Raw genomic sequence first — 60,948 nt, 5'->3', positions numbered from 1 at the left:
TCTGCAGGTGATAGAACCAGTACGATGTTGGACCGTCTGGGTTTGGGAGAATGTTCTGTCCTATCAATCAGGCGTCAGCATTATGCTGAGCTGCTGTTGTCTGATGCTGGACTGTGTTGATTGTTTCGTTTTGTATAAACTATTCTCATTGTCTGATACATGCTTATCTTTATTCTTATTACTATTAACTTTAATTCCCAATAATGTTGGAGATCCTATAGTTTTTCCTTACAAATGCATAGGCCAATAGGCCTATTTCACAAAATGGCGACCGAGACCGGAAATAGGGTAGCGATACTTCCGGTCGCGCCGCCGCCCGCTACGATTGCCATTCATTCTCAAAATGGACTGTGAACAGCTTGTTTTTCAAATTATTCTTGACGTTTGCTTACATAAAAAAAAAAAAAGTTCCATTCATTTAAATGGCATGGCACATGATGACAAAGCTCACACTTACTATAGCTCAACAAAATAAATAAATTAATTGAAATCATGTATACTTTGCCATTCTGTGATCTGCTCTTTCTTTCTTTCCTTTCATTATTCTGTTTATATATATATATTCTTTGCTAAATGTAGTTGTATGTTTTATAGTTTCATATATTAAAAACCCATTATACGCTTAACTGTCTCTGTCTGCTGCTCACCGAACAACGCCTCTTAAATCTGTGATCTTAAGCTACAAGCTTTATATTGTTGATTAGCCTACAGGTTAGTAATCTTATAGAACAAGAAAGTTATTCTTCATGACCAGAAGAATAGCCTTTCTTGAGAGTTTATAAGAAGAATAATACTCCTTGAGAGTTGATAAGAAGATCGTATGGTCGGTTCGGTGGATAAACGGATTATTCGATGTGAAATGAATTTTGTAGGTTATTCTGAAATTTGATCTATAGCCTATCTGTATATTTATAATTGATTATAATTTGTTGTGGTTAATTATCTATAGAGATACAAACATACGGGCTATGTAGGCTATTCCCTTTTTGGGGCGATTTAAAATGTGTAGGTAATAATTGATCATAACCAGTAAGATTATATATTCCCCTCATTTGAGCTGATTCCCTACACCTGCAACCAAAAAGACTAACACGCAGCTTTTCCAAGGCTGAATTTGACCAGACTCTAACTATAAACAGGAGATTTTTCTCAAAACATCAAGATAATACGTTCTTTCTCTCAAGGATAGGACACTTTAGTATACCGTAATTGGAAAGTAAGGCTTTAACTGAGAAATGGTCCCTTAAACTATAGACTTCATTGACCCCTGTGACTTATAGTTGTCAGAGTACCCTAGAAAAACAGATGTATGTATTGACACATGTTGAAGACCTTTCTTAACAAAACAGGTTTCCATATTTCATTTCTGGAAGCCGGGCTAAATAAGAACTGTTACTGCATTCATATCAAATACAGACATTAGAGAATAAATGAAAAGAACATTTCAATGATCACACTGGTAGCTTCAATAACAAAGTACCACACAAGCCTAGAGAAGTCATTCAACTCATGTGATATTTAGAAAGAAAAATATTGATGAATACCTTGATAAGTCACTTATTACATTTACATTGAAGCAGTGGATTCCAATATCCACACCCAAAATAAACATCATTTTTGCTGTCATGCTTTCTGAGTACTTGTCAATAATCTGATGGATTCAGTCCCATGGACAGTGATATTTCTGCAAGACTGTAAACAATCAATGCACATGAATTGTGTTATTGTGAGAGTTTAATGTTAAATGAAGATGCCATACAATAGAAAAACAAAAGAGTTTAGCCATTATTTTTATTCAACACCTGGAGAACACTGTAACGTCTTATCACACTTAAAAGCAGAAAAACAGTGGTGAATAAAACAGCAAGACAAGGGCTGTAGTGTGTTCTGTAGGGTCCAGACAAGATGATCCAAATTGCTTTAGCAGTCGGCCCATGCTTTCAAAACCTTTTGAAATAAATTATGTCACTACTAAAACCAACACAGTTCTTGTTCATTTTGATTTCAAATAAATACATATAAATGTCACGAGTGCAGCAGTCATCTACATCACTCATTAAAAAACAAAAAAAAACAAAAAAAAACAATAACTGATCAAATAAGGCTTTGGCAGGACAAACATGTTTTTGCAGCCACCAAAAAATAAATAAGTAAATAAAAATATTCAATGCAGGAAAAACCCAATATGAATCAATACTTACAGCAGTGCCTTCAGTTTACACTGTGGATTATCTTTTAAAGCAGAGAGACTTTTCACACTTGCACGTCGTAGATCATTCCCAGACAGATCCAGTTCTCTGAGGTGTGAGTTTGATCTCAGAGCTGAAGCCAGAACAGCACAACCTACATCTATGATCTTACAATATCTCAACCTGTAGAACAACGACACACACTTTAATCTCTCAGTTCAGCAGGAACTACACAACCACAGAGAGACTGAGATATACTAAATCTGTGTTGGTGCAAGTCCACTGAAGGCAAGTTTGAAGAACCCAAGTGCAGTATATATTTAAATCGAAAACCAGATCAAACATAGGCAAGGCACGGCACAGAACGAAACGAAACTCAAAACAGAAACATGAACATGGCTGTGAAGCTTACCAATAGGAATTACAAGAAACAATACTTGACAAAGTAACAATGCAAACATGAGGGCTTAAATACACACAAGACTAATGACTAGACAAGGGACACCTGTAAACAGACAATAAACCAATCAGAACATGACACATAAGACAAGGGAACACATGTCAAGATCATATGACTAGAACAGGGGATCACATGCCAGACATGAAACAAAACCAAAACAAGACGTGACAGTGGGCTTCACTTTTGTTTGTTTTTTTGTGTTAAAGTCCAACTGAAATCAAAATTGACCCTATTTACTTTGTTAGCGCATATTACTAGTCTTGTGGTGAAAAATTAATCTGTGCAAGTTAATACACAGAAAAAAATTGTTTGCCGTCGTAATCTTTAATCAAAGTCTGAAAAGTTACTTCCGGTCTGGAATGGCGTTCCTTCTCTGATGTAGGTTTGATGGCTTGGGTTGGGAAACGCTGAACCACTCCCCTCAAACCGTTAGTCTGCTATGAGTGAGAGATGGAGAGGAGGAGCGCTAGAGTAAAACCCTGCCCTCTGTTCAATATTCCTTTTCACTGGGAAATAAGTCACAACGCTGGAGAAAAGTCGTTTGCAACTTCCGGTTCACGCGGACTTTAAAGGCACACTATGCAGAAATTGTGTTTTTGTCAAACAGCGACCCCTAGAGTCGCTATGGAATACTTGCACTGTCGTAAATACCCACCCCCCCACCCTGTACACCGGTACCTGTTCGGTAGGATAGAAGCGTCAGGCATGGAACAGGCACAGATAGACTGCGAAGATACTGACCAGGTAATGTTTCACGATTTCATACAAATATTAGGCTACTGCATAGTCTACTGAACTACTGATGATGGTAATAGGATAATAATAAGTTTATGTCAAGTGTTAGACTACTTTATAATAATAAAGTAGCCTACCGCATTTGCTGGCTTATAACGTTTTTACATGATTTCAGCTAAATCGCAAGTAAATAGCCTATAGTCTAGGCCTACTGTATAATTTCATTTGTGTTTTTTGATTGTAATGGAAACATTACAAAATGCCAGATGACATCAATAAAGTTAAATGTACGTCGTATTATTTCATAACATTGGCCGTTATGATGTCATTAGACATGATTATTGCAATTTATCATAATAGTTAGTAAATTGTGCTTGTTTACACTATTTACAACCTCTAGGCTTATGTTGCCGTAAAGCAAGTTGTGTTCTCTCGAGATGTGTCGGGGGCGCCCCTCTCAAACTTGCATTGCTGGTTTCCCCCCCCCCCAAGCTTTACTACCAGGATGATTCGCCCTACTATGAGTTTGTTTACCACCGAAATGACTTTGAAGCTGTTATATTAACCCTCTGTTGCTAGATATATGGTGAATATTATAATATTTAGACCCGTGTTTACTGTTACTGTGTTTGTGGATATCTGCTCAAATGTAGATATGTATATGGTAACCATAATGTTTTATATTTGAGCACGATCGCGTTTGAATGTATCATATTTGGATCGCGATCGCGTTTGAAAAGCACCAAACGGCTTCATGTTTTTACTATTATCTCATTTCATATCATCATAACGAATGGAAACATTTGAAGTAACATGATAATCAATATATTTTTCTCTAGCTTAGTTGTTACTGAAATATTTTGGAAGATTTATAGGCTGATATGGTTATTGTTATTATTATTTTATGCAGCACTGTGCATAGCCTATGCCTACAAGGCACAACAGACCTGGTGTTCATTAGCCTATATTATTGTTGGAAACATTTATGTGTGTGTGTATGTGTGTATTCTGTGAATTTTAAAAACCAATTTTAACCAGAAAAATCTAAAATGTATTCCCAAAATCGTGCAGGCCTATAGTTTCTCTTGATATCAGTATGTTCACTTTTTTCTTTTTTTTTTTTTTTCAGGGCCCAGATGCCACTCCTGCTGACTTCAACATTCACATGAGTCTATGAACATGGTAAAGTGAAAATCAAACACCTTGGAAATTAAAGGTATGTACAATGTTTTTAGGAATGGCACAAAGGTCTCTGTCTTTGGATAATTGTTTTCAATGAGTGCTTTTTTGTCATTTGTTTTGTATCTTTGGATTATGTTGTGTTGTAAATAAATCCAAAAAATCTAAAAAATCAAAAAGCCATTCTTTTTTAAATCTCCTCATTCTTTGTGCAAGGTTGCTCAGAATGATAGGGCCTGATAGCTCCTAATAGGGCCGTTAGGGGAGTGTCTTTGTCTTTCTCAGGTGTGAAAAGCTATTAATGAGCTCCCGCATAAAGCTTTTTCACACAAAACACGTCGTAAAATTTTTAAATCAATATATTGTCTTATCTGAATGAGCAGTCAGGATGATTTTCACATCGTTTTAGAGCAAATATTCTAGGCTACGTCATACAATTTTCAAAAGTCTTGTGAAGAAATAATCAGTATGGGTTTCATGACCTTATTTCAGTGAGAATTTTTTTTTGTATTTTCACAAACCACGCATAAATGTCATTATCTCAAAACTACAAACTTTTACACACATGCTGCTGATGTATTATTGTAGCAGAGTCTGTGCTGAATACAGTGTAATTAGACTTTAGCCATGAAAATGTCTCAAGTAACAGAAATAAGCACAAATGTCAGAGCATGTCAGAACACCTCCAAGGCCCAGAAAACACCTCAGACCCCAGAGGGTTAAGGTACAATTCTTGCATAGTGTGCCTTTAATGTAAATCATGATTTGAACAATCCCTTAAAATAATTTGATACTTGTCTCAGTTAAGATTAATATATGATCTTACGTCAGTTTCTCCAGTTTACAGTGAGAATCCTTCAGTCCATCAGAGAGCAATATCAGACCTCCACATCTTATTTTATTCCATGACAAATCCAGTTCTCTGAGGTGTGAGTTTGATCTCAGAGCTGAAGCCAGAGCAGCACAACCTTCAGCTGTGATATTACAATCATACAACCTGAACAACGACACAATGATTACTCTGTCAGTTCAACGTACACAATGTGCAAAGTATAAAATGCATATAAATATCATTTGTCACTCTATATCTGCCAATAAATAGACTGCCAGTCTTAGTAAGATGATATTTAAATTAGGGCTGTCAAATGATTAATCGCGATTAATCGCATCCAAAATAAAAGTTTGTTTTTACATAATATATGTGTGTGTACGGTGTATAATTATTTTCTATATATAAATACACACACATGCATGTATATATTTAAGAAATATTTGCATGTATATACTGTGTATATATATTTATATTATATATAATTTCTATTATATATAAATATTTTATATATAAATAACACATTTTCTTAAATATATATATGCATGTGTGTGTATTTATATACAGAAAATAATTATACACCATACACACACATATATTATGTAAACACAAACTTTTATTTTGGATGCGATTAATCGCGATTAATCGTTTGACAGCCCTAATTTAAATGCTAAGTTTTATGATCAAAGCTCTGTAATTTTAAAATATATAATGTAATGCAATACAATGATGATTGAGAGATGAACAAATAAACGTTCCTCAGTTTTTTTTGATGGATCATATTTGATACATTTGAACCTGATTAACTTGAAATATTACAAACAATATAAAGGTTATTCTTATGTTTACTTACAGCAAAAAGTCACATGTGAACCAATAGCTGAAGGGACATGTTTTAAAACTATACTAAAATAACTTTTACTTGCTAAAAAACTATAAAACTATAAACTATCAACCAGACAACAGAAGGCAAGTAGATTGTGTAAATCAGGTTTTTGATCATGTGATAATTTAGATCAAATAAGATAAAGTAGTAATTAAAGGGTTAAGAAGGACTTGCTATTTATGTTCGGGGTAACGGGGATCAGCCAGTCATAATAAGTTAAGACACTGATAAGTTTTTTTGAGGTTTTTTTTTTGAGTTCTTTGTTCTAAGCGTGCTCATTTGCAATGGCAGCTGGATTGGTTTCTGATGACGAAACTAAGAAAGATATACTAATATGTCTATTAGATATACTAATATGTCTATTAGTATTTGCCGCGCAAATACTAATATGTTGCGCGGCTATCGGCATATCATGTACACAATCATTTCGATCATCAAAGTACCAATTTATAGAGACCAAACATGGTATGGGTGAGGCTACATTGACCGTTGATTCTATAATAAAATACATAGCATCAAAGAAATAATAGTATCAAAAGATAATAGTATTAAAAGACACAACACAAGACAGTAAATCATTCACAAAAAATTCCAGGATTAATATCATGTTAATCAGTTCATCGATAAATGAATGCAGGAGAGTCTGTTCTAATATCTGTAGGTCTTGTGGCAGAGGCCCTTTTCACATTGCTAAGAGTCATAAAACCAACTTATCTGATCGTAGTCATGGTGACTAAGACCTTCTTGCCCTGTTTGGGGGGATGGGGCCACAGATCCCAGAGTGAGTTCTAAATATCATTTGTTAAACTATAACAAATACTTGTGTCTGACTTGTCTCAGTCGTTACAGTACACTCACGAAGTCAGATAATCATCTGCTGGCTGTCAATAAATCCATTGAAGAGCATTAGTGATTTCGATTGCATTCTTACCGATGCACCACAGTGGTCACTTATTCTCAACTAGCTACAGTTACAGTCCTAGCTATCAAGTCACCATTACAAAATTGGTCCTTCGAGTCGGATATTGTGTGTGACTGCTGTGCGTGAGGATGTTCCCATATGGGAGAGGGGAGGCAACGCCACTTCTTGATACCTGCCCGAGACGTCAGATACAGCCGCCAACCTGGCTTGTTGATTATGAAGTCTCCCTGCCTGTTGTGGAGAGACCCCCCCAGGCTGCAGCACTCTCCCCACAGCCCCACCATCAGATGTAGGAGCCCTACTACAGTAGTGAAAGGATCGTCCAGATGTTAACGAGCACCTTCCAGCTCTTTGATCAGTGGAACCAGACTGGTGCTCGCTCTAAGTATTCCAGAGAGTCAGTGTTCTCGGGACCCCATTATCAGAGCACCCCAGACCCACTGTCTCACAGAGTAAACCCAGGGGCTTCACCTGAAATATTAGATGAGTTGCAAAAGATTAGGGAGGATAACCAGAGGCTTCAACTCATCATAATGGAGATGCAAACACAGCTTAATTCTAGAAGAGGCCCAGATCCATCACACAACACTGCCCTCTAAGCTGGTTGCATCTGGTCGGATGGGGAGGTCACACCAGCCGACGGAGCTGCAAGTCCGTCCACATATATCACCCCATTTAATTCCTTCTGAGCCAGGCGCAGCTGATGAACAGAGACACGAGGACTTTCATTCCCGCCGAGCAACAGAGTACATATATCGGGGTCCTCAACCCACCATCCCAGACTTTAGTAGAGGGGACCTCTCTGGAAAATCTCCTCCCCAAGGATGTTACGTAGAGGTTTAAATATCAGATTCTAGTTGACCATCTCAAATTTGAAGAAGCACTCCTCATTGCAGACTCACCAACTCTACTCAACCCTACACCAACACCATGGCCTCCTTAACAGAGCACTATGGGCAACCTTACCAGCTAGCATTAACCCTCTGGGGTCGACAAACGCGCCCGCGCGTTTTGCTGGATTTTCTTCACATTGTAGCACAATAAACTTAATTTACTCCGTCATTTATGGTCATACAGAAAAAAGAAATATGAAAAAAGAATCTGTGATATTTCTACTTTTGTATGTGTCCACTTACAATCAAATCAAAACATTGTGCTTTTGTAAAATAAAGAAAATAAACAGGGTGTGTTTTCTGCCTCTCCGCCTCGCTGAACTTTTTTTTCTTGAGCAGGTCTATAAACTGAAACAAAACTCAGCGAATACTTGTCACACATTTATAAGCCATATATCTTTATAATCATTTAAGTGTGTACTTTTAAATGATCGGATTCAAACTGAAAACAAATATTCTCTGTTTAAGTAATTTGTATAAAACCAACAAGATGTCCAGCTTCTCAAACGCTTGCTCATTACAGTTAATTTGGCCACGCCCACTCGCGCAAAAGACATTCACATGCAAATCTCCACATGGAACGCGAACGCGCTCGTTATCTCAGAAACAAAACACCAAAACACTTCACAAGTCTCTGCTTTTCGTCGAGTTTGAAAGACGCGCCGTGAGCTTACATTGGAATTACCTCAGAAGAAGAAGAACGCGATTTGATGACAAGATGTAAGGTAAGAAATTCTTACATATTAGTTTGTTATTGTTGCATAAATTTCACATTGCAGTTGAACCGTTACTGTGTTTGTGGATATCTGCTCAAACGTAGATATGTATAATATGGTAACCATAATGCATCATATTTTGGAGCGAGCTCTGCTTTTGAATGTATCATATTTTGGAGCGAGCTCTGCTTTTGAATGTATCATATTTTGGAGCGCGCCGTGCGTTTGAATGTATCATATTTTGGAGCGCGCCGTGTGTTTGAATGTATCATATTTTGGAGCAAGCTCTGCGTTTGAATGTATCATATTTTGGAGCGAGCTCTGCTTTTGAATGTAGCATATTTTGGAGCGCGCCGTGCGTTTGAATGTATCATATATTGGAGCGAGCTCTGCTTTTAAATGTATCATATTTTGGAGCGCGCCGTGCGTTTGAATGTATCATATTTTGGAGCGAGCTCTGCTTTTGAATGTATCATATTTTGGAGCGCGCCGTGCGTTTGAAAAGCAAAACGCACCAAACAACAGGCTTCATTGTAATCAATATATTTTTCTCTAGCGTAGTTGTTACTGAAATCTTTTGGAAGACTAATTTATTGTTATTATTATTTTATGCAGCACTGCACGTAGCCTATGCCTAAAAGGCACAACAAACCTGGTGTTCATTATTGTTGGAAACATTTGTGTGTGTGTGTGTGTGTGTGTGTGTGTATTCTGTGAATTTTAAAAATAAATTTTAACCAGAAACATCTAAAATCTATTCCCAAAATTGTGCAGCCCAATATTTTCTCTTGATATCAGTATGTTCACAGTTTTATATATATATATATATATATATATATATATATATATATATATATACAGGGCCCAGATGCAACTGAGTCCTGCTGACTTCAACATTCACATGAGTCTCTGTACATGAACATGGTAAAGTGAAAATCAAACACCTTGGAAATTAAAGGTATGTACAATGTTTTTAGAAATGGCACAAAGGTCTCTGTCTTTAGCTCATTGTTTTCAATAGTGTGCTTTTTGTCATTTGTTGTGTATCTTTGGATTATGTTGTGCTGTAAATAAATCCAAACAATCAAAAAGCCATTATTTTTTTAATCTCCTCATTCTTTGTGCAAGGTTGCTCAGAATGATAGGGCCTGATAGCTCCTAATAGCGCCATTATGGGAGGGCCTTTGTCTTTCTCAGGTGTGAAAAACATACATATTAATGATGTGTTTACGCCTCCCGCATAAAGCTTTCTTACACAAAACACGTCTTACAGTTTTTAAATCAATATATTGTCTTCTCTGAATGAGCAGTCAGGGTGATTTTCACATAGTTTTGGAGCAAATATTCTAGGCTACGTGATACAATTTTCAAAAGTCTTTTGAAGAAATAATCAGTATGGGTTTCATGAGCTTATTTAAGTGACAATTGTGTTTTGTATTTTCACAAACCACGCATAAACGTCATTATCTCAAAACTACAAACTTTTACACACATGCTGCTGATATATTATTGTAGCAGAGTTTGTGCTGAATACAGTGTAATTGGACTTTAGCCATGAAAATGTCACAAGTAACAGAAATGAGCACAAATGTCAGAGCATGTCAGAACACCTCCAGGCCCAGAAAACACCTCAGACCCCAGAGGGTTAAGGCGCATTGCAGACCTGATGGAGGCGCCTAACATCCGTAGCCAGGACATCACTGCCTTTAAAGGATTTTCCCTCAGAGTGAGAGCCCATGCTCGACCAGCTTGGAGAGAAAGGCCATATTGAGCTTCAGTGTGGGTCTCATGTCACTAGGCTTATGTCCAAGCTCCCACAAGACATGCGGTCTGGGTTTATGAGACACCTACATATCCTCTGCATCCGTGTCCCTACGCTGTTAGACTTTGCCAGCTGGCTGGAGTTTGAGCTGCAGATTCAGGAGTATGGATATGAGTCTCGACCCAGAGAGAACACAGACGGTAAAAGGGAGAAACAGAAGGACTCAAAGTCTGGCAGGCTAGCCACAGTCCTCCATGGAGCTGAACAGTCTTCAAGTGGCCCGACTGTCCCAGTATTCTCATCCACCAGTGCCAATCCACCAGGCAAAGTCGCCCTGCCCTGCCCATACTGTACCAATGCCCTGCATTACCTGAACCAGTGCACTAAATTCAGCCAGCTAACAACTGAGCAGCGGAGAGATTGGGTCAAGAGAAACAGGCGGTGCTGGTGCTGTTGTCGCTGTCACCAGGCCGCACAGTGCAAACTAAAGGCCCAGTGCAAGAATTGTGATGGCAGACATCTGGAAGCTCTCCACGACCTTAACATTAGACCAGCCATAGTGACACCAGCCACTGAGAATACATCCTGCTTAGTGAGTACTGCAATGAAGTTCTCTACCTGGATAGGCTGTCCGGCTGCAGTCAGGTGCTCCTGAAGGTGACAAAGGTTGTGCTACATAATGGAGAGCAGGCCATGGAGACCTACGCAATACTGGATGACGGGTCAGAGCGGACTATGCTACTTCCAGCCGCTGCTAAGGAGCTTAAACTTAAAGGGGAGCTAGAGAACCTTGCTTTAACCCCCTGAGGTCGGCTATCGCGCCGGCTCGTTTTTTTCCGTATGAGTGCAATAGAGTGAATTTACACCTTTGCCATTAACATGTTTATAAGCAACTGAAAAAAGCACAAATGTCAGGGCATGTAAGAACATCTCAAGGACCCCAAAAACCCCTCAGACCCCAGAGGGTTAAGGACTGTGCACCAGGATCTTCGAGTTTTACATGGTATGTCTGTCTCCTTCTCCATTTCTCCTGCCAGGCACCCCCAAAAGACTTACAAGATCCGGAGAGCCTTTACTGCCGATCAGCTGGGGCTGGCAGAGCATTCACAACCGGTGAAGAAACTCCAGCGCAAATATAAGCACCTGAGAGGACTCCCCTTGCAAACACTGGAATGTGTTCATCCCATGGTTCTCATTGGGTCAGACTACACACACCTGATCACCCCAGTAGAGCCGGTTCGTATGGGTCCGCCTGGGGGACCAGCTGCTGTAAAGACCAAGTTGGGCTGGACTATTCAGGGCCCAACCAAAATCATCCGACAGCATCTCCAGCCGCAGCAGTGTCTGCAATAGCCACACAGTCACCCTCTGCAGCAGAGCTCCTTTATCATGTGGAGAAGCTATGGCAAATGGACATATTGCCTTACAGGAGTGAGAAGACAATGATCTGCTCAAAGCTAGTTCAAGAGGCAGTTCGCATTCTGGAAACCAGGACAGTGAGGGTGGAAGTCGACGGAGTCCATCGCTACGCCACCCCCTTGCTTCGTGTAAAGAATATGCCCTGTCTTCACACCTCCAAAGATGCTGTACTGGCGAGTCTGCCGAGCACCGAAAGACGTCTCATGAAAGACCCAACACGAGCATCAGCCTATGCAGCAGAGATCCTGAAATTGGAAAAGGCGGGGTACGTGAAAAAGGTAGCAAAGGAAGAGCTGGGTACGTCAACAGAGTCCTGGTTTATACCTCACCACATGGTGAGTCATAATGGAAAAAACAGACTCGTATTCAACTGCTCCTTCGTATACAAGGGCTACAACCTAAATGAGCTTCTACTACCAGGCCCCACATTGACCTCCAGCCTGCTAGGTGTCCTGCTGAGATTCAGGGAGCATTTTGTTGCTATAAGCAGCAACATCAAAGGTATGTTCCATCAGATCAGGTTGCTACCAGAAGACAGATCTCTGCTTTGTTTCGTGTGGAGGGACCTGAACAGAGAGGCGCCACCCGGTGTCTAAGAGTGGCAGGTCCTCCCCTTCGGAACAACATGCAGCCCCTACTGTGCAACGTTTGCACTACAGAAGCATGTGACAGACCACAGCCAGCTAGAGGAGGACCTCCGGGTGGCCGTCGAGCGTTACTTTTATGTGGATAACCACTTACAGAGCCTCTCCTCCCCTACAGCTGCTAGACAGCTGGTTGACAAATTGAAGATTTTGTTAGCCTCAGGGGGGTTCGAGCTGCGTCAGTGGACTAGTAACGTCCCCAAAGTTATCAGTCACCTTCCTAAAGGGGCAAGATCCCAGAGCAGCGAGTTATGGCTCACAGAGTCAATGGAGGATCCACAGGAGCTCGCACTTGGACTCCGATGGCTTTGCGCCTCGGACACTCTGGCCTACAAGTGCAGCCTCACTGACTGTCCCACACCGACTATGAGGAACATCTATAGTACACTGGCACGGCTTTTTGATCTGCTAGGCTTTCTTTGCTACTCAAGCCCCCCTCTCGACACCCCAGTTCTGTCAGAAGCCTCCATATATTCTGTGACGCGTCTGAGAAAGCTTACGGTTCAATTGCGTACCTTCGTACGGAGGGTTCAGGTGATAAGGTGGAGGTGGCCTTTCTGACTGCACGGTCGAGAGTGGCCCCCAAGCGCCAGCAGTCGATACCGCGATTAGAGCTATGTGCAGCGGTGACTGGAGCTCAGTTAGCAGTGCTGTTGCAGCGTGAACTCACCCTGGTACTTCATGAAGTGGTGATCTGGACAGACTCCACCACAGTTCTCACGTGGCTTCAGTCAGACTCTTGCAGGTTTAAGGTGTTTGTGGGCACCAGAGTCGCTGAGATCCAGGAGCTGACTGAGGCCCAAGTATGGAGGTACGTGGATTCTGAAAAATAATCCTGCAGATGACATTACGCACTGGAAGACCCTAAGGGAGCTGGCAGGGGAGAGCCGGTGGAACCACGGCCCAGCATTTTTGTGCCTGTCACCTAAGCACTGGCCTACTAAGCCAGAGGCTGAGCAGTTGGATGCCACAGAGCTTCGCAAGGCCACATTTTGCGGCTCCATCACCACCGTTCCTCTTCCGCCCTTACTTGATGCCAGCCAATTCAATGGTTTCAGGGACATGATAGAGGCAGTTGTGAGGTCCCGCCAGGGGGGGCGGATAGCCAGTCAATGTCAGCTGCACAAGACTATCGGGATGCTGAGATAGACCTATTGAGATGAGTCCAGGTAGACTGCTTCGAGGAGGACTTTCAACACCTCTCAGAAAGAAAACCTGTCCCTTCCACAAGCCGTTTGATCACATTAGCCCCTGAATATGATGACCAACTGAAGCTGATCCGGGTTTGAGGCAGATTGCGTCGCAGTGACTTGCTGGACACAGAAGCCATTCATCCCATATTTCTGGACCCAGTGACTAAACTCATCATTCAAGATGCTGACCGAGACCTCCGTCATCCAGGCTCAGAGCGACTATTTGCGGAACTTTGCCGACGGTATTGGATCCTTTGTGGAAGAGAAGCTGTGAAGTGGCACCAGTACTCCTGCCCTGATTGTCGGAGATGGGGAGCGAAGCCCACAGTGCCACAAATGGCAGACTTACCTGTCGCCTGCCTGCGGTTGATGAAACCACCTTTTTTCTCTACAGGAACAGATTGTTTCGGGCCGTTCATGGTCAAAATCGGACGGCGTAATGAGAAGCGTTGAGGTATACTATTTAAGTGCCTCACTACCCGAGCTGTCCACATAGACGTCCTGACTAGTCTAGACCAGGATTCCTTCCTGATGGCCCTCCGCAGATTCATCTCATGCAGGGGAAAACCAGCGGAGCTTCTGTCGGATCAGGGCACAAATTTCAGAGGAGGTGAGAGGGAAATCCACGAGTCTTTCAAGGCACTGTACCCCACTTTACAGGCAGAACTGGCCAAACATCAGATCAAGTTCAGATTCAATCCTCCAAGTGCGCCGCACTTTGGTGGTGCATGGGAGAGGGAAATTAAATCTATCAAAGCTGCCCTGTATGTTACAATCCAGATGCAGACTGTGACAGAAGAAGTCCTGCGCACGGTCCTGATCGGGTATCCTAAACTCTAAGCCGTTGGGGTATGTATCCAGTGACGTCACGGACCCTGACCCAGTAACCCCCAATCTGCTTGTGATGGGGCGGCCCGACCCATCGCTGCCCCAGGTGTTGTATCCGGAGTCCGAGCTATTGAGTCGCCACCGCTGGAGGCATACGCAGGTTCTTGCCGACCAATTCTGGATGACATTTATCAGGCACTATCTTCCTGCCCTGCAGACGCACACCAAGTGGCAGCAAGAAGTGGCCCCACTACAACCTGGTACTGTCGCCATGATCATTGATCCACAGCTCCAGAGGGCGCTCTGGCCTATTGGTTGCATCACAAAGGTTATCCCAGGTGCAGATGGGAGGATAAGGGCAGCGGAGATCCAGGTGAACGACAGGAACTATACCCAGCCAGTTGCCCGTCTTGTCCCACTTCCTGCCATACCTGAGACAGCACCTGAGACCACCAGTCCTTCTATGGGAAAGCAAATTTGACTGCAAATTTGGGGGCGGCTGTAAAGAAGCACTTGCTATTTATGTTCGGGGTAACGGGGATCAGCCAATCAGCACTTTTGTTTTGGGGTCACAGAGAGGACACCTGTTTGCGCTGACTGATAAGTTTCGTTTTTGAGTTAGTAGTGAGAGTGGCCGGGAAGCACATCATAGATATTTCTGAAGTGCATAGTTGTCATCTATGTCGCTATCTGTGCATGTGTGCGTTCAGAGACATAACCACACACACTGTACACTCACGAAGACAGATAATCATCTGCTGGCTGTCAATAAATCCATTGAAGAACATTAGAGCATTCGATTGCATTCTTACCGATGCACCACAGTGGTCACTTATTCTCAACTAGCTACAGTTACAGTCCTAGCTATCAAGTCACCATTACAAAAGGGTTAAAATAACATTATTCCTGTCTCAGTTAAGATTAATGTATGATCTTACCCCAGTTTCTTCAGTTTACAGTGAGGATCCTTCAGTCCATCATAGAGTAGCGTCAGACCTTTATCTCCTATTATATTCTCAGTCAGATCCAGTTCTCTGAGGTGTGAGTTTGATCTCAGAGCTGAAGTCAGAGCAACACAACCTTCACCTGTGATCGTACAACATCTCAACCTGTAGAACAACGACACACACTTAATCTCTCAGTTCAGCAGGAACTACAGAACCATAGAGAGACTGAGATATTAAATAGTAAACCTGTGCGGGTTTAATGTTTTTATTACATTTGACATTATTTTGTGTTAATGTAATTCACTATGATTCGAACAACATAAGGAGAATAATCCCTTAAAATAATATGATACTTGTCCCAGTTAAGATTAATGTATGATCTTACTCCAGTTTCTCCAGTTTACAGTGAGAATCCTTCAGTCCATCAGAGAGCAGCGTCAGACCTTTATCTCCTATTATATTCTCAGTCAAATCCAGTTCTCTGAGGTGTGAGTTTGATCTCAGAGCTGAAGCCAGAGCAGCACAACCTTCAGCTGTGATCTTACAACATCTCAACCTGTAGAACAACGACACACACTTTAATCTCTCAGTTCAGCAGGAACTACACAACCACAGAGAGACTGAGATATTAAATATTTAATGTGGGTTTCGTGTTTTTATTATTTTTTATTTACTTTTGCATTATTGTGTGTTAATTTAAGTCACTATGATTTGAACAACATAAGGAGAATAATCCCTTAAAATAACATTATTCTTGTCTCAGTTAAGATTAATGTATGATCTTACTCCAGTTTCTCCAGTTTACAGTGATGATCCTTCAGTCCATCAGAGAGCAGCTTCAGACCTTTATCTCCTATTATATTCTCAGTCAAATTCAGTTCTCTGAGGTGTGAGTTTGATCTCAGAGCTGAAGTCAGAGCAGCACAACCTTCATCTGTGATTTTACAACATCTCAACCTGTAAAACAACGACACACATTTTAATCTCTCACTTCAGCAGGAACTACACAACCACAGTTAGACTGTGATATTAAATAGTAAACCTGTGTGGGTTTAATGTTTTTATTACTTTTTCTTTATTGTGTATTAAAGTAAATTACGATCTAAAAATATATAAGGATTATAATCCATTTTGTAGATCTTTTCTATGCTGATTAAGTGTGTATTTTGTTTCAAAAATTAGTACAAATGAATACTACCATAGACATAGTGAACAGAGAAGCACATCACTACAACACACACACACACACACACACACACACACTCAGGTGTGTGTGTGTGTGTGTGTGTGTGTGTGTGTTGTAGTGATGTGCTTCACAAAAAGTGTGTATTTTGTTTAAAAAATTTGTACAAATGAATACTACCATAGACATAGTGAACAGAGAAGCACATCACTACAACACTCTCTCACACACACACACACACACACACACACACACACACACACACACCTGATGATTGTCCTCAGACTTACTTTGCTGATCTGGAGGCTTCAACTACAGGCAAGAGCTTCTGAAGAACTTCATCCGGTAACATGTGGTCTTGGTCTTGATTGGTGCTTATGTATTTCTTTAACTCAAACTCATCCAAACACTCTGAGGTTAATAGAGCAAAGACAACAGCTGACCACTGTGACGAGGACAATCTGGTGCTTGAAAGACCTCCACATCTGAGACACTCCTGTATTTCATTTACGAGAGAATGATCACCCAGTTCATTTAAAGAGTGGAACAGATTGATGTATTTCTCTGGTGAGGGATTCATTCTTATTCTCATTTTAATGTATCCAACCGTTTTCTCTTCACTGTACGAGATGTTTCTAACATGCGTCAGAAGGCCTTTCAGGAGCTTCTGATTTGACTCCCGTGAGAGACCCAAAAGAAACCGCAGGAAAAGATCCAGATGTCCATTTCTACTCTGCAGAGCCTTGTCCACGGCTCTCTGGTGCAGGTCAGATATCGTGTGACACGTGAACTCGTGTGCATGTTTTGAGCTGAGGGTTTCATTGAGCACATCCCTCTTGTACAACAGGAATGAAAGCAGAGCATAAAGAGCTGCTAGATGCTCCTGAATGCTCAGATGAACAAAGCAGAAGACTTTCCCCTGATACAAGCCCAACTCCTCTCTGAAGATCTGAGTGCACAATCCTGAGTAAACTGATGCTTCTGTCTCATCAATGCCACACTCTCTCAGGTCTTCCTCATAGAAGATCAGGTTGCCTTTCACAAGCTGCTGGAAGGCCAGTTTCCCCAGTTTGAGGATCATGTCTTCATCTTTCACTTTCTTCTTATAGTCCTTCTCATGTTTGATGTTGGTCTGAATGATCAGGAAGTGTGTGTACATTTGAGTGAGAGTCTTGGGAATCTCTTCATTCTCTGCTTCGCTCAACATCTTCTCTAAAACAGTGGCTGAGATCCAGCAAAACACTGGGATTTGGCACATGATGAAGAGGCTCCTTGATGACTTCAGGTGTCTGATGATTTTATTGGCCAGACTCTGATCACTGATTCTCTTCCAGAAGTATTCCTCCTTCTGTGGATCATTGAATCCTCGTACCTCAGTCACTCGATGGACACACTCAGAGGGGACGAGATCAGCTGCTGCTGGTCTGGAGGTGATCCAGATGAGAGCAGAGGGAAGCAGATTCCCCACAATGAGGTTCGTCAGCAGCACGTCCACTGAGGCTGATTCAGATATATTACACAGTTTCACATTAAAATCCAGAGACAGACGACACTCGTCCAGACCATCAAAAACAAAGACAACTTTATATTCATCACTGAATGGTTTAATTTCTTTTGTTTCAGGGAAAAAGACATGAAGAAGCTTTGAAAGACTGAGTGTTTTGTCCTTCATTAGGTTGAGCTCTCTGAAAGGAAGTGGAAACATGAGCTGGATCTCCTGATTCTCTGTCCCTTCAGCCCAGTCCAGGATGAACTTCTGCACAGAGACTGTTTTTCCAATGCCAGCGACTCCCTTTGTCAGCACAGCTCTGATGGGTTTGTCTTGTCCAGGTAAAGGTCTAAAGATGTCTGTGCATTTGATTGGTGTGTCCTCTGTTGCTGCTCTCCTGGATTGAGTCTCAATCTGTCTCACCTCATGCTCATTATTGATCTCTCCACAATAACTCTCTGTGATGTAGAGATCAGTGTAGATCTCATTCAGCAGTGTTGGGTTTCCCTGCTTTGCTGTTCCCTCATAAAGACACTGAAACTTTTTCCTCAGATTTGATCTAAAGGTCTTGAGGGCTTCAGTATCTTGAGGGCCACTAATGTAAGATAAAATAAAATTGTAAAATAAATAATATAAATACATTGTAACAGGATATTGTATTGCGTCAAGATCCTGCTATGCAAGTCTCTTTGGATAAAGGTCAAATGTCTGTCAAATTAATAAATGTAAATATAAACATGTGAAATCAATAAAAGTTTAGTACAGTGTTTACCTAAACCCAGGATCAGTGTGCCCACTAAAGTTGAGTGGAGGATTTATTGACCGGTCACTCTTCATGGACACACAGCTGCGGTCTGGAGGGTCCAGTCTGTGGTTTTAGTTGAACACAAGTGAATGTAAATCACACTATTAAATTCATGACTTTTTGTAATGAACTGATTCAGATGAATGAATTCCATTAACATTTATTATGTTGTTGGAGACTGTACAGAAAGTGCACATCTACATTTCTGAGCAGTTGATTAAGATCTTTTAATTAATAACATCTGAAATACAGTACATACAGTCACGTTAGTCCCTTTTTACAGCATTAATGAAGAACTATTTTCTTAGATTCAACATAGAATATGTAATAAGATAAATGGTTTAGTGAAGTGTTTACCTAAACCCAGGATCAGTGTGTCCACTAAAGCTACGTAGAGGATCCATTGACTGGTCACTCTTCACGGACACACAGCTGGGGTCTGGAGGATCTGGCCTGTGCAGTGAAGATGAACACAAGTGAATGTAATTCACACACTTTTATATTAATCACTTTTGTAATGGTTGATTGTTCTTGGTGACTGAATAATTTAGTTAGTATGTATTATGCTGTTGGAGACATAACAGCAAGTGCAACAGTTATAGTGGTCATCTTCACATATCAGAGTTGTTAATTAAGCTCTTCTTTCTGAAATGCACTCCATAGAGCAGTGGTTTCCAAACTGGGGGGCGTCCAGAATATTAAAAGAGTTCAAGGCAAGACCAGAATAGAAACTTTTCGGTATGGGTCTTTCGGTTTGGTATGTATGTGTAACAAATACAGTGTTGGTTTAAACCATTGCACTGCAGAACGTCATATGGAACTCATAGTTTAATATATCTTCATTTTAACGAATCGGTAACAATTCTTAAATCCCAAGATCAATCTTTTAGTCTCTGCCATTTCAGTTTATGCGTCAAAACTTCACTAGACATTATATAGCGTACCTCCTATCCAATAATCGTATTAAGCTTTGTGTTTTTTTACTTTCGATAAGAAACAAAGTCTCATCTTAAAAATTATGTACATTTTTCTGGAAATTCAAACAATTAATGCCATTTTAATGCTATTCGATGTTTTCTATGTACGACGTTCTCAATATAATTCATAATCCCATGTTTATGCGCGTTATGGTTAACAACGCGTTTAACAACGCGTTATGGTTATTGTGTTATTAAAACTGTGTACTCAGTACGCACAGAACAGAGGGGCGGGGTGAGCAAAGCTCATTATCATTTAAAGACACATGCACTCAAACGGCGTGCTGAAAACAGAGCTGTTTTTGACCAGGTAAAATGAGTGTTTTCTTACAATACTAATGAGAATTTTTAATTAAAGTATATTACAAACATTTAATTTAGACCCTAAAGAATCATATTAGCTTGTACAAAAATGGCATTATATGACCCCTTTAATAATTCTTAAGTGGTTAGTAATAAGTGAAGTATGTAATAATCAAGCATCAGCGGTGTAAAGTCCAGGGGTCAGAAAGTAAAAGTCCTGCCTTATGTTTATTCCACCAATGAACTCAGCCAGTTGATTTCACTAATTAGTTATATCTCCTGTCTGAATTCGCAAATCCAGGTGATTGGAGCAAAATACTGAGGAGGACTTTTACTTTCTGAACCTGGACTTTACACCTCTGGCCACACGTCAGCCAAGAGTAAAGAAATAAACCAGAACTGGACCTTATCTGAGCCACAAAATCTGTGTATATTAAATATGGAGTCATCTCAGCCTTTACAAGCCTGTTAACAAGCAGAATCACTGAAGGAAAGAAGAGAACAGAAAAAGAGATGAGTAGAAACACAAGAACTACAATTGACTTCAGACACAGCCTTAGATGAAATCTCTGAAGATCTCAGCAGAGGAGGATTAAAATATTAGTTGAACTCTTAACTCTTATTATTATATATTGTCTGCTGTGACAGTGTGTTTGTTAAACACATTTACAGTATCAAAAGAAGCTAAAACAAAATGACATCAGGTGATGATTGTTACCTGTTGACAGTTTTATAATCATCATGAAGTAACAGTTTTGTTGTGTCAATTAATATATTTACATTCTGTGTTACTACAGCATGATATCCAGCAGTATTATAATCAGTTAGAAGATTTTAACAAACATGAGCGCAAAAAAATTACCAACAATGACATGCAGACACAAATATATCAACAATCAGCGTATGAATCTCTACATTGGTGACAATCAAAAGTACCTTGCTGCAATGCGTGCTGGCTACCAGCATACATAGTACAAAACTCCCAGCATGCATTGCAGCATGGATAAATTATGCAGCTGAATTTACCAATTGTTTTGTTTAATTCTAAATATTTGCTTTTATTTTTTGCTGTTGTTTTTGTTGACAATTAATAGCTTCTTTGTGATGTTCAGATTTGATCTAATTATCTGAATATTTTGTTGATTGTCACCATTGTTGAGATTCATGTGCTGATTGTTGATATCTTTGTGTGTGAGCGTAGATTAACTTTTAGTGCTCATGTTTCTTAAATTCTTCTAACTGATTGCTGCATGAAATATGATATGATGTAATATAATGTTAAACATTAAAATCTTTAGTAATAAGTTGGAAATTTGGTTATACTATAAAGCTCTTCAACTTAATAATAATCCAGAAATTAAATATGTTTCCCAAAATCAATCTCCTCTTTCTGGATTATTATTAAGTTGAAGAGATTTATCCATGGCCTCCTTCCAAACATCCAGGGAGCTGTGCGACTGACCTGCATTGCGTGGGAAGCGCAGGATCTAGAAGTGGTGATGCAACATGCGAAGCATGCCGAACAGAATGATGAAAAGAAGAACACAGAAAAGGAAAAAAAATTGCAGACTGCCCAGTATATGTTTTACCAAACTCAGTCAAACTACGAAATGCCAAGAAACAACAATCAACTGCCAGGAAATGGAAGGTGGAATCAATGGCAAGAGAAAGGGCGTGGCCGAGGTAAGACAAGGTCTGCGGACATGTGCAGAAACTGTGGCCAAAGAGGTCATTGGACTAAAGAATGTCCAAACAACTTTCCCCAACAACAACGTCACCCACAACAACAGTACTCAAGTTACTACCCACAGCAACAGTAACAACAGAGCTATCCGCCAAGAAAGCAGAACTACAGAGAGCAAAGTGCTTCCTCATTCCACCCGCCCCCACCAGCGCCATACAGGACTGCATAGGATAAGGGGAGAGACACTCAAACAGCAACTCAACTGATACAACTGACTAAAGACCCGAATTCAAACCCAATGATGACAATATCTGTACAAGGACTTTCAGTTTCATTTTTAATAGATACCAGGGCCATTTTTTCAACTCTCACGATCAAGACCGCATCCAAGTTTAACAAATTGCCACTTTCTGATCAGACTCGTACAACGTACGGTATATCAGGTTTAGCACAAATTGATAAATTGTCAGTGCCATTAACAGTGATAGATGGGAATAAAACATGTACACACCCATTTTTGATTTTTGAAACATGCCCTTTAAATTTATTAGGTAGAGATTTAATGTCTAAATTAGGAATGACAACTACTCATTGGAAGAGATAACGGTGACACCAAAGAATGGAAATTTTGCTCAAATGTCACAAAATTGGTATTATAACTGGGCTATAACTCCTTCATTTGACCCATATTCAGAGTATGAGGTTTTACCAGCAGACCATGAAAAGCCATCTCATTTCCACTGTACCTCGTGGTTTGTGGGCCCCGAGAGAAATAGTGAGAATGAGGAGAAATGGTTTAATGAGCAGCTGGGTGAGAAATAACTCTTGAATATCTGCTAATATCACAGCATTTCTCTGCATTTACTATAAAGCTAACGCACTCTCAATCTGCTTTCTTTCAACAGTTGCAAGTCCAGCCTCATGTCTCAGTAGGAAAGGAGGGAGGAAGCTCTTGGGCGGAAGTAGGAGTGTGGCTCACAGAGCAAGTGGAGAAAGGGGGCTGGACTTGGCAAGATGATGGGTATTATCAAAATAATGCCGAGGTAAGAGCGTATCCCACAATGCAGACAGTGACAGTTCACAGATTGTGCAGTGAGGAGAGAAAATTTATTCCTGATACAATTGTTTGTAAAAATAGTTTGTGCAGGATTTGCGATTGGTGAATGCGGCTGTTCAACCGCGTTCCCCAATCGTACCAAATCCATCAACAATTTTATCTGAAATACCAAACAATGCTACCCATTTTACTGTGATCGATTTGGCAAACGCATTTGTCACCACTAGGGCCGAGCACAACCACCACTCCGGAGGAGCTACACCAAAGTACACCAACGAGGCCAGACAACGACGTGATATAAAAGCTTGATTCTTTTTATTGAATACAAAAAAACTTTAAGAAAATGTCACTGACACAGGACTCCTCGTAGGGGCCGCTCGTTGAAACAGGTCAAAGGAGTCTTCAATGGAGGAAGACTCCGGCCAGCCGGCGGTTAGTCCTCTCCTTTTACAGAACAGCAGTGTGGGGGGGACAAAGGACGTTAGCTTTCGGGTAAATAGCAGCGGAGGACTGGGTATCTCCGCTTGTAGGACCACAGTGGGGGGGGGATTGGACAGAGGACCAGGACCTTCCAATGAAGAGCAGCAGACAACAGTATGTGGTGGGCAGAGCACAATGACCGTCAGATAAGGCGCAACAGACAACAGTAGGTGGTGGGCAGGACACAAGGGACTTCAGGTAGATAGCGGCTGACAGTGGACTCTTTTCACAAGCCAGCATCCGATCACTGAGTGTCACCTTCCTTTCACAGGGCAGCGGCAGATAACAGGATCTCTCTCTTCACAGAACAGCAATGGTGAGTACAGAATCCAACAGTTAATAACTGAGTCTTCTCTTACCACAGGACAGAAATGGCAGAATGAAGATCTTCACAACGACACACCAGGCTAAACAATCCCCGACAAAGATTTCAGAGTGCTGATAACATCTAATTTCCTTTACTCATGCATGCATCAAATCACTGTAAATCCTCACACGTGCTCACTTCAATCTTCAGACACTGCAATGACACACCACTTCACAGTGAAAAGTATACCTTCACTCCCTCTCGTCAGGGCCGGCCAGTCCACCGTCGTGATCTGTATATCCAACAATGCTTGTGCTCGTTCCGTTCTCCCAGTCCTACTGGCCAATCTCTTGTCCGTTCTCGATCTCAATCGTGCCCCGCACCTCAGCCGCACTTTATCCTTCCCGTCTCCGCTTCCGTGGCTGCCCCACCAGTTTTGCCTCTCTTGCTCTCGTGACTCACACTTTGATCGCGACCGCTCTGCCTCCCGTGCATCTTCGAGCCACCATTTTTAAACCCCCATTGGAGACACGCGCTCCAATGGCTGCTTGATTAGCTGCTGCAGCTGCCGCTTGTCAACGCGGTCGGCCATGACAGGCCGCCGGAACCGGCCTAGTGTCGCACCGGATGTCTCCCCCCAGGGCAACTCGTTCCACTCCCAAAGTTCCTTCTATGTCACCCGGTGACACATTCTTTTCAATCCCAGTACATCCAGATAGTCAATATTGGCTGGCATTCACATTCAAAAATAAGCGCTGGACCTGGACTGTGATGCCGCAGGGCTACACAGAGTCTCCGACTGTATTCACAGAAGAACTTTCTAGAAATTTGGAAAGTTTCGTCCCACCAAAGGGGAGTACATTAATTCAGTATGTTGATGATCTATTGATCTGTTCTCCAGACAAAGCCTCCTGTGAATGTGACACATATGCATTGTTGAATTTCTTGTCACAAAATGGACATAAAGTGTCTAAAAATAAGTTGCAGTTAGTAAAAGAGGAAGTGAGATATCTTGGCCACCTTATCTCAGCAAATGGCTGAGCTTTAGGCCTAGATCGAATTGAGGTGATCCGAAAAATTCTGAAACCAATTACAAAATCACAAATGATGTCATTCCTAGGGGTAACGGGATACTGTAGGCCATGGATCCAAGATTATGCTGAGATATCGAACCCTCTCCTCATGGGAGCACATTAGGTTAAAAAAATTACTGATCCAGTTACCTGGACAGATGAACGTCAAGTTGCATTTGAGAGACTAAAGTTATTACTTACCACCGTGCCTAGCCTAGGGTTGGCTGATTATACAAAAGTGTTTGAATTATTTGTGTCTGAGAAAAAAGGGTTCATGTCTGCCATCCTAACACAACCTCACGGTGACCGTCGATGTCCAGTTGCATATTATTCGAAAAGATTAGACACTGTTGCACAGGGAATGTCACAGTCGAAGCAGTATTGGCATGTTCAGATTTGGTGGCTTTCCATCAGTTAACAGTGTATATTCCCCAGCCAGTACATGCTTTGTTAATGCAGTTAAGGACAGCTCACCTCACTGCTGCACGTTCACTGCATTGGCAAAATGTCCTGCTCACAATGTCAAATGTCACATTGAAAAGGTGCACCATATTAAATCCGTCTACGCTGCTGCCAACTGAGGAAGATGGGGAACCCCATGACTGCACGCAGGTAGTAGAAATAATGACAAAACCAGGGCTTGATTTATTAGACACACCATTACCAAATCCTGAATTGGTTTATTATGTGGACGAATTGTGTCTCAGAAATCCACATACAGGATTGCTTTCAACTGCATATGCTATTTGCACAAAATTTGAGATAGTTGAGACCGAATGTTTGCCACAGAATCATTCGGCTCAAGCAGCAGAACTTGCAGCACTCGCACGCGCATGTGAATTGGCCAGGGGTCACTCAGTCAATATATATACAGACTCACGTTATGCATTCGGTGTATGTCATGACCATGGGGCAGTTTGGAAAAATCGAGGTTTCCTCACTGCTAACGGGAAACCGGTGGCACATTCAAAATTGATTGATAAATTGCTTGAGAATTTGTTAATGCCAAAAGAAATTGCTATTTACAAATGTACAGCACATATGAGAACCGGTGTATCAGAAGGAAATAATTTTGCTGAATCTGTAGCAAAAAACACAGCGCTGACTGGATGTAGACTGACTGACTTTATAGGTTTTGCATCCCTTTCTACCAATAGCACCCAATTACCACCAACATTAAGCGAAATTCAGAGATTGGGTACTAACCGGGAATTAAAAATCTGGTTAGAGAGGGGTGTAAAAGACGACAAAGGTGTCTGGAAAGATACCAAAACAAACAAACCATTTCTACCTAAACAACTGTATCCTAATTGTGCAAATTGGGCTCACGGGCTAGACCATGCCTCAAAATTGGCTATGAATGATCTGATGAGTACATCCTGGGTGGCTCCAGGATTTACATCAGTGGCAGAAAGATTCCGCCGAAATTGCCATATTTGCGCTGCGAATAATGTGGGAAGACAGAGTAAAAAAACTATTTACTCTGCCCACCCCACACCGATCTTCCTTTCCAGCATCTACAGATGGATCTCATTGAGTTGACACCATGCCAAGGGTATAAATATTGTCTTGTGATTGTTGATACCGTATGTTTTCAAAGTGGGTTGATTGTTTCCCAAGTAGAAAAGCTAATGCTGCGGCTGTAGCAAAAGCTCTAGTAAGAGAGGTAATTCCCAGATGGGGAGTACCTGAGAAATTGTCTAGTGACAATGAAACTCATTTTGTAAATAAAGATAAACTGAATTGTCAAGGGGACTACGAATAAATTTGAGAAGACATTGCTCCTATAGACCACAATGTGCCGGAACTGTAGAGAAAGCTAACCAGACGATAAAGAACAAATTGTGTAAAGTAATGACCGAAACTGGAATGACGTGGGTTCAAGCCTTGCCCATAGTTTTAATGGCCATGAGAGCCCGAAAAGGGGCAAGAACAACCCTCAGCCCACATGAAATTCTTACAGGTCGGCCCATGAGAGTAGGAATTGAACCTCCTCCCCAGGAGGGTTTGGCGGGGGTAGACGAACAAATGAGAAAGTATATACTGTCCCTAACAAGAACTATTAAAACAATTAATTCACAAGTCAAAGCTGCCTTACCGGTTCCAGGAACAGAGCAGCAGCACTCTTACAAGCCAGGACAGTGGGTCTGGATCAAGGATCACAGACGTAAGGCGTGGAACAACCTGAGGTGGCTGGGTCTGTATGAAATCATTCTAACAACAAATACAGCAATCGAGGTTGCCCGAGCGTGACACCTGGGTTCACGTATCACACTGTAAGCCCCACCAACACCCATCTAGTGGAAAGTAGGGGAAAAAGGGCGTACTAGTGACGTACCTCCTCTACCTACGAAGGAAAGACCTTGCTACGGCTCGCAAAGAGTCATCAAGGTGAAAATGGAACGTTTCAGACATCTGTGGGGCCAACGGGACGACCAGTGCACCTGGGAGCGAATGTGGTCTGACAGAATGTTTAAGTATAGAATATGTGTTGGTGTATTCATAAGTGTGTTGTTTTTAATCATGTTGCTGTTTCTGTTTGAATTTCCTCCAGGAAGTGTTCAGGATAGAAAGAAAAGAAAAGTGCCTGTTCATCATGACTACTCATCTGACACCGACAAAAATCACTATGGGTTAAATTTGTTCTGGAAGTATGCTAATTACACAGCTAAAAAACTTGCACATAACAAAGATTGTTATGTTTGTGCTCATGCCTCCTTTTCTGCCGCGTATCCGTATCCTCTGTTGCCAGAGCCAGTAGAGGGTCACCAATTGAAGTGTATTCTGTCTCACGTTGCTGGGAAAACGGAAGAAAAGAACATTTTTCGTAAGGGTTTTCCCCCTGAATGTGATAATGTAACTATCCCGCCACCGATTCTCTCTCTCTCTACCAAGGGGAAAAAGAAGGTCTGGCATATGCCAGAGCAGAAATGTAAAGAGTGTTACAGGTCACGAAGGAGAAATAAATTTATGGGGATGCTTGTGGGATGTGAAACAATCCACAATGTTAGCTGTTATGATCCCACAGGTAAGAGTGACCACCTTGCAGGGGGGGCTTATGTCCTATTGGACTACTACTGGTTGTGCGGTCATACTGCATATCCCAGTCTGCCTGTTTCATGGCATGGTATCTGTGCTTTAGTTCAGCTCAGAGCAAGAATTAGAGTTGGCTATGTGGGAACGAAAAAAAGAGGAACAAGGGCCTTGAAGAAAAAGGATGATGACACTTGGTGGAGACATGACATTTCTGACATCCCTGAAGAAAGCCGTGTAATTGCCAGAACATCTCAGTTCTGGAAGGCTTTCCTGATCCATAATGCTGTAACTGACTCAATGAACTGGATTAACCTGTTAAGCTTCACCAGTGCGTCGGCGCACTGAAGCGTTATTTATTTATTTAATTCAAAATTACTATCAGATTTAATGTTATACCTTGACAAACTATACATCATTAAAAAGATATAAGACTCAAGTTTCAGTATTTGACCACTATTGTATTCTGAGAAACTCATAGTGACAGTTATGTCTTAATTTGTGTCAGGAGTTATGAAATGAAAAAATGAGTCGATACCTTTAATATGAATTATGCGCGTCAGCCGCTTTCATTCATAAAAAACTCCCGTGCTGTCGTCATGACAGCGATACACAAAACAACGTCCCTCAGGGCTTTAGCTCAAAAATGTGCAAACTTGGAGAAATATTGATAGATTCTTTTAGATTTACATCATATTTCTATAGACAGGAATAATATTTATTGAATTTATACCCAAATGCGTCAATGTAATCTTTATGAGCGTTTGGTATTCTAATTCACAGTGTTTTCAATTCATACCAATAGCCTGAGGGCGCTATATGCACAGTAATATAGTCCATATATGGCACATGAAGAAGAGCCATGATCATGTGACATTCCAGGAAGCCTCGAACACACACACAGCTAACAGAGATCGGCTGTAATCATGCAGATAAAAGATGTTTTGAAGACAATAAACATGATTGCAATGATATCTGATTTGCCTGTGTTCTTCAAGCCATGCCAGGTATTTTTATAATAATAGATTATATTTATAATGTAATGCTAATCTATATAGACTTCATCATTGTGCATAATACTATCAAATAATATATTTTCTGTCTGATTTTTTTATCTGAAGCTAAATTAGATCACAGAAGATTATTTAAAACATTCGGCTTAAGTTATAAAGTACGTTTTGAGCATAAATATGGTTTTAATCTCATATATTGTCGTGTATTGATGGTGTGCTAAGCTAACATGCTAGCTAGCCCTAACTGTTAGTCACATGACATGGTCTTGAAAAACATTTAACTAAATACAGAGTTTTGGGCTTATTATCTTCAGATTTTAAACATAAAATGTTTAGACATGTGGCTTTAGCTGTAGTGCATTTCTAGATTGCTCCAGTGCCAACTTCAATTTTATTTTCATGAGGATGTTTCATAAAAAATAATTTCTAATAACTTTACAAAACTTTGAAGCTATTTATAACAATTTTTGTCATTACGACAATAATTAATTCTACATTTACAATAAACTGCCAGGTGTCAGCTTTCAAACGAGATCATACTTGTGCTTTTAGTACAAAGGGTTCATGAACTGTATCTGTTTTAGTTTGGGTATGTCATTTCTGGGGATTTTTCAAAAGTGGCGTTGCAGCTTAACAGGTTAAAAGAATCCATTATGAATTATACCGATTTGCAAACGACACCCAATTGGCTTTAGAACTATTGAAAAATGAAGTGGGGGCCCTCAGACAAATGACTCTGGAAAACAGAATGGTATTGGATACAGTTCTTGCGGACGATGGGGGAGTTTATGTTAAAATTGGAAAAGAATGTTGTACTTTCATTTCCAGCTTATGATGCGGATGGGGGTACCATCTCAAAGGTGCTAGACCAGTGGTTCTCAAAGTGTGGTACAGGCTCCGTCTAGTGGTACGCAGAGGAATCACTGAATTTCGCACGTATGATCAAACCGGTGTGATCTTTTATTGTCTATTGTGTGATCAGTCTTGGCTGGTCCCTGGAGCGTACAATACGATTACACCGGTGTGAGTAGAACGGCCAGTGCATCACGTGATCAACTAAATTCAAAATCAAATGTGCTTTCGCAGTTCGCTGGCGCTGAGCCATAGACGGACGCGCGCCACTCAGGCGCTGTCAAATATCACAATTATTCAGTGTTTTTAACCACATAATGTTTATTTTAGGTTTCAGACATTTAAATTCACATAAGAACTACAAAAACAATACATTTAGAATTTGTAAAATACACACTGATGTCTATGGAAGCGGAAATAATAATCATTTCCATTATAATTAGATGACACGTTTTATATCAGATTGTGTAAGTACACATTGTTTAAGAAACTTTAAAGTTTACTCTATTCTTCTCCCAGTTCACCGGCCCCTTACTTAAATGTATTTCGGGAGAAGTGGATGAATTTACGTGCTGTAAATCCAACATATCGGATTCTCTGAACAAACTAACATGACGCATAGCTCAACTAACGCGATCGTTATAAAGGTGTTTAAACAACATTTAACACTTCCACTTGCATATATTTGACAATCGGAATATCAAATATTTCATGCCATAGCTAACAAATTTGTGAATATTTTGAATAAAAAAAAAGAAATAAAAGCAGATCATTAGTCATTCAGCGCGGTGTCATTCAGCGCGGCGCAAGCAATGACGCGTCACCATGGAAACAATAAAGTGATCAGTTCTAAATAATGATCGCCTTGAAAAACTCACAGGGGTCAGCCAGAATATTTTAAATGTACGTTTAAAAAGGTTAAATATGAATACACAGCCTGTGGTTTTTTTTTTTTTAATTAAGTACAGTACTTTTTTTTACTTAATATTTTAAGTACAGTAGGCTACAGTTTTTATTTCACTTTTAGGTGCAATACAGTGAATTGAATCATTATTTAAGTTTTTTAATTTACCTGTATGTAAGCAGCACAGTGCAGTGTTAATGTTCAAACTGTGTTTTTACAATGTTTAAAGTGGCTGACAATAATAAATATTCTTATTAGAAATTAAGCTGCCTCATTTTTGAGCTGTGCATAACTGTAGCTGAATAGTTAGGCCTACTACGCTACTGTATTTTCATATTGGTCATTATGGTGGTACTTGGAAATCCAAATATTTTCTGAGGTGGTACTTGGTGTAAAAAGTTTGAGAACCACTGTGCTAGACGATATGACAAAGGTGCGGAATGATTTGTGGCAGGATGAACAGGCAAAGAATAGAGCAATGGAATGGGGATTAGATTGGATTGCTGATGCCTTCCGCAATGCTTTTGGTAATATCTTCGGACCCATACTTAAGCTCTTGTTACCAGTAATTGCTGCATTGCTCATTGCAGTAATTATGATTGGACGTTTGATGAAATGTATCCGAGCTTGTCTGGGGAGATTTATCAGGAGCATTGTCTGGGGAGGCATTGGGAGAGAAGATATTATGGAAGAAGAAGAACCCCATTATGAGCGGTTGCACCCGGACAGATTGCAGTTGCCCTCGACCTACAGAATGCAGTTGCGCCCGATCGAGCGATCAGAGAGCTAATACCGTAATATTCTTGGTGCACCCGATCAGCCAAATACAGTTGTGGCCGAGCGGCCGATCAGAGAACCAATACCATAATATTCTTCCACATTAAACAATCCAGATATTGGTCGTGGAAATTACGACCAGAGAGGGGAATCTGTGGTGGATTTTTAATAAATAAGATAGTAAACTAATTAGTTAAACTTCTAACTTGAATTCAACCTGTTAAACTTTTCTAACATTATGACAAACTTTTACCTGACTTCCTCTTCTAGGTCTAACAATATAACAAACTAAATTTTACTTCTTCTTTTAGGTCAGGTCTTACTAACCTTTTGATAAAGGTTAAACACAGTGTCACCAAAACGTTCTGTTTTTTGCCTGCATTATGTCATGATATATATTGAGTAATCAACTGACTGTTAACCCTTTACAATGTTTTTTTTTGATGATTTTGCTTATGCCAGTAACAGAGAGTAAAGAAAGGAGGGGCTTGCTTTACCAATTGAACCAATCATATTGATAGAAAGTGACATGTTAGTCACGCTGATTTTTATTTTGATGTGTCTGTTTTTGTCCTATAAAACCTGATGTATTCTTCTGCTTGGGTGAGATTCTCTGAGAATTCCTCGAGTACTCTCCCGGCCGTAAATAAAGAACTCATGGACATTTGCTGAAGTCTGTCTGTCAATTTCTGCTGCGCAGCAGGTGAGTTAGATTAAAGAGGTAGATTACGTTAGGGAATTTCGATTGGAGACAACCCTGGGAATGTCGATTGGAGACAACCCAGATAGACGTATAGAATAGAACGGGAATGTCGATTGGAGACAACCCAGATAGAAAGGTTTAGGAAAAAATCTATGACACATTATAAAAGGTTTCTAGTGTCAATGTATTGCTTGTTTTTTCTGTTTACATGTCATGGTGTGACACTCATACTAAGGCAGAGTGACATTCATACTGAATTTCGAGCTGGTGTTAACGTTATTGGATTTAAATTTTGGATATTATATAATCTGTTACACCACTGAGCTGATGTTAGACTTTACAATCAAAACATTTAATACCCATTCTTTATGTAATAATATCATTCTGATACAGTGTTTTTCACTTCATGTCTCTATTTATGGTATTTAACACTCAATTATATTTTGAAATATTGTCTTGGTCGCACTGTCAATATTGATTCTGATTGCTTTCGTGTGACTGATCAAGCTATTTTAATGTAGCTAGTATGAATAACAAAATGCTTTCTCTGTGTCCAAATTTGACTGTAATGAAAAACTTATACTAAATCAACATAAATTCAACTTTGACAAAAAGTAACTATTTATGTCTGAATAAAAACCAAGCAACCAGGCAATACACAGCATCTTGATATGGTCATATATAGGGCTATACAGCCATCTAGTGATTACTTGATGGCATTGCAGGTGATAAATGGTGCATAATTTAAAGATGCCCTTAAAGGGATAGTTCACCCAAAAATGAAAATGCTGTCATCATTTACTCACCCTCAAGTTGTTTCAAACCTGTATGAATTTCTTTTTTCTGCTGAACACAAAAGAAGATATTTTGAAAAATGTCTGTAACCAAACAGTTGATGGACCCCACTGACTTCCATAGTTTTTTTTTTTCCTACTATGGAAGTCAGTGGAGTCCATCAACTGTTTGGTTACAGACATTTTTCAAAATATCTTCTTTTGTGTTCAGCAGAAAAAAGAAATTCATACAGGTTTGAAACAACTTGAGGGTGAGTAAATGATGACAGAATTTTCATTTTTGGGTGAACTATCCCTTTAAAATACATGTTAAAGGGAAAAAATAGTATTATAACTCATTTTAGTAAAATAATGTTTCTGGAACCACCCATGATTAATTGCCAGGTGAAATTATGCATGCAGTAGTGCAGATACTAGCATCAACATTACAAACTGATATGGCTTGATGAGGAGGATGATGATGACGAGCAGGATACATGCACTGAATACACAGACATTTTCTTTCTTTACACACCAGCTTGAAATTCAGTATGAACCGATATAGGCAGCCTAATGGTGCACACCTTATTAACCAATCATGATTTATTCATTTATTTATTTAACATGTATGTGTGCATTAAAAGTACCAGTTCGGCAACAATAACGTTTCTGAGCTAAATGAAAATAAAGATGTGTTCTGGCGACTGACGTGTTTATTGAACCAATCAGATAAGAGTAAATCGAGAGTCAGAGGAATACAGATCCTATTTATTTTGCGTCAGCATGAAGCTGCAGCTTCACAATACATGAATTACACTTACAAATAACAGTAAAATGATGCAAATAGTTTTTTCTTACACTTGAAAGGCACCTTTTTTACACCTTTACAAATCTTCTCTTGCGCATGCAAATTTAATTTATGCTTGCAAACTTATGCACACTTTCACAAATCTTACCATGAGCATGCGATTCTTTATGACATCATATTACCTTCATACATAGGGTTTATAATGTAGATGTATTAATGGCACAACAAAGTTGTTAGATTCAAATGATGTCAGTGAATCAGACTATATCATGATGATTATAAAATCATCAACAGGTAACCATCATCATCTGATCTCATTTCACTTTAGCTTTCTTTGCTGCTACAAATGTGTTTGACAAACACACTGTCACACCAGCCAAAAAAGACAAAGATATAATAAGAGTTAAGAGCACAACTAAAATAGTTAAACCCCTATATTTCTTTGCTGTTGGGTGACATCTGGCATTGCTATGGCCTGGTTGTGGCCTAAATCTGACAAACAGGAGCGGGCCCCCAAGGGCCGTCATTCCGCGCTGCATGGGCCAGATCATCATTTTACATGTGCCAGATGTGGGCCAGATCTCAGCCTACACAATAGGCTTGTTTGAGATGAGCCTTGTCTCGCCTGAAATGTAGGGGGCCTTGCACTGAGGGGAGGAGTAAAAAAAAAAGCGCAGGCAAGATGGACAGTTCTCTCTTCTCGCAGAGGATCTGACACCTGTGAGATCAAAGGCGGATATCGCGGGATTCACGCTTGTGCACGGTGTTGCTAATAAACTGAATATAATTTAAGTTCTGTGCTTTTATATGAAAATAAATATAATGAACGAGACACCCAAAGTACTGTTATTTATTTCCATTCGAAAGACATCTTTTATCAATCATTTTTACTTTAATTACAGACATGTTTATATAAATATATATATATATATATATCACAGTTTTAAAATCAAACATTTTAAAAGAGAACAATACATCACGCTTGTTTAAACCAATGAGCATTAAGCTGTGTCGTCAGCAAGTCGTTTCGTGCTTTTATCAGCGCAGTCGGTGGAGAGAAACTGCAGAACCCGACACGGCCACCTTGCGGACCACACTCGGACACATTTCTAACCGGTGATCACTGGTGATCGGTTCTGCACAGATTTTGCTCATCTCAAACAAGCCTAGTGTTGCTATGTGGGATGGACCTCAGTGTGACTTATTATAGATGACAGTTTTTTTTGTGCTCAACACAAAACTAGTTTGGGAGTCAAAGAAGACATGCATAATGCATTAGGGATGATAAAGTACTGTATATATATGATTCCCTTCACCCCAATGATTGCATTTGCTACCGGGTTTATTTTCCTGGCATTTCACAACGTCCAAAATAAAATAATAATTTTTAATTTCATCACAGACCTCATGAAGAATCAATAGATGTTTAGTGAAGTGTTTACCTAAACACAGGATCAGTGTGTCCACTAAAATTAACTATAGGATCCATTGACCAGTCACTCTTCATGGACACACAGCTGGGGTCTGGAGGGTCCGGTCTGTGCATTCAGATGAACACAACATGTGAATGTAATTCACACACTCTTATTCATTACTTTTGTAATGAACTGATTCAGGTGACTGAATTATTCCACTAATATGTATTTTGCTGTTGGAGACTTTACAGCAAGTGCACATTCACATGTGGGATGTTAATTAAAACTTTTTAACTAATAACGTCTGAAATACATTAAATGCAGTCACTTTAGTCCCTTTTTACAGCATTAATGATGAAAAATCTTCTTAGTTTCAACAGATGTAACAAGATAAATGGCTTGAAGTGTTTACCTAAACCCAGGATCAGTGTGTCCACTAAAGTTAAGTGGAGGATCCATTGACGAGCTGGCTTCAGATGACTGTGATCTTTGCATCTTAAATTAACTGAAACAAAACATGAATGGAATTTAGAATATTTATGCTAAATGAATTAACATTATTTTCAGGAAATCAAGATATTGACCCATGTGCATGAAAATCTAATTTTACCAACTTTTAATTCTTAACCTAAAAGACCAAATCCTAGATATGAGGTAAGGTTGTGGTGGTATCACAGCTTCAATGTGTCTCAGTAAAACCACATAGTTAATAACCCAATACTTTTATTACCTGCCAGATCTTTACATGGCAAAGTTTTGAGCATAAATGTAAGAGCAAACTGGCAAAAAAATGGCCTAAACTAGCAAATATCATCGCACTGCACTACATTATTTACAGTCAGTATTCCTGTACTTGTGCCAACTCTTTGAAAACCAACTCTTTGAAACTCCCGCTTATGATGTAAGATAAATATTCGAATACAAAATTTGAACTATTAAAAACAATATAAAATACTATATAATATGCAATACTATATAAAAACAATTGTTTTTAAAAGGAAGATTTTTTCAACATCGTTACTGTTCTAGCACGAATGGCGATCTGAACGCAAATTCATTAAACCATAAAATGTATTTTGAATTACATAAAAATTAATGGACAATCATGTTATTACAAAAGCAAAATGGCCCAGGAAGTGAGACATCGGCATGTAGAAAAACACAAAATTAAAATGTAAGCGATTACTTAAACTGTATCTGTAAGACTCACCTGTGTGGAAATGTATCTGTGGACAGGTCATGCTGATTACATTGATGTTCCATTAAGAAAATGTAAATGATTTTTGATGTTTTCATAAAATGGATGGATTTAACTTTTCACGTATGGGTACCACTATGGGTACGTACCGCCCCGGATGATCAGGAAACAGTAAGCTTGTTTACGCCTTGCCTGAAATGTATGCGCTGCGGTGAGACTGAGAGGAGGAGTGAAAAAGTGTAGGCAATCTCACCGCCACGCGGTCACGTGAGTGTTGGGAAAGTTCACTTACATGAACTATTTCAAAGTTCAGTTCACAAATTTTAAAATGAACTAGTTCAGTTCATAGTTCATACTTCAAAATTTTGAACTAAGTTCACAGTTCCAAAAATGAACTAGTTCATATAGTTCTTTTTTCCATAAGTTGCTACGAGCTATTTTTCCCCTCAAAATATTTCCACTGCCCATAGAACCACAGACAGCAATTATTAAAAACGTGCTGCTTGAATGGTCTTTTTAAATTAGGAATTATCAAAAGAAAAACAGTTCAGTAGTCCTAAGGTGCAAATGTTTTTCAATTTTAATAATTTTCCATTTCAGTATACTAAAAAGGAATACTGGAATCCTGGAAAATACCAGGCAGGCTCAACAAGTGCGGATTTTCTTTTCCTTTCAAAGTTTGCTCAGAAATGTAAGATTTTTCCCAATTCTCACCGACCTTTATAAAACTCTTTTAAATGATCATACGACGCCTCCTCGCTGCATAGACAGTATATAAACGCAGCTTTGCATAGACAGTATATAAACGCTGCTTTGTCGCCCACATGCGGCTTTTTGTTTTGATGACGCATACGGCGGTGAGACACTGGCTGGTGTTGCCAGATTGGGTGTTTTTTTCCGCTACATATTAACGCCTGTTTACGGTTTGTTTTAGGCGGGTTTTCGCCTGGAAGGCTCTATAGAAATCTGGCACCCTATTGAACGAAGTTAAACTGAGAGAGCGTGCAGTTCACAGACACCAGGGGCACGTTCAAGTTCAAAACGGTGTGCAACGTTTTGTCGGGGCTGAACGCAGCCCAGAATGAACGAGTCCACAGTAACGTTCATCAGGCAGTATTACGGTACAGAGTTCATCAAATACATATTGTAGCCTATATATATATATATATATATAAGTCAAAAAAGTATTTTTTTTTTTTTTTTTTTTTGCTTAATTGCATCTTAAAAATAGAAAAACAAAAACAAATTATTAGTGATAATTGACACTTAAAGCTAAGAATGTAAAGAAACCTTAGACATTTTTTTTAATTAGTTATTTTCCAGCACATTAGGGCCCCAAAAAGCATTATTTGTTTCATTCATTCTTTCAATTTTACATCTTACATAGCTTATGGATGTAAAATTAAAATAGCTGAGGCAATTGCTTTGCGGTCAGATGCCCTTTTTTTAAATAAAAAAAAAATGCTAAAAAGATTTTCACAGCATTAAAATACGGGCCGGTGAAATCACAGTCCCCTCTCCAGCACAGTTGTATAAGGTCATAGACTCACCACACTACTGCCACTGACACATCTTGGTTTGGAGACCACACACACACACACACACACACACACACACACACACACACACACACACACACACACACACACACTCACTCTCCATATATCTCTCTCTCTCACACACACTCCCCTCTCCAGCACAGGTGTATAAGGTCATAGACTCACCACACTACTGCCGCTGTAACATCACACACACACACACACACACACACACACACACACACACACACACACACACACACACACACACACACACTCCCCTCTCCAGCACAGGTGTATAAGGTCACTCACCACACTACTGCTGCTGTCACATCTTGGTTTGGAGATTGTGGGGTGACAAAAGCATTTAACTTCATTAAGATGGGTCTAAATTATGACAATTTTCATTTTTGGGTTACCTATCCATTTAAGAATTTAGAACAAAGTAGTTGAACAAAAACAAATTAATCTCTATTTACATTCTATGCACTGAATAACAATAACAAAATTACACTAAACACTTAACTAAAATGAACTATTTACAGTCTATTTACAGTTTCGATTTCTTTCCTAGGTGAAGATGAAGCTCTTGACTTTCACCGTTTTGTTTGCGCAGTTGCAGTGAAACCACCATGAGCACACATCACAGCGTATCTATACATATTAATATACATATTTAGTAATTACTCTTACAGTAAATTAATAATTGCAATGCAAATATCTTGAAATCAATTATGTTTTACACACAAAAAAGGTCCATCTGGTCTTCTAACAATGATTCCAGAATAGAAAATACAGTAGAGTGTGATATTAAACACCACATTTAATTTGAAAACATTGTTAGGATCCTGAGATATTTTGTGTGTTTGTATCAATTGTCCTTGTGTGTGGGTGTGTCCTGCTTGCCTTCTCTCTGTGTGTACACAAGTGTGTGTTTCAGATGGGCGTTGCCTTTGTTAATCTGTGGAAGACTGTGATTGGACCAGCTATGCACCTGACCTGGATATAAGGACCGCCCCTGACACACCATGGTTGCCTTTGAGCCTCGCTGACTTTGTGCTTTATGCCTTTGTACTTTGCGGTCGTACCTTTTTAATTGTGCTTCTCTTCAGCTTTGTTCGTTTCACCATTATTTAATTAAGAGTGTCATGCCAGAGAGATAGTGTTTAGTGAAAATGTGATTGAAGTGTTGTGCCTAAAGAGATAGTGTTTAGAGATAGTGTTTAGTGAAACTTTGAGTGTTTGTTGAATGTAACTACTTCTGGTTATCTCCTATATCTGACTATTGCCTGTTTAACTACTCCTTGGATTACGATTCTAACTTGTCAACCTGATACTTCTTAAATAAGCGTGTAATTATTCTTGTATATGATGTGACCATATTAAGGGATGTAGGGGGTTAGACGCCATTTTATTTGTATTGCTTTTTCACGTTGGTTATGGGTAAGGGAGTTAGGTAAGTTAAACTGTATTTTCATTTTTTTTTTCTTTTGTTTAAGGTCATTTAGATTATAAAAAGAAGATCGTTTTGTTTGTTATTTTGGCCTTGTCTGCCCCTGACGCTAACCCTTCATGGTCAATAAAATCCATATTACACGTCATCTCTCTGGTAGTGTGACTCTCATCCTTTTTCCTGTTGCGGCTGACCCCTAGAGGTCGTAAGTTAATAGAGTTAATATAGACTCATTGCAAAATGCAAATCCAAAATTCTTTCCTGTGTTTTTTAGGAGGCAAGTGGCAATTTCCCACCTGATTGATTTCAAGGCTTCTGCAGAGGAAAAGTCTATAGTCTCCTCTTTGTCATTCTGCAAACTAAAAATAACAGACAAAAAAATTATGCTTTTTGGGGCCCTAATGTGCTGGAAAATAACTATTAATTAAAAAAAATGTCTAAGGTTTCTTTACATTCTTAGCTTTAAGTGTCAATTATCACTAATAATTTGTTTTATTTCTATTTTTAAGATGCAATTAAGCAAAAAAACAAACAAACAAAAAGACAGGTATTTGCCTCATATATATACAATATGTATTTGATGAACTCTTAAAGCCTATCTTCGTGAAAAAAAGGTTAAATATTATTATTTTTAATGACATTTATGTGCAATGGGGAGAGTAATACAATATTTTCCTATGAACCACAGCGTGTTTAACACACAAACGATAAGTTCAGTTAAATTAAGCGAAATTAACAGTTCCCTTACGAGAACATTCTCTCGTACTGCGTTGCAAACGCTGTGGGAAAACTCCTTTTCTCGAGAATATTGAAGTCTTTATTTTAAAACGCATTGCAGCTGCACAGCGAGAATATCATAGCTCGCGCGAGCGAGCTGATTGGCTGTACTGCAGCAACTGCACAAACCTATGGCGAGTGAGCAGGAGCGCGCGATCCAATGGGAGCGCTTGGCGCCTTGCCAGACTCGAGCGCGCCAAATGGGCGTGGTAGGAGAGTATAAATTCAGAGAAAACTCGCCATATGACAGGTCTATTCTCCTTCAGCTCTGAGACACACCTCGTCGCTGATTTCTCCGGATTGGAAGCCGCTCGCCGTAGAACAGCCTCTCAGCGGAACAGCTTCGCACCGTGGCAGACTTCGCCCAGCAAGCGTTTCCCTGTGGCATCACGGCGAGTATCCTTTCAGACGCTTTCTAAAAGAGCAAAACGCTGTTTTAACAGCGGAGTGCGTTGTTTCAAATGCCGCTCCCCATCTGAGAATCCTGCGGGGTTCCCCTGCATGTGTCAGACCGACACACCCAGTGCGCTGTCTATCTCGGCCCTGAGCACGCAGCGCTCACTAAAGGCGGCTGTCATCACTGTGACAGCATGCCTGTGGCTGTCCTCCGATCCAGACTTGCTCTCGCTACTTCAGAGAGTGAACCCGCCCACCTTCTGTCTTCGGCGCCCCGCAAGCCCCGTAGGAAGAAGCGGCGTGATCAGAGGATCCCTGAACGCGGTGATTTCAGCGTGTGAACGCCGGGTCCTTCCCCGCGTGCCTCGCCTACACCTTCATCTCCAGTTCTGTTCGCTAGAAGCGACCAACGCCCCTCTCTTGAAGCGGCGGGACTCATTTCCTTTGGCGGATCTACTGAGGAACTGGATGACGCAGTTTCAGTGACGGCATCTGAGAGTGAGGATTGGTCGGGCTCTGCGGACCCCGCCCCTCCCTCTCAGAGTGATCGTCTCGACACCAGAGCGAGCATTGACGCCGAGCTTCTCCGTGTCATGTCTCGCGCTGTCGACGAGCTGGGTCTCGACTGGCTTTCCCCAGCTGAACCCGCCAGAAGCCTCCTCGACGAGTGGTACCTGCCGGGGCGCCAACAGGCCCCTCGCCAGCGCACCGCTCCATTTCTCCCCAAGGTCCACGAAGAGCTCACAAAAAGCTGGCATGCGCCCTTTTCAGCACGAACGCGCTCTTCTTCCTCTACTGCGTTCTCCTCTGTTGACGGCGCTGAGGGAAAAGGCTATGTGACTTGTGACTATGTGACAGCGTCTGAAGCCAGATAAACGGTACCCGTTCCCCAAGCGTCAGGGCCCCCGGCCGAAGCTCACGCTCGACCATGAGCCCAAAAAGCCGTCCTAGCCGGCAGAAAGAGGGGTGCGGACCAGCCCCGAAGATAGCTCGAGTGCTTCTCACAGCCCCCTTTTCAGCTCAGGCGGCTGGAGCAGTATTAAATGCAGAACATGGGCCCGTCATCTGTCACGCATCCCTGCACCCAAACGCTGTTTTAACAGCGACCCACAAAAAGCACAAATCGAGCAAAATCTCTCACATAAACCCATGTCGGTTCGGGCCCCCGAGTCTGGGCGTTCCACCGTCAGATATGATCTTACCTCTGGCTCATCAGGCTCTGGCTTGGCTGGCCATCCCCGGAGTTTCAGAATGGGTGATGAACATTATAAAGCGCGGCTACTCGCTTCAGTTCGCCCGCAGACCACCACGCTTTCGCACTGTTATCCAAACCTTGGTAAGGAGCGCCATAGCTCATGTCCTCCGCACCGAAGTATCATGTCTGCTGGCGAAAGGGGCTATCGAGATAGTCCTTGCATCACAAAGCGAGTCTGGGTTTTACAGCCGTTATTTTCTCATTCCGAAGAAAGACGGTGGCTTGAGACCCATTTTAGATCTCAGACATCTGAACAAGGCCCTCATGACACGGCCATTCAGAATGCTTACAACCAGACACATCCTAGCGCAAATTCGCCCAGGAGACTGGTTCTTTTCAGTGTATCTAAAAGATGCTTATTTTCACATCCAAGTGAACCCCCACCACAGGCCATTCTTGAGATTCGCCTTCGAGGGGCAGACATATCAATACACAGTCCTACCATTTGGACTGGAACTAGCGCCTCGTACATTCACAAAGTGCATGGATGTAGCTCTCTCCCCCCTGAGACAGCGGGGAATGCGCATTCTGAGCTACCTCGACGACTGGCTCATACTGATGTCACGGGGTGACAAACAGCTCCAGATCTGTATGAGTGTTTGTCGTCATGACAACTAATCGGCAGATTGGCGACAGGTGTAGGGACTTCACTCTGAGCGTCTGATTGAGGCCACTCCCGCTTTTTGAGAGGATAAAACACACGAGGAGGAGAAGGCTGGGTGTCGTGTGCTGTGCCATGCTGTGGTGCTGTGTTGTTCTTCTGCCCTGTTGATCTGGATCGTCCTCCCCCCGATCGTTGGTGGTTTCTCTCTCGTGGGGAATTGGTTATGGGCACTGCAGTTGAGGAGTTGTCTTGAAGGAAGAAGAGCGTTGTTTGAGAGGACGCGAGGACGGCCCAGAGGAATGAAATGCGCTGACTGAGCTGGAGAAGAGAGAGATGAGTAGTTAACAAACTGAATCTCATAATTGCATGTGTTCTCCACTAAATTGGGCATTGGATTTAAGTGTTTGGAGCATGTGTACACCCTTCACCGAGTGAAATATTGATTCTTTGTCGATCTCTCACCTCCTCTCCCCGATTGAAGTTCAACGAAGTGAAGTCCGTCTGTGACCGTGAGGAAAAATCTCTCGAGTGTTCTGTCCGCCCCTGGCGATCATCAGTGCGGTAGACCAGGACTTGCCGGTGAGTGCTGGCCTTATACGCACTAGAAGAGTGAAGTTGCAGTGTTTAAATTGACGTTTTCCCTCACGATTGCATGCTTGGAGTTGGATTGCAGTGTGTGTGTGTGGAAGGATATCTTTTATTGCTGTGCAACCGCCCATGTGTCCTGGGGGTCTACTATTTACCGTGAGAGCTGAGTAAGATTGCTTACATCTACGTGCGGTGTCTAGAAAGAAGAACCTCTGCGAGACAACATCACCCCATTTGAGAGCTGTGTACTGCTGTTGAAGTTGATTCTGTCTGTCCTAGAGAAGCCCCGCTCAGCCTGCGACCTTGAGCCTGCTGCAGTCCTAGGCCTACCTGCATGGTGTGAAGTTATCTGTCCCCTGCAACCCATGTGAGAACTGTGTATTGCTGTTGAAGTTGATTCTGTCTGTTCTAGAGAAGCCCCGCTCAGCCTGCGACTTGAGCCTGCTGCAGTCCTAAGCCTACCTGCATGGTGTGAAGTTATCTGTCCCCTGCAACCCACGTGAGAACTGTGTATTGCTGTTGAAGTTGATTCTGTCTGTTCTAGAGAAGCCCCGCTCTGTCTGTGACTTTGAGTCTGCTGCAGCCCTGAAGTCCAACTGCATGGTGTGAAGTTATCTGTCCCCTGCAACACACGTGAGAACTGTATACTGCTGTGTGAAGTCTTAATTTTGTCTGCCTTAGAGAAAGCTCTGCTCTGTCTGTGACTTTGAGTCTGCTGCAGTCCTAAGCCTACCTGCATGGTGTGACGTTATCCGTCTCCTGCAACCCATGTGAGAACTGTGTATTGCTGTTGAAGTTGATTCTGTCTGTTCTAGAGAAACCCGCTCTGTCTGCGACTTTGAGGCTGCTGCAGCCCTGAAGCCCACCTGCATGGTGTGAAGTTATCCGTCCCCTGTAACCCATGTGAGAACTGTGTATTGCTGTTGAAGTCGATTCTGTCACCTGTGATACTCACCTGTCTACTGTTCTCTCACTGCGAGTCTGGCACCAGTCTGGAAAGGAAGTGCACCTTGAACCCTCTACTCACCTGTGATACTCGCCTGTCTACTGCTCTCCCACTGCGAGTCTGGCACCAGTCTGGAAAGGAAGTGCACCTTGAACCCTCTACTTATCTGTGATACTCACCTGTCTACTGCTCTCCCACTGTGAGTCTGGCACCAGTCTGGAAAGGAAGTGCACCTTGAACCCTCTACTCACCTGTGATATTCACCTGTCTACTGCTCTCCCACTGCGAGTCTGGCACCAGTCTGGAAAGGAAGTGCACCTGGAACCCTCTACTCACCTGTGATACTCACCTGTCTACTGCTCTCCCACCGTGAGTTTGGCACCAGTCTGTGGAGGAAGTGAGCCGTGATTTCTCTATTCACCTGTGATATCCACCTGTCTAACGCTCTCCCACTGTGAGTCTGGCCCCAGTTTGTGAGGAAGTGAGCCGTGATCCCTCTACTCACCTGTGACACTTACCTGTCGAACGCCCTTCCATCGTAAGTCTGACACTCACCTATGAAGGAAGTGATCCCCGTTCTCTCTACTCACTTGTGATACGCACCTGTCCAACGCTCTCCCACTGGGAGTCTGATACCAGTCTGTGAAGGAAGTGGGCCTCGATATCCTTACTCACCTGTGATACTCACCTGAGATACTCGCTGGTCCATACCCGCGGCGGTGCTGCTCCGGGTCCCTGGGAAGAAGAGGACAAGGAATTTTAGATTAGGATTTCTTAATTGCTTTTTAATATAAAATAAAGTTGCCATTCCTTTTACTCCTGCCTCTTGCCTCCTCCTTGATACGCTCCTCTGGGTGACAGTGGTCTAGGGGTGGGCGCAGTCTGGCTTGGCCCACCCCGACCTGTGACACTGACTCAGTCAGAGGCGGAGTCCCATACTCACAAAATCTGGCTCCTCAGCCATCTAGAATGTCTCGGGCTCAGGGTAAACTTTTCCAAGAGTATACTGTCCCCCAGCCAACGTATCACGTTCCTGGGAACAGTTCTCGACTCCGTACTTATGAGAGCATGGCCCACCACGGACCGGGCTCTATCAATTCAGCGGCTCGCCGCGTCTTTCAAAGAGGGCTCCTATGTACCCCTCCGAACGTTTCAGAGGATCTTGGGCCTTATGGCCTCGGCATCATCAGTACTCCAACTAGGCCTACTGCGTATGCGTCCTCTTCAGCTGTGGCTAGCACCTCAAGTACCACCCCATGCATGGCGCTCGGGCCTCGTGAATATCAGGGTGGAACAGCACTGCATCAAAGCCCTGGACGCCTGGAAAAACACCAGCTGGTATCAGCAGGGTGTGAACATGGGTTTGGTTTCAGAGAGGAGGGTCATTTCAACAGACGCTTCCAACCCCGGTTGGGGAGCCCTGTACGAGGGCAGGCCTGCCTCCGGCCTCTGGTCAAGCTCGGAGAAACGCCTACACATCAACTGCCTCGAGATGAGAGCGGTTTTTCTAGCCCTAAAAACCTTCCTCCCATATCTGGCGGGACACGTCTTGGTCCGCACAGACAACATGTCAGTGGTCTCCTACATAAATCGCCAGGGCGGCCTCAGGTCCCACAACCTGTTCACCATAGCCACACAGCAACTGCTATGGGCTCAAACCAACTGGCACTCACTCAGGGCAGCTCACGTGCTGGGCACGATGAACATAGGAGCAGACATGCTTTCTTGGGGCAATGTTCCCCCAGAAGAATGGTCACTCCACCCCCAGACGGTTCTCCTGTTATGGGAGGTCTTCGGGAAGGCAGAAGTAGACATCTTCACCTCAGAAGACAACTGTCACTGCCCAATCTTCTTTTCAAAGAACAGGGATGCGCTGGCCCTCCCCCTTTATGCGTTTCCCCCGGTCTCGATGCTCCCCCAGGTCATCGAATGGATCAGGAACATGAATTGCGCAGTCCTCCTTGTAGCCCCCCTCTGGCGAACCCAGATTTGGTTCCCAGAGCTAATGCAGCTGTCTGTGATAGCTCCGTGGCCAATCCTGCTGAGGAGCGACCTCCTCACGCAGGCAAACAAGACTATCTGGCACCCCCGTCCCGACTTGTGGGCCCTCCATGCATGGCCACTCAACGGGTACCCCAGGACCTCCCAGAAGGTGTCCTGAATACCATTATGGAGGCTAGAGCTCCGTCTACTAGGCACTAGGGGTGTCAAAATTAATCGTTTCTACGATGCATCGCGATGCAGACGAGGACGATTCGGTATCGGTTCAGTAATAGACCATAACCGATTATAATGTACTGACGCTTTTCTGACGTCATTTGTCGCGTACGTGCTTTGTCGCGGTAGCATTGAATGGCAGAGGGAGGCGAGACGCGAGTGCAAGAAAATAAAAAATGCTCCGACTACTTTAAAAGCCGACATCTGGGCACATTTCGGCTTTGATGAACAGCCTGGTAAGTACGACCTGCAGAAGACGCGCTGTGTGCACTCGTACGCACAGATAGAATATGCAGGAGGTAATACACAAACTTGATAAACCACGTTAGCCATTTTTCACCCCGTCCCCGAGCTGCTAACGCCTGCAGAGTCTGACTGCTGTAGAGATGCGCGGCCCCAACGCCGAATCCACAGGCAAAAACAAATCATCCACCCGCCCCAATAACTTTCTGATTTAAGTATCTGCACCCGATGGTCAAATTACAATTATTCTGTGTTGATACACGTGATTATAAATGGATGATCGTCACCTTCAACAGCGGATTCGGTGACGGTTGATGCGTGCATCTTTAATGGTAACATAATACACTGATTAATGAGCGCTGCTTTTAAATGAACATTTCTTTAAAACAAAATTTATTTGACAGATTTTCCTTTTCTTAATGGCATAAACAAGCTTTACTCCCTTGAAACTTGAACTGGAATGTCACTGATTCTGTCACTGCGACTTCCCGAACAGGCGAGAACACACACGTGCGCACACACACAAGCACACATCACTTTTGAAGTCAAATTTAAAATTGAGGATGCGGTGCATCGTGATGCATCGTGATATCGAATTGAACTGAATCGATGACATGATAATTGTAATCGAACCGAACCGTGAGACCAGTGTCGGTTCACACCCCTACTAGGCACCTCTACCACCTTAAATGGTCAGTGTTCTCCAGCTGGTGTTTAGCTCGGAACCTCGACCCACACACTTGCAAAGTATCAACGGTACTTTCCTTTCTCCAAGAGCTGCTGGACGCAGGGCGCTCCCCCTCCACGCTCAAAGTGTATGTGGCAGCTATCGGAGGACCTTACCTTACCTTTAGCTACCTTAAAGGAGCCAGAAGGCTTAACTCGCCTCGGCCACCTTCAGTGCCGGCTTGGGACCTTTCTCTGGTTCTACGGGCTCTTAAGGGACCCCCCTTTGAGCCAATTCAATCGGCTGATCTAAGACCCCTCTCTCTTAAAACCGCCCTGCTGTTGGCACTGGCGTCAGTAAAAAGAGTGGGGGACTTACAAGCGCTCTCCACAAGCTCTTCCTGTCTTGAGTTTGGACCTAACGACTCTAAAGTCTTCCTTAAGCCAAGACACGGATATGTACCAAAGGTGCTCTCAACACCGTTCAGAGCCCAGGTTATCTCTCTATCAGCTCTCCCAGTTTCGGGAAAAGATAGTGATGCTCACACGCTCTGCCCCGTCAGAGCTCTGAGAATATATTTGGAGCGTTCAGCCTCTTTCAGACAGTCTGAACAGCTCTGAGGCATGGCTTCCTCTTGGGCATGGTCCAGTGGAGCCCCTATCGAAGACATTTGTGCGGCGGCCGGCTGGTCCGCTCCGTCCGCATTTGCAAGATTTTATAACCTAGAGGTCCCTGCTCTGCAGGCATGAGTTCTCTCCATCTAGGCCCTGGCTCTATGGACCCAGGCCAGTGTATAACTCAGACACACTGTTGTGACTTCACAATTCTATGTGGGAATAATATTCTAGGTCCCTGGCTCTTTCGACCCAGACCTATACATATTTCTGAGTGGCCTTTGTGCTTCACTATATACTTGCATATGATTTTAGACCCGACTTTCTGGTCTGTGATATTCAGACTACACTGTTATAGTCCCGGAGCTCCCCGGATTCTCAGAGTAGTCACAGGTGAATAGCACGGCGTTTTAAATTGGGTTCCTACAGAGTTTGCAATGCAGTACGAGAGAACGTTCTCGTAAGGGAACGTACTTGGTTACTTACGTAACCTCGGTTCCCTTAGAGATAAGGGAACGAGTACTGCGTTGCCTTGCCGTGCTATTTTGCTAATATCAGGTGTTTCGCTTCAGCCGATATAGACCTGTCATATGGCGAGTTTTCTTTGAATTTATACTCTCCTGCCACGCCCATTTGGCGTGCTCGAGTCTGGCAGGGCACCAAACGCTCCCATTGGATCACGCGCTCCTGCTCACTCGACATAGGTTCGTGCAGTTGTCGCTCACGCGAGCTATGATACTCTCGCTGTGCAGCTGCAATGCGTTTTAAAATAAAGGCTTCAATATTCTCGAGAAAAGGAGTTTTCCCACAGCGTTTGCAACGCAATACTCGTTCCCTTATCTCTAAGGGAACCGAGGTTACATAAGTAACCAAGTACGTTTTGTTTTGATAGCTGGTAGCTTTATTCCTTACCCGTCGAAGTTTATGGTTTGAATCGATCTGCCATGTTTTCTGTTTGTTTGTGTTTGTTCTTTGCATGTTTTATCCACACTAGTTCACTTTCTGTTAATTTATTTAAGTGTACAAAGCTTCCACGCAGGATCTGGGTGCTTGCTGTGTGAAAAATCTATCGATAAATGGATATGGCAAAGGAAGTGCATTTAAACTCGCTTGTGCGTGCACGCGAAGGGGAGTGCGATTTGTCCGGGGAGTCGGATTTTGGGCGGATTTCCGAGTGGGCGGGTTTTGATGAGCTTTTGGGCTGGAAATCCCCGTCCCAATCTGGCGAGGACAGTCTGCACAATGAAGGCCGGTAGCAGAGGCCGAGGAAAATGCTTTATAAAGCGGCTTTCTGCCACTGGAACTCATTCTCTTTCACCGACGATCTCCTCCTCTTCGCTGAGACTCTCCGAGAACTGAAGCATCAGACAGCCGATCCAGCGATCTCTCCTCGATAATAACACTGAGCTCAATATGCCTTTACCGGACTCTACACCTGAAACACCTGTAACCCGGCCAGCTTTGTCTTTTTCACAGATACTGCAGTGGTTCGCTTGTGTCAGTGGTCTGGTTTCAGCTGGATTTCAATGCTCGTCTTCTCCAAAGCTACGGCTCGTCGCACAGCTCTTTTCGACAGCAAACATGATCGGTTCAGGTGTACTTCACTTGGTGGAAGTGTTCTCAGCTGAGTTTAGCTGGATGAACCTGATTTCAGCTGTGAACCAGATTGGATGTGGTGTGATTCGGGAGTTCAGAGGATTTCAGCGTTTGACCAGAGCAGCTCAACAAGCCATTTATATGCCCTAATATTTCATAAAAACAACGTTAGAGTCAGGCGTTTCTGTTTGTGAATGAATGTTTCGGTTTTAGCAAACTGTATTGCTATACTGAGTAAAAATCGACTGAAATATGTTGAAATAAAATGTATTTGTATAAGCAACGTATTAAACAGCAAATTAACATTTATATTTCTTATAATAAAAATGAAAGACCTATGTTACAGACATATGAAAGACAACATTTCGTTGATTAGTTTTGGATAGATTATACATTTTTACTGTAAAATATCTGCCACCTCAGATAAGCTTTTGTTTGCCAATATTTGCTCATGTTAAATATAGTATGTTTTGTCAAAAATAAAGTAATCAAATAATCAATCAAATCCTTAACTTTGAAATATGTATGATAAAATGTATACTTTAGTTTTTACAAAGAAAGATTACACTTGAATTGTTGTTGTAATTGTAACCTTTTTAATAAAAAATATATATTTACAAGGTAGATGTAAACAAACTATTAAAAGGTAAATATAAGCCTTTTCTTTAAATAATTTTTATTGTGTTTTATTAGTGACAAATTTGGGGAGAGGATAAATGTTCCAAAACTGAAAATACAGTATGAGGATTAACTGCACAATTACTAGACATGTTTTCCTTGGATATTATAGGCCAAATTGCAAGCACAATATGTGGAAAAATAAAAAAGAATTGAGATGCTTCCAACTGTTGCTCTTGCATTCTTGTGGCTCAGTGACTCACCTGAATGAATGGCTAATTAAGTATGCAGGCCCCATTGTCTCCTAAGGTGTGAACCACTAAATATGCATGATCATTGACGCCCACTCCGCATATTGCCTTTCCAAACAGAGAGTGCTTTGCAAAATTCAAATCAATGTATTGTGTTATGTGAATGATAAGGCAGGGTGATTTTCACATCATTTTGAAGAAAAAACACTAGGTGATGACATCCATTAGACAAAAGTCTTATTGGCACATATTTAGAATGTGTTTTATGGCCTTATTTCAGAAACTTTAGTTTTTAGTTTTTTCAATAACCATGCATAAACATTATTCTCTCAAAAATGCAGACATGTACATTCTTGTTGCTCACATATTATGGTAGCCCTGTTTGTGCTAAATAGTGTGTACATTTTTTTTGCCATTAATATGTTTATAAGCAACTGAAAAAAGCACAAATGTCAGGGCATGTCAGAACATCTCAAGGACCCCAAAAACACCTTAGACCCCAGAGGGTTAAACGCCTCAGATGTAAAGTTATTCGCTGTCAAAGTGACGCCAAAATGAATGGGAGTCAATGGGATGCCGCCTCCCCATGAAGTCTAATGGACGCGATGGAAACTAAACAATCAGATTACACTTCAAATACAGTTTTTTCCTAAGATGTTTTCTGTCATTTTAGGTTTTTATCACGCTGATTTAAGTTTAAGTGTTTGTTTTGTTTTTAAATAAGTTTGATCTTAGTTATTTGATGCTACAAAAAACGGGAATGTGACGTCATGATTGACAGCTGTAAAGAATTGTTAAGCTCTTAGGGCTAATTAATAACTGGTGGCAACCACCAAAGATTGTCCGATCAGAACAAATAAGTGATGTCCGTTTAGGAGGAGCCAGATGCACACACCACTCATAGACCACTCATTTCAAACTTGAACAGTATTTAATTAAGTGTGGTTCTAAAAAAGAGAAACAAGAATAAAACAGTATAAATATACACACTGATAAAACATAAATATGCAAATGAATACAATCTGTATTTCGTATGACATTAACACTGGAAATATGTCTATACAGCGATTGTATAATAAGATTATCTTACAGACATGTGTGCTACTGCGTATGTGTTAATCACGTCTTTAACGACATATTTACGCACATTCACAGTGTAAATAACACAGTATAAAGATTAACTTACTCTTTGATGCACGCACACATGATTACTCTTTATCAATCGCGGATGAACTGCCGTTCCCATCGCGTTAGGTCCGTCTTGCGCATATAGTAATAATAGCGCTCGTACCTCAAACTAAACTGCGTCAGCATCAGGGTCCTTAGCACCGTCGGGTCCTAACAATAGGCGAGTAACTTACTGCCTGACTACAAAGCAACAGGGAATTAAATATCACATATACATAGAACTATATAAATATATTAATGACTGTAAACATATGACTTTAAAACAGATTAATGACTGGCCCTCATTTTAGTACAGCCGCCCCCAAATGTGTTTGCAGATTTGCATCTCGGGCCAGTACTCCCAGTCATTCAGGGAGTGGAGGGAGCTTAATCAGTCTGACAACAGGTCTGATGTAGGTTCTGTCTTTGACCTGAATTTCTGCGGCTCTTACTTTATTATCGGCTCCAGCAATGACAGCTTTCACAGTCCCGATAGGCCAGAGTGCTCTGGGGAATTGTGGATCAGCAATCATAACTACTGTCCCTACGATCAGGTTGTCTTTCTCTTGTTGCCACTTCTGGCGAGACTGGAGTCCGGGCAGGTAGTTACGCAGATAACAGCTCCAGAACTGGTCTGCCAGTATCTGGCTGTGTCTCCAGCGTCTGCGGCTGAGCAGTTCAGATGTAGGGTAAATGACCTGAGGCAAGGCAGAGTCTAGCCGTCCCATTAAGAGTGAGTTAGGGGTTATTGGGTCTGGATCAGCTACATCCGAAGATACATATCCCAATGGCTTTGAATTTAAAATTCCCTCAATTTCAATTAAGACAGTCCTCAGCACTTCCTCTGTGACAGTTTGAGCACCAATGGTGGTGTACAGTGCAGCTTTAACAGATCTGATTTCTCTTTCCCATGATCCTCCAAAATGTGGGGAGTTTGGTGGATTGTACTGAAAGTTGATCTGTTGCTTGGCAAGTTCCTTTTGCAATTGAGGGTGAATATTGTTGAAGGCTTCTTTAAGCTCATGATCTCCACCTTTGAAATTTGTACCCTGATCAGAGCGCAACACATGAGGTTTTCCCCTACGGGCGATGAATCGACGTAGAGACATGAGAAAAGAGTCTGTGTCGGCTTGAGAGAGCAGATCAATGTACACTGCCCTTGTAGTCAAACATTTATAAATGATACCCCAGCGTTTTTCATTTCGACGCCCGATTTTGATGGTAAATGGGCCGAAACAGTCCATGCCTGTGGAGTAAAAGGCTGGCTGGAAGAGTCTTAAACTAGAAGGGGGTAAGTCAGCCATTTTAGGGATATTGGGCTTGCCACGCCATCTTTGACATTCAGTACAATGATGCTGAATTGAACGAACAGCTTGACGACCTCTCAAGATCCAGAAGCGTCTTCTGATTTCAGCAAAGACCCTTTCAGTACCAGGGTGATGGAGCTGTGCATCATACTGCTGAATTAGTAGCTTAGTTACTGGATGGACTGGGTCTAGGACAATTGGGTGAAGAATGTCAGGGCTCAGCAGGTGACATCTTCAGAGTCGTCCACCCACTCTAATCAACTGCATGTCAGAATCAAATTCAGGAGCTAAAGTCTTTAGACGACTGTTTGAGGAGATGAGTTTCCCTGCTTGAATTTGAGACCGTTGGATGAGTCTGAGCTCAGCTTTCTTGTATGTTTCAGCCGTGACGGTGTCTGTGGGACTGGCCGCCCCGTGAAGGGTTCTGGCTGATGCGTCTACAAGCTCTTGAAAACTGTTGTATTCAAATGTATTAACTGAATGCTGGTCATCTTGAATTATTAGAAGATGGAAGGATATTGGTTTGCGCAGTTCTTTTGAGGTGTCGGCTAGCTCTAGGTTGGGCATTTTAGGCCATGATGATGGAGGTTTCTGCAGAAATTCTGGGCCATTCTTCCAGCGGGTAGGTTTGGCTAGCTGAGCCAGTGACATGCCACGAGTAATATCGTCAGCAGGGTTGTCTTGAGAGTGCACATAGGACCATGATTGTGACTCAGTTAGCTCTTGAATCTCCGCAACTCTAGTTCCTACAAACACTTTGAAGTGGCACGAGTCTGATTGAAGCCAGTTGAGAACGGTTGTAGAATCAGTCCAGTATTTGAAACTGCTGATGTCTAGTGTGAGCTCTCTTTTCAGAACTGCTGCCAGTTGTGCTCCAGTAAGTGCAGCACATAGCTCAAGTCGGGGAATTGTTTGCTGCTTCTTTGGAGCTACTCGTGATCTAGCTGCCAAGAATGACACCTCTATTTGTCCCTTTTTATCTTCAGTGCGGAGATAGGCTATAGCGCCGTACGCTCGCTCTGAGGCATCACAGAACGTGTGCACACTTCTTGAGCTGGTCAAGGGATCTACCTTTGTAGTGTAGCATCTGGACAGTGTGACACTGGAAAGTTGTGGAAGCTCATCTTCCCACGTGAGCCATGCATTTCTGAGGTCTGTGGGCAGTCCAGGGTCATCCCATTCTCTCTTCTTGTCCCAGAGCCTCTGGACTATTATCTTAGCTCTAGTGGTAAATGGGGTGATGAATCCTAATGGATCGTATTGACTGGAAAGGATGCTATATATGTGTCGCATAGTGGGCTCAGTTTTTACAACATGGCCATGTTTATAACCAAGTGTGTCGGATCTGCACTGCCACCTAAGTCCCAGTGTGCGCTCCTGAGGGTCTGCTCTGTCTGAACTGAACCAAAGCTCATGGTTTTCTGACCTGATTTGCTGCGGCAGGTGTTGCAGGAGTTGGGGAGTGTTACTAGCCCATTGGCGCAGATCAAATCCACCCTCCGCCAGAAGATGTTGCATGTCATCCACTAATTGCCTGGCAGTCTCGAGAGAGGGGACACTTTGCAACCAATTGTCAACATAGAAACAACGCTCTATTGATGCTCGTACCTCACTGTCTGGATGGCTGTGATCGGTGACATGTTTCCTAAGAGCAAAAGTTGCACAGCACGGACTGCACGTGGTGCCAAAGGGTAACACTGACCATTGGTAGACATCAGGTGGGTTAGTTGCGTTCAGGTCTCGCCACAGGAATCGCAAGAATGCTTGGTCTTCTGACAGGAGGCGCACCTGATGAAACATCCCCTTTATATCGTTACTAATGGCTACTGCATACTCTCGAAAACGGAGAAGTACTCCCAGCAAGGTCGCACCCAGAGCTGGCCCAGGAAGGAGATATTCATTCAGGCTCAGCCCTTGGAATTTGAAGGAACAATTGAATACAATTCTGTTCTTTCCGTTGTGGTGGACCATGTGGTGTGGAATGTACCACCCTTGAGACTGTACAGCTACGGATTGGGGAATTTTCCTCAGCTTGTTTATCTCAGACTTGTACACTTGGGATTTCTCAGAGCTCTTTGCCAGCTGATTTTCAGTCCTTCGCAAATGAGGCAGTACTGCTTCCTTTGGAGCATTTAGAGGTGGAGGACTGGTTTTCCACAGGAGGGGGGTAGCGTATCTTTGCACACCTTCAACTTCAACCCTCATTGTTTTATCTTCCAGAATGCGCACAGCTTCTGCATCTTGCTTTGACCTTGTCACAAGCCATTCATTTTGGTAGGGTAAGATGTCCATCTGCCACAACCTCTCAACTTGACTGAATAGATCATTAGGTGCAAGGCTTACAGATGTGAACAAGCATTGTTGTGTGTGAGGGATGTGTTCGAGGAACTTTGATGGACCTTGGAGTGTCCACCCCAAATGAGTTTTCACAGCTGCTGGTCCTCCAGGGGGTCCCAACCGAACTGGCTCAACAGGGGTGATCAGTTGTGGGTAATCTGACCCAATGAGCAGTAATGGCCTTGCGTGGTCGATTGATTGCAGAGGTAGGCCTCTGAGATGGCGATATCTCTTTTGGTATATCTCTTTTGGGATATCTCTGATATCTCCTCAGCTGTGAAGGCTCTTTTGATTGCAAAGTTGCGATCTGGTTGTGTGACAGGACTCACTGAGAATGATACTGTGGAGCCACGGATGATGCGGATATCTTGACGCACTGTGCGAAGAGACAGGTCTTCAGGCTTACCGTGAAGGTGGAGTTGCTGAGCTGCCTCATGGAGAAGTATAGTGCGCTCTGAACCATCATCTAGCAATGCATACGTATCCAGTGAAAAGTCTCCATTGCGTATGATGACTCTGCACAATTTCAGTAACACTCTACTGCCAGTTGGTCGATCGACATACAGAGTTTCTATAGATGTGCTGGTAGACTGTGTGATCTCTGCAGTTTCTTTGGCCACATTAGCACTCATTTCGTTATTGACCTCATGCAGAATTTTGAGATGTCTTCTTTGACACTTCTTGCATTTGGCTTTAAGAGTACACTGACCTGTTTGGTGATCATGTCCACATTTCCAGCATCTCTGATTAGATCTGATCCAGGTCACGATCTGCTCTTTAGTCAGCAGCTTGAAGTTTGAACACTGATTGAGATAGTGCTGTGTTGTATTACAAAAGGGGCAGTATTTCTTTGGTTTCTCTAGTGGTCTCACGTCAGAAACTGCATTTCTGTGAACTGATTCATCCTTGGGAACTGGCCTTTGCTCGCTTCCATGGAAGATGGCAGTAGATTTGTGAAATGCTTTGGGTACTCTTTGCTGGTCTTTGCGGAAACTCTGTCTCTCTCTGCCAGAGTCAACAATGAATTGGGTACTGTCCCCTTGCACCCTCACCTCATACTCCAGCCATTCTGCAAATTCAAACAAGGTAGGGATAGGTGTCTTGAGTGGATTGACATACCTCTTAAAGTTTGCTTGGAGATCGTGAGGCAATTTAGCGAGGAGTCGGGTGACGTGAGACCCACAAGTCAGTTCTGTACGTCCAGGACTTCCTAACTGATCCAGCATTCCGACCAGGGCCCGTACCTTTAGTGCGAAAAGCCTGAATGCTCTGGTGTCACCACTTATGCTGGGTCCATCCATCAGGACAGCAATGCGCTGCAGTGCAAGTTGATGGGGTTGCCCATAGAGTTCTGTTAGAGCCTGCATGGTATGACTGTAAGGGTACCTGCTGTTACAGTAGGAGTCAGCAATGAGCAATGCTTCTTCAAGCTTCAAGTGGTCCATCAATATCTGGAACTTAAAGCGCTCTGTAGGGTCGGCAGGCAGGAGATTATCAAGAGCTACCTTTAACCTGGCGAACTCACGTGGATCCTCTTTAGTGAAGTTAGGAATGGTAGGGGTTGGACCTCGATATGTGTTCTCTTGACTAGGTGGCGAAGGGGGACGATAAGGTCTCTGTTGCCTGGAGGAAGGGCTGTAATAGTGTGTGGATGGCTGCCTTGGGTGCTGGTAGCGTTCATCAGCACGCTCAGCCCTCTGTGCTGTTGATGCACGTTCTGGAGATGGCGAAGACTGTCTAGATGGCTTGGAACTCGCCTTCATCCTCTGCAGCTCGAGGATAATCTCATCTATTCTGTCCCGTTGACGTTCTGCGTGCAACTTATCCTCACTGCGTTTCACTGACTTATCGCTTTCATAACGTTGATCTCTTTGATCTCTTGTTGACGTTACTCTGTAGTGTGACGGTGAGGTAGAGGCTTGATCCTCCATATTACACGTCGAGTGTCTGGGCAAAAGAAATAGTTGAGATGGAGACACTGGTCTTGGAGAGTGAGCTGCAGAGTGGTCTCTGAGGTCATGTCTGAGTTGACGGTTCTCCTCTTCCAGATCCTTTAGCCGCATCTGCAGTACTTCAGGAGAGAAGTGTGGATTTTCCTCATTGGCAGGAAAGTGATCAATGTCAGCAACAAGGGTGTTGGGAGGTGGTAATGAACCTCCTGTAGCCCCTATTAGCTGTTCTCCCTCGTTGGAGTGGTCTGAGGGTGTGTCCGCTGATCGGTGCTCTGGCACATAATTCACCTCATAGTCTGCGAGGTACCTTGGCATTTGAGTTCGGCGACGGGAGCGAACTGTTGCATCACTATCCTCCTCACTATGTATGGACATTATGTTAATTCAGAAGTTGCCAGATCCGGCTCGAAGGACCATGTAAAGAATTGTTAAGCTCTTAGGGCTAATTAATAACCGGTGGCAACCACCAAAGATTGTCCGATCAGAACAAATAAGTGATGTCCGTTTAGGAGGAGCCAGATGCACACACCACTCATAGACCACTCATTTCAAACTTGAACAGTATTTAATTAAGTGTGGTTCTAAAAAAGAGAAACAAGAATAAAACAGTATAAATATACACACTGATAAAACATCAATATGCAAATGAATACAATCTGTATTTCGTATGACATTAACACTGGAAATATGTCTATATAGCGATTGTATAATAGGATTATCTTACAGACACGTGTGCTACTGTGTATGTGTTAATCACGTCTTTAACGACATATTTACGCACATTCACAGTGTAAATAACACAGTATAACGAAAGATTAACTTACTCTTTGATGCACGCACACATGATTACTCTTTATCGATCGCGGATGAACTGGCGTTCCCATCGCGTTAGGTCCGTCTTGCGCATATAGTAATAATAGCGCTCGTACCTCAAACTAAACTGCGTCAGCATCAGGGTCCTTAGCACCGTCGGGTCCTAACAATAGGCGAGTAACTTACTGCCTGACTACAAAGCATGAGATCCAACAGTGTTATAATCATTTACAAAGAATTTTAAATGCGTAATAAGGCACAAACATTTGACCTACTGTGTCATTTAGACACAAAGAGACATCAAGAATCAGCGTATGAATCTCAACAATGGTGACGATCAAAAGCTTCATGCTGCAATGCATGCTGGGTATCTAGTCTTTGTGCACTTTGACCTCACATTGTGACCACAGTATGAGCACACAGTGAGGGCGCTGTGAGGTTACACTTTTAGCTCACTGTAAACTCACACTGTGACCACATCACAAGTATCCTGGGAGCTCATGGTGAAATCACTGTGAGATCAAGTTGTTGACTGGGCCATGCCTAAATTCAACTGAGGGGCTAAAATTAATTCTGATGATGTATCAGACAGTGAACGATGAATGTTTTCGTTTGGACGGTAATGAGACAGTGACCTATTGGCTCGGTCACTCCCCAAATTATCCAGAGAATACCCTCATAATGCAGAAAGGTCGGTGGGTGAACAATGGTGGTCTGGATGTGTTTGAAGGATTCTGATTACAGTAGCACACGAAAATCAAAGTTCCTGCACTTCACGAATGGAGAGGGTTAATGGATATGTGTTGCACTAGAAGCCTATCGCGAGTCACCCAGAGGGGGAAAGACGAAATACGGGAAAATCTGAAGATTTGAATTGAAGATTGAAGCAGTGAGAATGCCATTCTATCCTATAGTGCTCCTGATCCAAGGCACATAATGTCATACTTTCTTCCAAAAGCTAGAGATGAATTAGCTTTGAATAAAGTGGTTAAAGCAGTTGCCCAGAGTTACCTGTATAACAACTTCTTTCTTAGAGACGACCCAAGCTCCGAATGGTACAAAAGGTAATTATAGACACATGTTTGATGAGATGGGGAGTGTTGAAACCAGCGAAGGTTCATTTGGTCCGATGGGATGCTGACAGGTCTTATGATTGACAGGGCGGGGCGGGCACGTGATCGGCTCAGAATGCATTTTCAAATTGCAAATTGAATTTTGCTACATTCATTGCGGGACACTTAAAGGTATAGCGGAGGATCTTTCCGAATTTTAGATAAGAACCGCCCTCTCCACTTTTTGAAAAAATGCACATGCGCAACACTCTACCTGCTCCCGAGAGGGAACGCCTATTAAACGTGTGCGAGGTTCTCCTCGTGCGCGCTCTGTTTACAAGTTGCTGTCGGCATTGCTCATACAAGATTACTTTCCAAAAGAAGATTTGCACTTTTTCTCCAAATAGCATGCCAAACTTTACCTGTCGAGTAGAAACTTCGCGACTGAGGCATCAGTGGGAAGCCCAACCTGTGTTTTCAGCGCACGCCATCGTGTGAAACAATCTCCCAAAAACACTCTGATCTTGTTTCTCTCTTCTGAGGCCTTTCTCTTCTTCTCATACAGTTCGTACAAACTTTTTCTCTTGCGACCCTCAGACATTTTCAAAGGACCCGGTGAAACAGCGAGCTTCAATGAATGGCTTAAACCGTAGCTCTAGCTCACCACCTTTTCACATAAACACCTGAAAGTGCGCATGCGCAGAAAGCGAAAACTAAGGGACGAGCACGTACGACGGCCTTACGTAAACATATCACCAGAATGATTGACACTTAGGTGGACCAATAGTATAGACTACCCACCCGGAAAAAGAAAATCCTCCGCTATACCTTTAATGGAAATGCAATCGCAAGTGTCTTAACTGTGAGTGTAAATGCAATTGAGAAAAAATAACATTTAAATTACAATTTTGTTACAGTTTTTGCTTGAACATGTGAAACATATCTAATCATTTCTGTAATACATTTTAATTGTAATTTTGCAACTTATAAAGCGTTAAAATATGTATTCAATTTACATATTAAAACTAGTGTATGAAATGGCAAATGTAAATTATATAATTTAATTTTCATTTTCATTTAGCACCAAACGTTGCACAAATGTAATGGAAAATTAAAATTTAAATACAGAAATGCATTGCCATTTTACATATTGCATTGCATATTACATTTCAAATTTGCTACTCATAAGCTTCGATACTATGTGGTGTTTTTAATCTGCTTTAAGACAAAGCATGTGTAAGTTCATAAGTCGACAGCATTGCTGAGTATTTTCTCCTTAAAACTGCAGTGAACCAAAGACAGTCTCAAAAACACGCTTTGAAATCGCTGGTGTTTCTGACGTCACAAACTACTTTGTAACCAATCAGAGCAATGTGTCATCGTCAACCAGTGGATCGCTGAGCTGAGTGAGTGAGTGGAGGCGGGGTTCATTTGCATATTCATAGAACTACATCATAGAACCATACTAAATGAGGCAAGGGGGTCTCCTCATTTGATATAATGCATGGTCTTCTCTCTTTCTTTCTCGTTATGTCAGAACAGGATTTGCTTTCTATTAATTGATGGTTGATTTTTAGAGTGTAACACCGTCCCACAAAGGTTATTTCAATTCTATTCAGATGTTGTGTTGTGAAACACCACACTGTTGTTTGCTGACATTGTTCCTCCAGGACAAAAAAACTGAAGGTATTTTGTTGTTGTTTTTACTTCAAATAATGACGTTGGTTATTTTATTTTATTTGTTTGGTTTATTTGAAGCACTTTATTGTTGACCACCACAAACTTTATAACTTTATTTAAGTACTTGTATCCCTATTGTGTGTATATATATATATATATATTTACAGTAATTTTTGGTTGCCAGCAAGCCTGTAAATTAGAGTACAGTAAAAACACAGCATAATTGTAAAAACTGCAAAACAAGAGCAGCTGTGAATTAACATGTAACATTTTAGTCCAGTGATGCTGATGAAGAGTTACAGAATGGTTTAAATAACATAAGGATTAACCAAAATCAGATAAATCAGTGTGTAGTGTTTGGAGTTTTCCTGGTAACTGTTCCAGCACACTTCTATTTCTTTAATTATTAAATTGGTTAAATAGAATTTAAAACAATTACTT

General features: G+C 41.9%; 1 protein-coding gene across 2 annotated transcripts; it reads right to left on the bottom strand.

Annotated features, from left to right (window-relative positions):
• Nucleotides 1–1,718: 1,718 nt before the first annotated feature.
• On the bottom strand, nt 1,719–36,599 carry LOC307148642 (NACHT, LRR and PYD domains-containing protein 3-like). 2 transcript variants are annotated; one of them, XM_079854313.1, is made up of 12 exons: nt 36,449–36,599; nt 35,651–35,743; nt 35,266–35,361; nt 19,437–19,532; nt 19,047–19,142; nt 17,076–18,869; nt 16,389–16,559; nt 15,988–16,158; nt 15,594–15,764; nt 5,390–5,560; nt 2,202–2,372; nt 1,719–1,947 (listed from the first exon to the last, which is right to left on the bottom strand). In XM_079854313.1, exons 2-12 carry the CDS (start codon nt 35,731–35,733, stop codon nt 1,941–1,943), a joined length of 3,027 nt encoding a protein of 1,008 aa, XP_079710439.1. In that variant the 5' UTR covers nt 35,734–35,743; nt 36,449–36,599; the 3' UTR covers nt 1,719–1,940. The 2 variants fall into 2 exon arrangements, with proteins under 2 accessions (XP_079710439.1, XP_079710440.1); XM_079854314.1 differs by lacking the exon at nt 35,266–35,361 and having other exon boundaries at nt 36,449–36,595.
• Between the last annotated feature and the right edge of the window lie 24,349 nt (nt 36,600–60,948).

Source organism: Squalius cephalus, assembly GCF_949319135.1.
Source record: "Squalius cephalus genome assembly, chromosome: 20".
Taxonomy (NCBI): domain Eukaryota; kingdom Metazoa; phylum Chordata; class Actinopteri; order Cypriniformes; family Leuciscidae; genus Squalius; species Squalius cephalus.
This window is presented reverse-complemented; position numbering and strand designations above follow the sequence as displayed.

Excerpts from the sequence above, each read along its gene's own strand:
- LOC307148642 (XM_079854313.1), bottom strand. The coding sequence starts at position 35,733 with ATGCAAAGATCACAGTCATCTGAAGCCAGCTCGTCAATGGATCCTCCA. Across the intron at positions 19,143-19,436 it reads CACACTGATCCTGGGTTTAG|ACTGGACCCTCCAGACCGCA; the intron begins GTAAACACTTCA and ends CTAAAACCACAG. Across the intron at positions 2,373-5,389 it reads TGTAAACTGGAGAAACTGAC|GTTGAGATATTGTAAGATCA; the intron begins GTAAGATCATAT and ends GTTGTTCTACAG.